This window comes from Canis lupus, chromosome 27 (genome assembly GCF_003254725.2).
Source record: "Canis lupus dingo isolate Sandy chromosome 27, ASM325472v2, whole genome shotgun sequence".
In the NCBI taxonomy this organism is placed as follows: Eukaryota; Metazoa; Chordata; class Mammalia; order Carnivora; family Canidae; genus Canis; species Canis lupus.
The window spans coordinates 21,442,918-21,515,006 of NC_064269.1; the positions used below are offsets into that span (position 1 = coordinate 21,442,918).

The 72,089-nt window shown below is 40.8% G+C and overlaps 1 protein-coding gene and 1 long non-coding RNA gene across 4 annotated transcripts; one reads left to right on the forward strand and one right to left on the reverse strand.

The window, feature by feature from the left end:
• Positions 1 to 2,606: 2,606 nt before the first annotated feature.
• On the reverse strand, positions 2,607 to 39,711 carry SSPN (sarcospan). Of its 3 annotated transcripts, none has more exons than XM_025455429.3 (3): positions 39,387 to 39,711; positions 13,037 to 13,123; positions 2,607 to 6,930 (listed from the first exon to the last, which is right to left on the reverse strand). In XM_025455429.3, exons 1-3 carry the CDS (start codon positions 39,672 to 39,674, stop codon positions 6,565 to 6,567), a joined length of 741 nt encoding a protein of 246 aa, XP_025311214.1. In that variant the 5' UTR covers positions 39,675 to 39,711; the 3' UTR covers positions 2,607 to 6,564. The 3 variants fall into 3 exon arrangements, with proteins under 3 accessions (XP_025311214.1, XP_048958630.1, XP_048958629.1); XM_049102673.1 differs by lacking the exon at positions 39,387 to 39,711 and adding an exon at positions 37,475 to 37,517; XM_049102672.1 differs by lacking the exon at positions 2,607 to 6,930 and adding an exon at positions 8,080 to 8,492.
• LOC125753832 (uncharacterized) lies at positions 32,669 to 33,708 on the forward strand. Its single transcript, XR_007406480.1, has 2 exons — positions 32,669 to 32,865; positions 33,284 to 33,708. It is a non-coding gene; the product is annotated as an uncharacterized LOC125753832 (long non-coding RNA).
• Positions 39,712 to 72,089: the final 32,378 nt, after the last annotated feature.

Below are 72,089 nucleotides of genomic sequence, written 5' to 3' on the forward strand. Positions count from 1 at the left end.
TTGGACTCTATTCCTTCTATCTCTGATAATGCACTGTGGCCAGCACACCACTTTTAGGCCTTCCCTGGGTCACCAATAGTCCATAAAACACATGCCTAGGAAGATATAGGGAGACTATTGGGAATGGATTGCGTGAAATGACAGTCATCTTCTCTGATCAGAAGTGCCACAGCCCCCTGTGATTCTTGAGAGTCATCCTCTTGCCCTCCCTAGTCATACCTGGGCAGGCAATGGCAACACAGGTGTGGGCTTCTGAGAAAAGGGGGCTGGATAGAAAGAATAAGCAGAGCACCCCACCCAGAGAGAGGCGTGGTCCTAAATCTCCAGGTTCAGAGACCCTAGAAATGGCCATGGACAGCTCATTGTTCAACTCTCTCATTGAGCATTAACCACGCCTCCTCCACAATTCCCAGCAGCAGCATGTAGGGCCAGACCCCACCTCAGAAGCCTCCACCTCCTTCTCCAGCAGGCTTTCATGTAAAAGGGGCAAGTCCAACACAGGTGTCACAAATGAATTTCAGGCCTCTGCATCCCCCCCCCCCCCCCGGCCCAAATCAGAGAGCCTTGTTAAATGTTAAGACTTCATATCTCAGTTGAAATCTGTGTATTTGGATTATGTCCCTGGTACCTGCTTTTTCCCAAGAATAACAGATGAGCATATGTCCCATATCCCTTTGATTAAAGGATCTTTCTGATGACCTTCCCAAACAAACAACAACAAGAAAGACTTCCTCTGAGGACCTCTAAGATCTCTTTGGAAGGGATCAAGAAACATAGAAAAATATTTGTTGAAAGAAGGGAAAGAATGAGTTGTCTTCAGGCTGGCATTCCCATACATTAGTTTCATTTTTATTTCCTGACAGTCTTAATTTTAAAAGTAAAATAGCCAATATTAGTCCTGTACTTCATAAAGTCTAACTTATAAAAGATGAATCTGTCAAATGAAAAAATATAACAATTTATTATGAATTATAAAGATAGACTCTAGCAAGGGAAAAAGTAGATTTCTGTCTGTATAATTTCAGTAACTTGCCACAAATTTAAAGATTCATATGAGTGTTCTCATATCCAATCTGGAGAATGAAGCTCTAGATGGTATTTGCTGACCATGCTCAAAAATAGACCTTTTTATGATTTTTAAATGAGAATCAGTGACCCACAGAGTTGAGCATACCAAAGGTGGTTGATGGTTGGTTTTTAAATAAATGAGGGGTTGTACATCACAACCCAAAATACAAGAGGCTGATAATGTACCAAAGCTCAATAAAGCTTCATTTTAAAATGCTGGGGTTAAGCACGCTTCTATCAAAGTAAATTCGAAGTGACATGAAAGTCAGGAGAAATGCCTCAGCTTCTACTCCTTCCTGTGAGAAGAAATGAGAAAAGATGGCCACATTTGGGAAACATCCAGCTGTGTAAACCAACAAATAGGGATCCAACCAGCACATAATCCCATGCGCTATCATCAGTAAGAGTTGGCGCTATCTTATTTTAAAAGCAGAATTTCTGTTGGAGGCCGCTTTGCTAATGTTCTTGGTTTATAAAAAGGGAGTTACAGAAGGGGATAGCAAAGCAGAGCTATGTTTCTAGTTGGATGTGGGGATAGGAGAAGCGTCCCAGGCTATGCAGAACCCAGCTAAGGATGGAAGAAACCAAATGTTTTGCAAGGTCTCTCCGAGCAAGTCTCTTTGTTTAGTGCTTTTTCATTTAACCTTCCCCATGGTACTGTGAGGCAGTTATGTTTTTCTCCTCCCTACAAATGAGGAAGCTAAACATTAAATGGTTGGTCTAAAGTCAAGTAGCCAGAAAGCAGCCATCAGATTTCCACCCCTAAGACCTGCAACCCTAACACTGAGGATAGGAAATCCACCTCAGGGGCACCCGGGTGGCTCAGCAGGTGAGTGTCTGCCTTCAGCTCAGGTCATGATCCCGGGGTTCTGGAATCAAATTCTGCATCAGGCTCCCCAGAGGGAGCCTGCTTCTCCCTCTGCCTGTGGGTCTGCCTCTCTCTGTGTGTCTCTCATGAATAAATAAATAAAACCTTAAAAAAAAAAAAGAAATCCACCTCTGAGAGAGTATCTTAAGTCATTATTCTTTTCTTTTCTTTTCTTATTCTAAAAGCTTTCCTAACTTAAATAAACAGAAAGAACCACTGCATTTTATAGTATAATCAACTATTTAAATTGCCTCAGAGTTCATAAGAAGGAGTCCTTGCATTCAGATTTGAAATGGAATTAGGCCGTCTGTTTTTCTGTATAATTAAATGTAGGATATGATTGAACATGTGGCACTCAAACATGTATTCCATTCTCTAGGCCAAGCTTTACTTGACGTTAATAGATATGAATTAAGAATCAGCATTCTGAGTACGTTCTGCAAGATTTTTTTCAGCTCCGGTTCTCTTTGCCTGAGGAGCATGTATAACCTTGACTTGCACGGTGGGTGCGGTGTACCAAAATAGAGACAGTCACTGGAACAAAGGAGTCAAGATGAATATTAGTTCTCATCTATTCCGAAACTGGAATTTTGAAATAAACACTAATCGGAGAGATTTTATGTAGACAAGTTCACGTGTAACGCACTTCAAAGCACATCCAAACGCGGTGTTTTCAGAGATTATGAAAAATTTTATTAACAAAGACAATCTGCATAGGTGCATCCCCTTGAAAAACACCACCTCAGACATGGGGAGAGCACTTTGTTTTCCATTCACTGTTTCATCGATGCCAGAAAAATGAAACCGCAACAACCAAAATGCAGACCAATATTTTTGAGGGGGATAATCACTGGAGATCATGAAGTACTAGAAAATCGGCAGAAAGGAATCAAGGCATCCATTTCACAGGCTGACACACTGAGATTTCATCCGAACCAATGCTTCCCACTGGGAGTCAAGATATTTGGCCAGCAGCCCTCTCCAGCCCTGTCCTGGCTGCTCAGCGCACATCTAGAAGCATGACAGGGCTCTTGGAGCACAGTAAACACGGCAGCCAGCGTGACTTGTGGGAACCAGGGGCCACCTAGCAACGGTGTAGAGGCATTCACTAGGCCCCAGAAGGTGGGCTTCGTGACAGGGTAGGGCTGGTTTTTCAGGGCAACTTCGACGTGTGTTCTTGATGGAATAACTGCCCCACCGTTGTCCTCCAGAACCTTCCTTGGATACCCTGTACCCTTCCCTTTCCTGAAGATCTATAAACATATTTCAGATACAGTGCATGCAAGGGGGGGGGGGGTACGAGAGTGTTTAGAGACGCTGATGGCCCGGCCGGGGCCAGAAAGCACACCCAGAGCAGGTCCTCGCTGTCAGGACACACCGCTAGCGCCGCTCGAAGCCCCTCCGAGGAGATCGGGTAGACTCCAATTCGAAGAGGGGCAGCAAGTCGGGCCTCTTACTTGACTACAGTTTCTAGGGCCTGGTGTAGCTATATTTTTAGGCCCGGCTCCAAGGAGCTGCCTCCACAAATTTGGACCGAGCGAGGGAGGCACAGATGGTGGTCACGTGAGAGCACAGCCCGATCGAGTGGGCTCGGTTGCAAAGTCTGTACATTCAGGCTGCTGTATTCCTCCTATTTCAAGTACTGCCAAGTCCCGGCAGTTTCCCCTCTTTCCAAAGTCTTGATTCATTTAATTCTCCTGAAGGAGGTGGAAGAGGAGGAGGATTGCGCAAATCTTACTGTTTTATGGTTTAGAAGAGACAGTCACCATCTTGGCTCCTTGTCAGATCTTAACTGTAACATTTTGCTAAGTGTAAAGCTGTGTATCTGTTCCTTTTCTGTTGCCGTTATTGTAACTTCAATATTTGCAAAACACAACCTCAAAATACTTTAAATCCAGCGCAAAGCAGTTTGTTATTCATGCAACACAATTCTTACACGTATCAATACTCAGTGAGTTCACAGCACGGGAATCTTTTCTTGGTGTCTTTCCTTATTTATTTATTTGTTCCTTCTTTCACTTACAATTATTTTTCCCCCCTCTGGGGATTTAAGAATGTTTTAATTATACAAAAGCAAAATCCCTGCTATATCTATATCTATATTTATATCACCTCATTATTATCAAACTTAGGTCAATCCTGCCTGGCTGCAACATTTAGAAAAAGAAAGCACATAAGCTAAAGTTTCTCTACCATTTGAAATACCCTGTGAATTGTTTGTAAAGCATCAAGCACCTTGGTGATGTGCAGAATTTTAATTTTCTTTTTTTTTTTTAATTTTAATTTTCTAACATAAAACCTGTAGTGTAGTGTTTGCTATAAAAAGTTGTCAAAGGAATGCAGGGTGTGCTTCCAGGGGTGCCTGATTCATAGCAATTAACATTAAATCATGAGTTTCTCACTCTTTATAGAACAGCTACAATATTTCAGATTCTCGGTTATTTTCTTCTTTATGTAGGAAACGGTCCAAAGCAGAATGGCTTCAGTTACTGGTGTTTTTTGGTTTTTTAACAGCACACAGTATTTTTCGGGTCGTCATCGGGATGCTTGGTGTTCTCTCACTGTAGTTTTTGTGTGTGATCAAACCTCTGCGCCAGAGTCTTACCCATAAGCCCTCCAATGTGAAATCTTGGCCTGAGTTCGTGTGTAGGAAGGCCATTTTTTAAAGTGAGTCAATACATAAAAAGGTTTTCACATCTGTTAATCAGGTGTTTTATCTGGAGGACACAAAAGCTATTTACAGTCCTCCAACTGACTTAATGTTTTTCTTTTTACTTGGATATTTATATGGTGTAGAGATTGACACTATTGTCGCAATCAGTGGGATTGTTCAACTATCTTTTAAGGCAGACAAGAAGACACTTTTCTTTCAGGGTTGAATTTCATGACTCGCAGAGTATATCAATAGGCAATGTGGAGAGGCAAATTCATCTCAATTATTATCTTGAATCTCTGATTTCACTAAAGCATGCTAATAGAGAAAGACCTTGATAACATTTATGCTGCATGAATTTGCATTCTGAGCTCCTTCTTTAAAACATGGATATTGTTCAGAACTTGATAATAAGACAGAAAAGACTCCCACCACAGGGTACCTGTGCTTTTTGTAAGTCGTGGTAACTTAAAACAAAACAAAATAAAAACTGCCTTCCAAGTCAGCGGGCAGATGCTCAAATCAGGACTTCAAAACAGGAGTTGAAATCTCTAGGTTGACTGTGCATGCAAGTCAATGATAGGATTAGACGTCAGATACACTTTTATGAATGGAACATCGGCATTCCCAATCTTCCTCAAAAGTACTTAGCTGCCAAGAGATACTTTACAACGTATCACAAATGTGCTATTTGTATAAACATGGCCCATTACAAATGCTCTTGTTTTTGTTTAAATGAGTATTTTTAACCTGAGCTATTAATTAAAAAAAATTTCTCTTCTCTCTTGTGAAGCTTGGCTTTCTGAAGAAAGAATCTTTAAGCCTCCTCTCTTGTGAGAGTAATTTCTCTGATGGTGCTACGTAAGTACAGCCAGGGCTCATTAAGTAGGCTTCGGAGCATAATTATAATTAACAATTAGGTAGAAATTAGTTTTAATGATTTGTTTTAGATGATAGAATAGAAGCATAATGTAATTATTTTTGAGCCTTCTACATCATTAAGAATACAACTACCACCAACTTTCAATTATTGAGAAGCGGACAATCATCCAAAGCATTTAGTAAGTGATCTACTTAGGGAGCCAAACTAAGGGAGCTGAAGAGAAATTTGTCTCCACCCCAGCCCAGGTGTTTATAATTATTTAGCCTTTGAGAAGCCTCTTCCTTTTCTACTCTGCTCCTTTTGAGCTGTTTCATGCCTTGAAGACACCTCTACCAGGGAAAATAGAGAGAGTCAACCTGGCTGGCTGTTCAGCTCTACCCCACCCCTGCCCCCTTCCTCCAAGGCTTAGTGAAGATAAAGGGGGAGGTGGAAAGTTCTGGAAAAGACTGTGAAATTTAGCAAATGGGCCTGAAATGCCCATTCACAGCATAAACTCAACTAACGGGAAAGATTATACAAACAATGACTAAAATGAGGACACTGCTGTCTGAAAGTTTGCTTTATGATGCCACTTTGCTTTAGAAAACATCTACATTCATACATGCTTTCACTAATCGAAAGAAATCTGAAGAGGTTTTTTGTTTTGTTTTTGTTTTTTTGTTTTTTTTTTGTTTTTGTTTTTTGGGTTTTTTGCTTCTACAAAACAGCTCCTTTGCTTTATAGCATTTCAGTTTACGAAAGTTTTCATGGGAACGCCCTCCTTTCAGATAAATGGGGGAAATCTGTATTAGGAATAAACTCCAGACTGCAAAGATAGACGTATGCCATCCTTTCCCTGTTCTGTGCTCTTCTAATGAACCAAAGTCAATTTGGATCATATTCTCCCTGTAAAAATTTTTAAAAATACTATAGAAATCTGAAGAAATGCTTTTATTTCCTGAAAAAATACAAAAATATTCATTGAGAACAGGGATGATTAGCTATTGTCAGTTTTTTTTTCTTCCTTCCTTCCCTTTCTTTCTCTTTTCTTTTCTCCTATTTGACCTCAGCTACTCAGTGTGCTATTTCCTCTCCCACCTCTGAGCAAGAATGTTAGACCTTTTGCTGTTGGCCTTCGGAAGCTGTTAGGGAGCACATTCTGACACCCACGTAAAAGACCTGGTACCTGTGTTTCCACATCACAAAGCACGCCAACAAACACACAAGGCCGCAGACCAAGTTAAGAATCATCTGGATGAGCAAGAAGAGTTTGAAAGTGCCAGTGATGCTGGTACAATCAGTCACATCTCTGTACACAAAGGTCCTGCTGAGTGGCTCCATGGAGGGCAGCTTGCAGTGGCAGGCATCGAGGGCCGTTCCGCAGGTGAGCTGTGTGAGCTGTGAGTAGTGATGGGCAGCAAAGGCCACAGCCAGCACGCAGACCGTCAGGCCCACGGCACTCAGCAGGAAGTACAACAGCTGCAAGAAAGCAGAAGAAACACCTTTCCGGTTACAGGACCATTGGATGACTCTTGACAAAGCTAATTAACAAAAGCCATTCTTTCTCTTCCCTCTCGGGTAGTTCTCTGATGCGGGGCTGTTCTCTCCTCAGGAACGGAGTACCCAAGACACAGGAATGGCTGCAGGTTGATTTGTTAGTGAGCAATCCTTAAGCCCTGATCATATTTTTTGTTTGCCTTACAGATGTTGGGCACTTTTCCCACATTGAGCCAACAACATTAGCTTGACTGTGGGATGTTTGCAGTTGTAGTTTAGATGAATCCCAAACTCAAGAGCCATCCCTGAAAGGCATGCTGTGATTGTTTTTGACCTCAAAAACTGCTCATCTGAAGACTGCAAAAGACTAGGAAGCAAAGAATACACTTCTGCAATGTAAACACTGTGTTGGCCAGAATTGGTAGCGATTGATCAACTAGCAATATGGGTTAATAAAAACGACAGTGTTCAATATAGTGAGTGCCACCCGGTGTCTAGGAATGCCGGGATCCCCAGTAGGAGATTGCTGGAAAAACAAAATTATGGTTCCAGAAGGTAGATGACTTGATGTCAGCTTCATCACCTACAAGTCTCAACCAAAGTCCACCTATAATCACGTAGTTTCTGAGCATAAAAATAAACTCGAAATGGCCCTTTGGCTGCCAAGAGGTTCTGAATACTGTTGGCCTATGTGATAGCCTTTTAGCCGTAAAAGTCTGATTCAAGTTCTAACTCTGCTGATAAAGAACCACGGAATCCCTGAGCAAGACCTGAGCTTGAAATGTGTTGATCAAAACTTGTGAGCGCTTGTTGACACTGTCACAACATAAACCACTTTATAGAACAAGATGTTCCTGGGACTCCACTCACCTCCTAGAAATGGTTCTCTTCATGGTCTGACTTGCCGAGAGTCTAGATAAGGAACAGAGTCCCCAGCTGTTGAGACTTAGTGTACTGAATCCAGTTCTTAGTGTGAGATTTGCATACCACAGTCAAAAGTTGCTCGTTGAGCAGTTCTGGTGAATGTGAACTCCTCAAAGTAAGAGTAGCTCTACTCATGTCCAGGTTAAGATTAAAGTAGTTCTGAAAAGATTATGCATTCCCTCCACTTTTGACGATCTATAATTTAAAATAAAAACACATATCTACGATTATAGAACGTGGGTACGAAAGTCCTCCAAATGAGTGATTCTCCACATGGTGACAATTTCAAGTGCCTTCAGGTCTGAAATAGAGAATACTTTAAAAAAAAAAGTATTCTTTTCTCTCTTGAGCATGGTATGTGTGTGCATGTGTGCTGGTGCCCTAATCTCATTTGCTTGAAAGACTGACTGAGGGCACAGAAAGAGAGTGGCACTGGCTAAACCACGGTGTCTTAGCTCAGCTGCACAGCCCAGGAGTGCCTGGATACTTTGGATCTTCTTATCAAAGATACTGTAAACACACAAACCATTCTTCCTTTTCAAATCACTTGAAGAATTGTCAGTCGGAACCCACACTTCATCTGTGCAACAGTTTATTGGAACGTCTTCTATCTCAAGAACCTAAAGAGAAGAACTTCTATTCAACACGTTTAGTCTCCCTGGAGGACAGGAAGCAGATTAATACAAACAGGCAGGGGCAGCCTGGGTGGCCCAGCGGTTTAGCACCACCTTCAGCCCAGGCTGTGATCCTGGAGACCCAGGATCGAGTCCCATGTCAGGCTCCCTGCGTAGAACCCACTTCTCCTTCTGCCTGTGTCCCTGCCTCTCTCTTTCTCTCTCTATGTCTCTCATGAATAAATAAATAAAATCTTTTTTTAAAGGGCACCATTAAAAAATGTAAAAGGAAAATAGCCAACGTATGATATTAAATATACCCCTTCTCTACATTTTCAGTGGCTACATTTTCTGCAAACATTATAGTGCTCAGGCTAAAAAGTATGGGTTTATTTTTGTGGGACCATTGGGGCAGAATATTTGAAATATTCTGAGTTATTCTGAAATCTCCAGACCTGACCATTGACTTCAAACTCCTAATACCAAGAGCCAGATTGAATAGTGCCGCTGGTGTTGGGAAGGTGTGTGTACCTGGACCATGTTTCCAGTGCAGGCAGCATGGAACTGGGAACTATTTGCTTTGGGAATGTGGGTACATAGATGCCTTTACCAGCAGGGAAGGCCCAAATTAAAGGGATAATTTCCCACCCGAGAGTCATCTGCTTAGTAAAATGGCCCCAATTGGAATTTTGTCTACGCATTTTATTGCCATCAATGGATGGAACTGAGGAGGTCTTATAATACCCCTGCTACCTCCAACACACATGCACATCCTTAGCAGATTTCTATAATGTTCATTGGAACAATATCTTGAAGCAATGACAATGATCCCTCATTCTCAATCTGTAAATAATTCGAATGGTTGCAAAAATAATATTCTCTCATAATCACAAAAATCCATTGGCTGAAATGAGAATTTTGCCTGTTTTTTAAAAGATCACCTTTAGGCTTAGAATATGAAAAGATTTGCCCAAGGCATTTAACCAGTGTCCAGCACAGCGATGGCTGGGAGCAGAAACTGGGGAGGCCGACTGCCCCCACTGGAATCCTGATTCTCCCCTTCTTAGCTAGGGACCCAGGGCAAACTAATCAATCCCACGTGTATGATTATCATGGAATGATGATTATAATAGAGCCTACCGTCATTGTATTATTTTAAGGATCAAAAGAGTTGATATCTGTAGAGTTGTGTCTAGAGCACAGCAGCACTACAGAAGTACTCGTGAAGTCAATAAACAAATTACTAGAGATGGAAAGAGCTGCCAGTTCGCAAGACTCAGGACATCAACTCTACCGCTTTGTCTCACTCTTTGTCACGTGGAAATAACAACGCATAGTTGGCTTGTAGAAAGGATGTAAACATTTACACAAGCACAGGGATCGCTCAATTTTAATGGAGCATCTTAAACGTGCTAGAAGCCAGCGAGAACACAAACAAAAGCCCTGCCCCTGAGTCCCGCTGAATATGATGAATACATTTTCCTGGGTGCACCTCTTTCTACATCGCCCCCCCCCCCCCCCCCCCCGGGCAACCACCGGGCCCAGGGAACAGGAAGGAGCCACAGAATCAAATTTCTTAACCGCGTTGAGACCTGCTTGACCCCCCCCCCCGCCCCCCAGCCTTGGGCTCCCTCCGCAAGCGCTGTAGCATTTTTCCTTCCCCGGCTTTTAATTCATCTGACAGCAACAAGCTTCTGGGTTAGAATCTGTAATTCAAAATCAAGTGACTTGTGTTCCCTACGCGGCACGAAGGAACTATCCCCGAAAGTGTTTACGATGACCTTGGGCACGCGGGCAAATATCTCTTGATAAAAGCGGGGTCCGGACGCGTTTGTCTGGCCCGCGCGTCTGGGAGCGGAGCGGGGCGGGGGGCAGGGGGGGCGAGCAGACGGGGGCGCCCGGAGGGGGCGGGGGCGCTGGGGGGGGGCAGGGGGGACAGGCAGGGGGGCGCACGGCGGGTCGGGGGGAGGGAGAGGGAGAGGGGGGCGCCTGGCGGGGCGGGGGGGCAAGCAGGGGGGCAGGCAGGGGGGGCGGCCGGGGCTCCGGCGCTTATGTGACAGCGGCTCCCGCCCCGGCTGCCGCCCCGGCCCGGGTGCCCGCTCCCGGCTGCCGCCCCGGCGTCCGCGGCCTTGGAGGAGCGGCCGGGCCCCGCGCGGGGAGGCTGCGGCGGCAGCAGCCCGGGGGCGGCCCGCGTGTGTGCGCGAGGCCCCTGCGCCTGAGATGCCCTCGCGGGGCGTGTGCCCGGTTGTGTTTCCGAGCACGTGAGCCGGACACGTTTGTGACACCCGTCAAGGTGAGCCCCGGGAGGACAGGGCCACGCGGAGAGGCCGGAGGCCCCGCCCCGGGCCAAGGCCGGCCAAGGCCACCGGCTGCAGCCCCGGGAGAGAGGAGGAAGGCGGGGGCTGAGCCGGAAAGCCGAGTCCCGCGGCTGTTGTCTCTAGGAAGAAGGGAGCGAGTGTGCGCGCGTGTGTGCGCGTGTGTGCGCCCTCTCGAGTGCAGAGAGCCGCGCTGAGCTCCGCTGATCGCCCTGGCCGGCTGGGTCTTGAAGAGGAGGGGACAGATCCCCAGCAAGGCGTAGGCCCGGGTACAGTCCTCGGGCCCTGAAACGCGGCTGTGCTGGTGAGAAACCCCAGGAAGACGCCTTTCGTGCCTCCCCCGCCTCCCGCCCAAGTGGTGGGGAAGCGCAGGGGAAGCCCGCCCCGACGTGTTGTGCCTTTGGAAGACCTGGAGATCGACTGAAGCCCATTTTAGACCCGAAGATAATGTAGCGGCACCTTAGAGAGCTGCCAGCGAGCATCACGGAAGGTCACATCCGGGAGAAGAGAAAAGTGCCTCCCTATTTGTCAATGTCTGTCACAGGTGGGGGGGGGGGGGGGCGGCGGGAGGTACCTAATGAGACCGTCCTAGCGGGGAATTCGCACCCTGGCTGACCCTGGCAGTGATTTTTTTTTTAATTTAATTTAATTTATTTATTTTTATTTTATTTTAGTCCTTGCTCCTTATTTTAAGTGCAGGTGTTGAGATGGCTTTGGGGGTCTCTAAAGCTAGGCAGGTGCCTCTGCTGGGTCATCTGGAGGGGAAATGAGGGCATTTCACAGAAGCTGATGAACCCAGCGGAGAGCACTTCTTACCCTAGGGAAAGAGGTTCCTGTAATTTAACAGGACATTTCTTACTAGGCTTTCTGGCATTTTTTTTTTTTTCAAAATCATCACTAAATCTTGCTGTGTTTAATCAGACCTCTACAAAAAAAATAAACATGACCTCTTTTAAGGAACAACCTCACACAGAAAAAGTAAAATTTCCAAATGTAGGCATATCCATGAAATTTTATCAATTTTTAAAAATAGAATCGCTTATTTAATTAGGAAAGTTATATCTATTAAAGAACATTTCAAAATTAGAGAAAAAGACTGCAAAATGTGGCTATTCTCTCACCACTCACAGATAATTATTTTTTCTATGCACTGAAAGGTATTTTTTTTTTTTATTTCTGTGTGATCACACCATATATTTTGTGTAGCCAGCTTTTTCTGGCTACTTGATATAATGTGAACACTTTTATTCCATTAATTACTCTTTTACAACATGGATTTAAATATACGTACATATAAGTATTTTGCTTTTTTATGTCAACCACTTCAATTATACTAGAATACAAAATATCTTCTCTGCAGCTTCCTAATTTCTAAATAATACAGTCGATTTACTCTTACGTGCCATGGTTTCTTGCTTGAACAAAGAAGTATCCAGTTATTATGTGTTTTGTTATAAGAGAAAAATAAACAACGTGAGTGGACCAAAAAAAAATCCTCAACAAACTAACATTACAGAAAATGTTTTGTTCTCTGCCACAAGTAGTTGAAAGAAAATGTAGGAATTTGATTTCTACTAGCTCTGACTGCTGATTTGGGTGTTTATCTCCCTAAACTCTAAAAGGGTGTGTCTATGTTTCTCTTTGGAGTAGACTCTACGGTGCAGTGAAAATGCTGTGTACTTAAACTGGTTCCAACCAAATGCACCATCTTAGACAAAAAATATATATATGCATGTGAAAGACACATACACGCACACTTGTTAAACCATGCATATCCCACCCTCCCCCCTTTGCTCTCAGACTCTTGGCACAGATAGTTTGGATGCACCCAATGTACTTTTTCTGTCTCAGTGACCCCACCTACAAAAGGAAATACACTTAGACTGCTTCCCTATTAAAATATTCTAAAAACCCCCAAGATATGGAAGTGGACACTAATAGAGACACCTTTTCCCTGGCCAAGTGTTTTGCTGAACTGATGAATTTTCAATATTCCTTTTAAGGGCATTGAAGGACAGACTTCATATGCTCTGCGCCAACCTAGTGCATGGAAATTAAGACTTAAAAAAAAAATCCGCATTACCTTTGGGGTCTGGATGAATGCCCTCCTAAAACATTTTTTTGCAATTTCTCAAATAATCAGATCTGCAACCCCTTAAAAAGCATTCTTTTATTTTGTACTTGTGGGTCTTTTTTCTATGTGATGATAAAAGAGAAAGAAAAATGACAACTTACTTTCATAGCAAACTGGATACACGTCCGTTCGTCAACTTGATATGAGACACAAAGCATAAACAAACCAAGATAGGCCACTAAGCAGACCTGCAAGGGAGGACATGGACGAAAGGGTGTTATCAGGGCCAGTCGTGCATTCTAATGACATCAATCTCAGTGTCTTTCAACAGTAGCAGCCTTGTTATCGAGGTGCTCATTTCATTTGCTTATCTGTGTTATTTCTTTCTCGGCTTGAGGAACAAAGTTTTTAAAATAGTAAAATCAATTTCTTTCAATTTAGCCAGTATTTATTAAGTCCTTTTGATGTGCCAGGTGCTATACGAGGTCCTTTAGAGTACACAATGATGACTGAAATTTCCTCAACCTCAGTAAGTGTACAGTCCAGTTGAGGCCAAGATAAGTGCACGCACTATTCTAAGGCAGGGCATTATATGTCAAATGCTATTCAGAGGAATACAAAAAGAGGAAAAAAATAACATTGAGTTGGGCAATTTAAAAAGACTTCACTAAAGAGGTGGATTTGAAATAGTCCTTGAAAGGGATGATGATAATGATGATAATGATCGCTAACGTTTACTGACTACTGACTGTGCTGTCTTCTAAGGCTTTTGTATGGATTTCCTCATGCAGTCATCACAAAACCCTATGAAGTAGGTGCCAACATGATCCTTATATTATAAATGAGGAAACAGAAGCACAAATCTAGTAAATAATGAAACCAGCACTCACATGAGTTAGTTTGGGTGAATAGCACAAGCAATAGCACAGGGGTAGGCTGGCACCAATTGTGGGGGGTGGGGGAGAGTAGCAAATATATACCTGTAGCTGAAATAATAAAATATAGAGCAGAAAGGTGAACTAACAATCTAGGGTTATAGGATTGATTTAGGAAGTCATGGGACCCCCTTGAAAGCTTTTGACCAGACAAATGACACGATTCAAGGTATGTTTCAAGAAGATAAGCAGTGGTGTTTGGTGGGTTGGCAGTGAGAACATCAAAATATTATTTTACTAATCAGAGCAAAATTAATATATAGGTGGGCTAGAGCTGAGATGATATGCAGGCAAAGTCAGAGAAAGAGGCAGAGAGGAAAGGTGTAGTCCTAGCAGAATCTGCACATGGTGGCTACTGCATGACCAACGGGAGGGCTCTGGCCAGGAAGAGATAGGGAGGGATCCCCGACAGACTACCCCCGTGTTTGAGTGTCCACAAAGGGAAGAAGGGGACGTGCCTGGCTGAAAGGAGGTTGGGAGGAAGTATGACAATTTTGAGAGAAAAGATACTCAACTGCTTTGTCAAACCAGATTGTGTGTGTGTGTGTGTGTGTGCGCGCGCACGCGCTGGAGCTTTGTAAATGTGATTTTGAGTTTCTAATCAAAATGCATCTATTCACACTTAATTTTGGAAATGTTAAAATGTTGCTAAGTTCTACTTTAGGATAGAAACCATAAGCAACAGAATTGCATGTTCTGATAAGCACAAGTTTCCTGGAGATAGATGTTGAAAGGGTAGCTGAGTGTCACCTAGCAAGTCATTACATGGCTGGTTTGGTGATAATGTCCACCCCTAAGACTAGCTTTATACTCCAGAGTAGTAGAGCTGTTTACTTACAGTGCCAACATAGCATTTCAAGGTAATGCCTCTAGCCTAATCTCCCCCTGATTATATAATCCATAGGTTGCTTGTGCCCTCATGGGCTCCCAAGTTGAGAGCTGTTCAGGTTTCTACTGAGCCGTGAAGCCAAAAGCCAAGCCTTCTTTAGTACAGGCTTTTCTATCATTAGGACTGGCTGATAACTTAATAGTACCATTCCTAGTGCAGAGATACAGCATTAAAATACATGAGCACGGCACAGGCTGGAGAGATCTGGGTAGAAAACAAAGCAGGTAGGATGCAGGGAGGCAACTTTTCAACAAAGCACGGCAGAGGCAGAAGTAATGATCCTGAAGTCATGTGTGTAGCCCACACATGGCTGACATTTCCAAGGCAGGAATGGATTTCTTTCTCAAGATTCATTTTTTTTAAGTTTTTATTTATTTTTCAGAGAGAGAGAGAGAGAGAGATAGCAACAGCATGAGCAGGGTGGAGAGGGAGAAGCAGGCTCCCCATTGAGCAGGGAGCCGCACATGGGGCTCAATCCCAGGTCCCGAGGATCATGACCTGAGTGGAAGGCAGACACTTAACCACCTGAGCCACCGAGGCACCCCACCAATATTCATTTTTAAAAATTATCTAATTGAGGTATAAGTTTGATAAGGCCTGTAGGGGCGTACTTTGTGTTTTCACATCAAAGAACTCCCAGAAACAATGGAAGAAAGACCTCCTCTTCTCTGTGTATTGGCAACAAAGCAGATGGAGGCTTCTCAGCTTGCTTGTGTGTGGATGGATAAATCCCTAAGCATCCTTGTTAGCGTTTCCCTGCAAGTGCACAGGGTCCAGCTCTCTTCCACATAACTGCCTTTGTCTCTAGAAGCCATTGTGAAGTTGGCACTTGCCAAGACTCTCCTCTTCATGAGAGACACATTCCAATAATCAGGCCTAACTGACCCACATCTTAAAAACTGACTTTGTGCCTTGCTCGACCAAATTTTCCCACTTTAGTAGTATCTACTTCTTTGTAGCCTTAATTTAGGTGAGGTTCCAGCAAGAAGGAGCACAGGTGCTCCTCATTCTAGGGCATTTCTCTTCATCAATCAACAGAACTGTCTGGAGAACATACACTAGCTAGGCCCTGTGCATGGCTCTGGGAATTGGGAGGTGAAAAGACAGAGCCTGGCCTTCAAAGAGCTCTTTCTCAGTCAGCCCAGTGGGGAAAGAGAGGACAATGAAGTTAGAATACCATGTATTTACTAGGAGCTTCTCTGCCATAACACACAGGAGGGGTGCTCAACCCAAAGGCAATTTGGGGATACTTCCTGAAGGGAAATGGATTTTGAAGAATAAGCAGAAATTAGTTAGAAGAGGGATGTGAGGAAGAGTAGAGAAAGTGCTAATAGGTACAAAAGCATAAAAAGGAGAAACATAGACTAACATTTGAGGACTCCCACAGTCCCGGTGCATAGGATAGGAGAAGAAACAGTGAAAGATGTGTTTATAGGATGGACAGGAGGTAGGTCACAAATGACTTCTGTCTCCATCTAGGGTATTTGAAGCAGCAAAATGGTATGATCTGTATAATCTGCATTGCCTTTTAGAATGGTCCTTCTGGCTATGAAAAATGGATTGGGAAGGGAAGACCAGCTGAGAGGCCCCGTGCATCTGTCTAGGGAGAAGTGGTGAGTGCCTGAGCTCAGCTAGCAGTGGGCAGGGAGGGGGCGGGGGGGTGTGTTTCAGCGACACAAGGGAGGCAAAATCCTTAGAGCCTGAAAACGACCAGATGTGAAGGCTGCAGGGTTGGGAGGGGCCGGGAAGGTGCTCAGCTACCTGACTGGAGCTGCCAGGTGAGTGGTGTTGATATTTAGGGGGACCCAAGAGGAAAAGCAGAATGGGAGTGGAAAATGATGCCCACATGGATTCAAAGTTCATGCATGGGCCTGAAGCTCAGGAAGGTCTGAGCTGGAGAGAAGTCCTTGTTAGTCATCAGCATACGTGAAGTCACTGAAACCATCAGAAATGCTGGACCGTCCAGAAAGAGTCTAGTGAAAACAGAAAAGAGCCAAGGAAGTTACCCAATTGTGAAAAAATTTTTACTCTTTTGAACAGAAAGCATCTCAAACATACTTCTTATAATTTTGGTGGTACATCATGTCTAAATATTATGGAACTGATGATTATCCTTTTGATTTTTGGATTTCACTTTTAGGTCCTTGTATAGGGTATTTTGCTATAAAGCCTGAATAAATTCAACACACTTTCATTTCTTAGCTTTCTGCTAGGGCTCAGTAGGTTCCAGGAGGTGGGGGCAGGGGGGCCTTCTTTTTCTTACCTACAGATTTGTATGTTTGGACAATACTTCTTTATCAGTTTACTGGTGTTTAGCACGTTTTAGAAGAGTAGTTATTTATTGAAATTTAAAACTGAAGGCTTTATAGCCATAAGGAGGAAACCAGATTTCTCAAGCCAGACTAAGGGTCTTGTTTCCTGAGCTGGCAGGACATGGCCACTCCAGGAAGACGGTGTTCTGACTTCCTAGGCAGGGAGGAGGAGCTCATGCTAATGAGCAGTGAGCCCCGCCAGGTCTATCTGGAACAACATTCCTGGATTCTGGGCCAGGGCTTCCATTAGATTTGGTGAGGTGAGGCCCATGGAACAGGAAAAAAGCAGTTATGTAAGGTTTTCAAGAAGGCACTCGTTGGACCAGACACCCAGGCCTGGGGTGGACAGGTGGTGTCATTGAGCACAAAGCCAAATTCAGAAGGGGTGGCCCTGGGGAAAGTAGTGCTGACAGAACAGGTAGGCTTTAAGAGCTGTGAAGATTTAGTTCACGTAGGTATGGATAAGACAAGCTTGGAAGGATTTATTTTTAAGGGGGAAAAAACGACCGCTATCATCTTAAATCAATTTTTAGATGCATGTTTCTACGATTTGTTTAGCATAAAAAGAGAACCTACATCCTAAATTCCACCTTCTATCTGAAGATATTCTTTGCTCAGACTGAAGGCTGCATTCTCTCTTGTGAGTTGGAAAGATAGACAGAGATGAAACGTTCTCGGAGCGTTAGATCCATTTCTAGATGTATGAGTCTTGAGTCTTGACACATTCTCTTTGTTTCTGTTGGTCGGCCTATTGTGCCTGCAGTGGTGCTTTGTAAGGGTTGGCATTATGAATAAAAGGTGAATGCCAGACCCATGTCTCAGAGACTTACCTACATATATTTTTTGCCTCCTCATTCTGGCATAACTAGAAGATATCAGCCTGAGACATTTTTTGAGGATATGAATTACTGATATTTACTTCTCTCTGTGTCATACGTATTTATATTCTGGTCTTGTGACATTCACACAACCTCCAATTTATTTGTTTTCTTCTTTTTGTTGTCGACAGAGCTGCTTGACAGGGCTACCTGGGGAATACAACCTTCCCCTGTCAAATGCCTTTCAAAGTTTCTCTCCTCCTTCCACCCCAACCCTTTCATTTGTGTACCTGAGATGTGACTCTATTTCTGTAAGTTAATCAACTTTCACCTTTATATTCAGCCGATATAATAACAAGATGAACTCTCTTCTCATGTTTGCACAGGCAATTGATCAATGAGAGATGTGGCAAAACTCTAAGTATTTCTCTGGATATTTCTTAAGAGAATTTCTGTGGATTTTCATCTGTTTAATAGGATTTAAGGTAGAATACTAGAAATCATCTTCAACAAATGATAAACATATTGCGATCTGTCGATTGAATGCAGTCTCAGGAGAATTGTTGATGAACACATAATGTATCAGAGATTTAAATAATATATAAAGAACATTTCATGAAGATCTATTAAGGGGTGTTTATTGGCTCAAGAGTTCAGAAGGATGGGAAGCATTTTTACCAGATTCTCATTGCCACACGGCCTTATGGTAAGACAAAGTTGAAGCCCGGGGTTCAGAATTACTTGGAGGAGTTGGTAAAAACTGGCTCCATCCCCCGAATTTCTCATCCAAGTGGTTTACGGTGGAGACCAAAATTGAATTTTTAACAAATCACCAGGTAACGCCACTGCTCCTGCTGCTAGTCCTAAAACAACACTTTGAGAACCTCCAGTCTAAGCTAAAAACTTAGTCTTCTAGATCCTGACACCTAATGTGGGGCTCATCTGAAAGACCCTGGTCTATAGTGATACACTGATAAGCAGTTTCCTATAAAAGACTTGTTTGTTATAAGTAATAATGTGCTATAATAATGTCTTCCTCACAAAGAAATTTAGTCTTTACTATTGTACAAATCCTTAACACTGGAGGGAAAAATCATTCATTGCTATCAACATGAAGTCATGGAACAGTGGTTGGGAAGAGATGTGCTCAATCCACTGACCAAGCCCACCAGAAATGCTGGAGCACATCCCCCTTCCCACACCTCTACTACATTCTCTGCCTCCTTTGAGTCCCTTCTCTTACAGAAGCATCTGGTTACCAAGTGAGATTAGTTTGTATCTAAAGAGGAAGGTTTGGCACATTACTCTTTCCTAGTTCTTTGGAATCCCTGAAAACAGCCTGCAGAATCAAATATAAATATGCAACAGAGAGACCCAGAGACAAATCCTAATATTCATCTCCTAATTTGTGGAAATGGAGTAAGAACTGGTACAGTGTAACCTTTCAGATCTTGCTATTAATGGTCACCTTAGTTTCAGTATTACTCCCCACTGTTGAGTTTAGCTCAACAACCTTTATTGAGGTAGGTGCTGGGACTAGAAAGAATAAGATACCATCTTTGTCCTTTAGAAATTTATGGTTTAACCCCTAGTTTGCTGAAGAACTGAGGCAAAGGAAAATTAATTGCTGTGGGTAATGTTATTTGACCAATCTAGGCCAAATAATAATAATAATAATAATAATAATAATAATAGTTATTATTTTAAATTACATTTTTGGGTAAAAGCAAGATAAAAGGACTCAAAAATACTCCTCCTAATCAGACGGGGTAAGAAAGGTGAAAATAACTCTCGAAAGCATGAAACGTTATTTAACAGTTCATTCAACAAGTGGTAACTATTATTTAGTTCTGTTAAAATCAAGTAGGAAACTATAAGTATAATTAAGGGCTGTGCAGGGAGAAAACTGTGAACTAGAGTTGATGCTTGATTTTATTATTTTTCTAAATGATCTTGGACAAATTTATTTAATTCTTCTTAGCCTCGGTTTCCTTATCTATAGAGACATTAATGCTTTCTTTTGATGGTTAATTCAAAGTGTAGTGATAATGTAAATAGGGTGCCTATAATCATGCCTAAGAAATAGCTGGAGAGTAACTGGTAGTAATTACTATAATAATTATTATTGCAAACCACTTATACATTTATTAGAGTAGGCCAAATTTAGAGCATATTTAAGGGCTCATGAATATATTACCAAGTTAACCATGTTTAAAATTGATAACATATGTACTGTCTTGGTTACAAATACCACGCAGACTACTTTGTATTAGTGGATACCAGTGGATACTTGCCATGATCTTTCTATTTATATAAGAAAAACTAATGATCAAGTCTAGATGTTTAGACATTCAATGCCAATTTGAGCACTTTTATGTGCCAGGCATTAAAATTAAGCACTCTTGGTAAATTATCCCATTTGGTCTTCATGAAAATCCTATTTTTAGTCCCATTTCATAGATGAGGAAACTAAGCCTCAGAAGGGTGTTATGCTCAGGGTAACAGAGCAAAAAGACCCTGGACAGAACTGAGAGAGCTCCACCAGGCTCCAGAGCGTGGCTTATAACCATCACACAGCCTGGCTGCCTCCATGGAGGATTCTGGACAGCACTGTAAGTGAAAGAGAACTGCAGAAATTTGGAGAACATTTCAGCAAGTGTCCTCTCCTATGCTGAGTGGTGCCAAGCACCATTCCTGAGGCATAACCTAAAGAAAAGTCTTTAAGATGCAGATGGCTGTCCAGGCTGAGGAAGGTGATGTAGTCTTTAAGACTCAGGCTCTTCACATATAACGGAGAGAAAATAATATTTCAATAATTTGCACTAAGGGTCATAAATTATGTGCCTGCAATTGTAGTAGGTTTTATTTTTTCCATCTACTATGACCTCAAACTGTGCCAGTATAACTTACTCTTCAATTTGAGCTGAAATGGATCAGATAGATGATAGATGATATAGATAGATAGATAGATAGATAGATAGATAGATAGATAGATGATAGATAGATAGATGCAGCCCCCTATCAGATCTCAGAAATAAGCTCATTCTGTTCATTTAGCAAGTATTCATTTTGTACCAACCATGTGCCTGGGTACGCTTTGACAGTCTGGAAACACCTCAGCAAATAGAAGATATAAAAATCACTGCCTTGGTAGAGCCAATGCTTTAAAGTGGACAAGCAGACTATCAACAAATAAATTAGTAGATATAGATAGATGTCAGTTGTTGAGAAGAGCCATGGAGAATACAGGACTTTACATCACCGCTTCTTTTTCCCACAAACATGACATAATGGTAATTAGCAAAATACAAACAATAAATGCTCAAGGTGATATGTTCCTCCTTAAAAACTGTACTAGTCATGCCCAGCAACCCCTTCAAAAAGATGGCGGGCACACAGTTGTTTCTTATGAGAGCTTTACTGTTTCTATTATTTCAGCAATGTATATCCACCATAAGTTATCTAAGACCTAAAAGGCTCCATAAAGGGGCAACAGAGGGTAACTATGTAAAATTTTACAGCAAAATGGGCCACATGGCTACAGACAGAGATGGAACTAATATATCTTAGCTCTAGATCTGTCAGATTTGGGTTCAAAACCCACCTCTACCACATTCTAGTTTTCTCTCTTGGACAAGTTAATGTCTTTAAGCCTCAGTTCCATCACCTGTGAGATGAGCAACCATGCCTACTTCAAAAGGAGCTAGAAGATTAGAGGAGACAGTATATGTAAAGGACGTCATATGGTCTACCCAGCACATATGTAGCATTCAGTACACATACGTCAAATGGATAAATGAATCCATTCATTTAGTGACTTGGGCTACTTTTGCTTTCATGGCAAGGGCCCACTTATCAAATTCATTCCGATGTTGTTGACATAAATAGTTTGCAAACATCTAAGAGTTACAAAAATTTTTTTCTGCTTCTTTTCCTTCCTGCTTCAAACCTATTTATTCTCTACTACCCAGGATATACCAATGTTGGTACCCATGCAGAGCTGTATGTTTCTCTGATTACACTATTATGGTTTTACAAAGACAAGTATTTAGTTTCCTAAAAATGCTGTTCAGCTAAAAATATTTTCTTTTTTTTATTTTATTTTATTTTACTTATTAATGATAGGCACACAGTGAGAGACAGAGAGAGGCAGAGACACAGGCAGAGGGAGAAGCAGGCTCCATGCACCAGGAGCCCGATGTGGGATTCGATCCCGGGTCTCCAGGATCGTGCCCTGGGCCAAAGGCAGGCGCTAAACTGCTGCGCCACCCAGGGATCCCTAAAAATATTTTCTGTCCAAAGCAGATCCAAGACTAATAATACTTTTTTAAAAAAGTATAATTGTTTTAGCCAAATGTAGTGCGCAAAATATTAACGAGAAATTCCAAAAGCCATAGGCATATAAATGTAAGGAAACAAAATCAACCAGAGTTTATGACAGAATTGAACATCAAGATGCAAGACAAAACTGTAACTATCTGTCTCTAAATGCTATGAACATTAATGTATAGGTATTAAAGCCCAGAACATTAATTTAAAAATTGAAAAAAAATTTTCTTGGTTTCTAGTAAACCAAGTGCAAAATAGTAGCTTCTTTTCCACTATAAACAAAACTATAGCTAGCAACAACTTTTTATGTCTAGCAACTTCTACTAAGGAGAGTTTTATTTGGCTTATCAAATTATCAGGAAGAGATTCAGTGCCTTTTTATTTGCCTTAGGAATCTACAACCCCAGAACTTCACTATTTTACTCTTTGTTTTTTTCTTAGAGTAAAAATTGCCAATGGACAGCATTAGTGCAGAAAAATCTCTTCATTCAAGACCTAAATTCCACTTGGCCCGGGAGAAGTTCGGGTTAAAGCACACATCCTCATCTATGCATTTCCCCATCTTCCTGTGGGGGCTTGGAGGGGTACAATTTGTAATATCTGCTTTGCGAAGATGACCTAAGAGATCATTATGAATAGAAGCTATTTTGGTCAAAATGTCTCCGTGAAAAGGTAATTCTAGAGAACTAATTCTGGTCACAGAGTCTAAAGAGAAATGATACTTGCTCAGTCACACCTGAGTTTAGCTCATCTATTATATCATCTAAGTCTTTTTCTCCCCTTTATTATTATGATTGTCCTTTTGGCTGAGGAGTTGTTATGTGACAGGTCCATGTCTGAATTACTGTAAAGGTATGGACTTTTCATATGTGGTACACAAAGACCTTCAAGTTGAATCAAAATAAATAATTTATGTGGTAATGAGTTAATTTGAAAAGCAAAGCAGGCCTATTATCACCTAGAACTTGGCTCAATCTAGATTTCTTTGGAAAACACATTAGAAAAATAAGATTTCTAGAAAGTACTGAGGCAATTCTAAAGGAAATTATTGCTCATGTAATCATCAACAAGATGGATTCTCCTGTTCTATTGAGATAAAAGCTCTGATTGGTTGGTAAAGAAGTAGGGAGTATTGGGGCACCTGGGTGGCTCAGTCGGTTGACCATCCAACTCTTAATTTCAGCTCGGGTCATGATCTCAGGGTTGAGGGATCTAGCTATGCATGGAGCCCCATGTAGAGCCTGCCTCAGGCTCTGCACTCTGTGGGGAGTCTGCTAAAGATTTTCTCTCTCTCTCTCTCTCTCTCTCTGTCCCCTCCCCCTATGCGCTCTCTCTCTCAAATAAATAAATATTTATTGAAAAAAAAAAAAAGAAGAAGTATTAAGGTGCGTTTACATACCAGGCTGAAATCTTTTCCATGCTAGGACACATCCTTTCTAATTCAAAGTGTTGGCTTTTATCATGATTTCAAACTATCTGATAATCAGAAATATATATTTTTACAAAGATTATAAATCTTTATACAAAGATATATACATTTTTAATTTTCTTTGCCATGTTGCATTGTAATTGCATTGCTGTGTGGCTTAGCCAGATCTATTGTATCAAGACAGAAAGTATGGGAAGGAAATGTGCCTGTCAAGTGACTGCCTTATTTCTCAGCACGCATTGTACTTTGCAGATGTTCACTTGTATCTCATTTGTTGTTTTATAAGATAATAAAAAACTACCCTGATGGAACTGATAAAAAGGAGTTGGAATTTGCGACCAGCAGCTGGATGAAGGGAGCACGAATCCCTCAAATCCTATGGATATAGTGTGCTTTTCTTGATGTCCCTGCCAACGTAAGGCTGGAAAGCTAGGGAGATCTTTGAGAGATGTGCCAGCATGAAGTTGCTACAATTCCTAAGTTCCAAAAACCTTGCCTAAAGATTATTGCAAATAACTCATTTTAAACCAGTGAATCTCACAACTGACTGTTTTCTCAACTCAGAGAAAACAGAAGAGAAATCCAACAACTATCCTAAAGTATGACTTATCATGAAGACATTCAACTAGAATCCCTTTGGTTTGGGTCTTGTTTTAATAGTATAACAGATTTGTGTTTCTATGTTAAGGTTCATACTTGATAGGAACTACTGGGAATTTTTGCAATTACATTCTCAAAAAACTGAAGTAGCACAAACAACAGAACTGTGAAGCAATAAAGATGGTTGTGGATGAAAACGGAGTTTAGGACATGAATTGGGCCTTTTGCCTAAAATGCCCTTTTACTTTTTTATCCTCCTGATATAGTATTCCCCCTTCAACTATTTTGAATCCAGTATTATTCACTCTTCAAACCCTGCTCAAGTATCTCCTCTACCTAGAAAGGGTAGCTTTTGTGCATTACCCAATTTGTATACATTAGCTTGTTTATTCCCTGAACCACTGCCATAAGTAAAAAATATTATTCCATTTTATAGAAAATTGTGACTCAGAGAGGTAAAGCCTGCAAGTTGATCCAAAGAAGAATTTAAAAAAATATATATCAAGAAGTGTTATTTCTGCATACTATTAAGGATTAACTTATATGAAACCCTCATGTTATAAAATACTTTAAAATGCTCTGAGCTTCTACAGACTAAGAGATGGGGATAAGACCATGGCATAAAGCTAGGCCTCTCAAATGGCCACACCCTTACATGACTAGAAAATAATGAACTCACTAGCACTGGAAGTCATCAAAACAATTGTTCTGTCTTAGCTGATGGTGGGGGTGGAGGTGGAGGTGGAGATTTTGAGAAAGTAACATGAAAGCAGTCCTGAAAAAAAACAAAACCTTGAATTTTTTCAACAAAAAATTGTGAGGGGGAGAGAAAAAGGAAGGGAAGGGGGAAGGAAGGGAGAGAGAGAGGCATGGGGGCTTTGATAGAAAGGAAAAAGGGTAAATCTTTGAGTAAAAGAAACATAAATATATGAACTCATTGCAGTGTATAGATCTTATTGGGATCCTGATTCTGACAAACTGTGAAGAAATATTCATGAGTTAATCACGGATATTTGAACACTGATTTGGTCCTATTAAGAAATTGTTAACTTGTTAGGGATGATTAGTATTTTGATTATTTTTTAGTCTTCATCTTTTGACTTACATAGTGAAGTATTTATGGATCAAACGATATAATATCTGGGATTTACTTCAAAATAAACCAATATAGGATATGTGGGTGTGAAGTATAGGAGTATACAAAGGGGCAAGATCAATCATAAGTTTATGATTTTTGAAGCTGGGTGATGGGAACATAGGTGTACATGGTACTATTTGATCTATTTTTTGTATGCTTGAAATTTTCCATAATAAATAGGTTAAATTAAAAAAAAAAAAAGGTGGCTCTAGGCTCATGATATCACTGGGACACCTGGCAACACAAACCATTTGGAAGAGTTACACCCTCAAATACACCACATCAAATTATTACATATAAAGAAAGCCTCTTGGAAAATGAGCTCACAAATCAATTAGAGCAAACAAATAATCAATTCATTAGCAAAGGCTAACACTTGCGTGCATTAAGTGTATGTGTACACACAGACACACATAGTCTAAGAATTAAAGCTTATGAATTTCAAATAATAAAGAATAGAACCTATAAAAAAGAGTACATTCAAAGTAATTGAGGCCATGAAGAAAGAAATCGAAAACATGAATTAAAAAAAGGACACTTTAAAAAACACCAGAAATATATTTAAAAATAAAACATCAGCAAAAATGAAATAGAAGTTCTAGAAATTAGAAAAAACAACAACAACAACAACATTGGATTGAAAGCCTGGATAGATTAAACTCAACTGAAAAGGGGAACAGTGAAGTAGAAGATAGAGCTAAGGAATAATCCAAACTACGGAGAGACAGAGCACATAGCAGAGAGGGTGAGAAACAGGAAAGATGAGATAAGGAGGTCCAGACATACCTCTGACAGTACTTTCAGATGGAGAGACTGAAGAGAGCCAGGATTTGAAGAAAAAAAATAAAAATGTTTTTTCAAATATTAAACATATTCTGAAATTTTTTCAGAATTGATGAAACATAAAATTCTTAGATCGAGGAAACACAGCAAGTCCCCACTAGGAAAAATACAAAGAAAATCCGCATTTGGTACATTGTAACTAAACTGTAGAACATCAGATGAATGGAGAGAGATTCTTTGCTTATGTATATAAAGTACAAATCAAATGAAAATAGCAAAAGTATTTTTCTTAGAACTTCAAAAGCCAGCCCTGAAATATAGATGGAAGAGAACACAGCTAAGTCTCACCAAGGCAATTTGGAAGTAGAATAAGAAGGGAGTGAGGAGTTTGGTGGGAGGCTGCTTATGCTACCCCCTTATCACAAGGAGTATCGTGGTGCCATTAATTCAAACATTGTGGTATCAGCACAGTGAATGGCGAATCAAGTGATGACAGCAAAAAGGTTCACAGACACAATCCTCAAATCTAATATGAAAAGCTGATAGATGAGAGATGGACATAGCAGTTCAGTATAGAAAGGGCCAATTATTCATCAAATATAGTACTAAAACAATTAATAATTTGTGTGAGAAAAACAAGACTCTACTACCTCATGTCATATGCAAAAAAGTTAGAACACATAAAGATAAAAATACAAAAGCAAACCTTCAACATTTTTGGAACACAATTGAAAAAAATATCTTTATAACTTGGAGACAGATTCCTTTAAAATATATCAAAGCACCTACCCCCAAAATTGATAAATATAAATATGTTAGAATTAAATCTTATTCACAACAAACACACCATGAACAAGGATAAAAGGTATGATGCCAAGTAAGAAGATATCTGCAGTAACTAAAATCACAATGGTTAAATTACAAAGATAAGAAATCCTATATATCAATAAGTAAGGAACAAATGGGAAGCCCGGGTGGCTCAGTGGTTGAGTGTCTGCCTTCAGCTCAGGGCGTGATCCTGGTACACGGGGATCGAGTCCCACATCGGGCTCCCTGCATGGAGCCTGCTTCTCCCTCTGCCTCTGTCTCTGCCCCTCTCTCTGTGTGTCTCTCATGAATAAATAAATAAAATCTTTTTAAAAAATAAGAAACAACTCATAGAAAATATTTGTGGAGTAAATAAATGCTAGAAAACAAATAAAATGGCTGATAAACATTAAAAAATGTTCAACTACTATAGTAATCAGAAAAACATAAATTAAAACATGATATTGTACATAAATAAGACGGGCAAAAATTCAAGTTGCCTAACAGTAACTAATGATGACAAGTTGTAGATTGGTGGGAGTTCTAACTTGGTGGGAACATGAATTCATACAACTGTGGCTTTGTGGTCCTGATTTGGCAATAGCTATCAAGTTGAAGATGCCTATGTCTTATGATCCAATAATTCAATTTCTAGGAATGTGCCCTAAAGAATCTTTGAAATACGTGCACAAATTGGTCCGAGGGTTGTGGGTTATTGTTAAGCTGAAATACGTGCACAGGGAGCCATGGAAAAGAATGTCCATTGCGATATTTTGTCATTGCAAAAAAAAAATAATAAGTTTTGAAAATAACCTAAGTTTTCGTTAACAGGAGAATAAATACATTGTTGTATATTCCTATAATGAAATACAATATAGCAAAAGTGAATGAATGCTATTGGTGTACTATTATAAGTGAATCTCAATAACAATGTTGAACAAAAATGATGTTATGCTACCATCTATATAAAATTTAAAACATAAAACAATTGATTATTGGTCGTGGTTATATACACGGAAGAAAGTAGGAAAATACACATAGGTATGATAAATACCAAATAAGGAGGGGGGGGCAAGTGAATAGGACCAAGAAAGAAACAGGTACTATAATGTTTTCTTTCTTAAAAAAAAAAAAACAATTATGACAAAATATTAAAATGACAAATCTGGGTATAAGTAGGTGGTTGTCTTCTTCTTTACATGCTATTATATACTTGAAAGTGTTCATAATTTAAAAATAATTACAGAATTGCAGAGAGCTCCTTATACTTATTTAAGCCCACACAAAAATGACAATAGGAGTAAAACCAAAAATTTTTGGAAATGGCTACAGATTGATAGAGCCAGGATTCTTCCTACATTTGTTATATTCCAAAACTGATGCCTGTCCTGTAATTTCCGACCTCCCTTACCTTGCCTTTTCTGACCCTCCCTGAAGAGGGTTAATCACAGCTTCCATGGTGCTACCGTCTTCAGGGCATCACCTTAGTACCTGTTTGTTTGTTTGTTTGTTTGTTTTAAGATTTTATTTATTTATTTATTTATTTATTTATTTATTTATTTGAGACACACAGAGAGAGAGGCAGAGACACAGGCAGAAGGAGAAGCAGGCTCCCCATGGGGAGCCCAATGCGGGACTCAATTCCAGGACCCTGGGATCATGACCTGAGCTGAAGGCAGACCCTCAACCATTGAGCCCCCCAGGCACCCCAGTACCCAGTTTTTAAAATTATATTGTAGTTGGTTGTATGTGTGTCCTCTCCCAGACACTAAACTCCTGTGGACACTGTACCTGGCATATGGAAAGACCAAGGGAGACAGGCAAAGATGTGAAAATTTGGGGGGTTCCGGGGTGGCTTGGTCAGTTAAGTGGCCAACTCTTAATTTCAGCTCAAGTCGAGATTTTGGTGAAGGTCATGATCTCGGGGTGGTGAGATTGAGCCCCTAGGTGGATTCTGTGCTCAGCGGGGAGTCTGCTTCAGATTCTCTCTCTCCCTCTCCTTCTGCCCTGCTCTCTCAAAGTAAGTTTTTAGGGGGTACTTGGGTGGCTCAGTGGTTGAGCAGAGTCTGCCTTCAGCTCAGGTCATGATCCGGGGTCCTGGGATCTAATCCAGCATTGGGTTCCCTGCAGGGAGTCCACTTCTCCCTCTGTGTCTCTGCCTCTCTTTCTCTGTGTCTCTCATGATAAATAAATAAATAATCTTTTTTTAAACAAAGTAAATTTTTTTAAATGTGAAAACTTTAAGTCTTCTTTCTTATGTAGACTTCTGTTTCTGTTCTTACCAACCACCTAACTCACTCGTGATGATTTATCAGAAACTAATCTCCAAAAAAAAAACTAATCTCCAATAAATTTGATAACTACCTACATTTACAAAATTATCCATTTTCAAAGAATGTAAGATAAACAAAGATTGTGTTCTAGCATTTCCCATGAATCAATAGAAGGGATAGAATTGCTACAGATTTGTGGGAAAAATAAACAACCTATAATTCATTTGTTTCACTTTTGGATTTTTCAAGTCCGCAAAAGGGAAAGGAATCTTGTAAATGTGGATTTTGCCTACTGGATCTTATTACTCAGCCATAATTAAGTAGGTTCTCAAATTAGGCCCCACTTTATAAATGATTGCAGAGATAATTCTACCTGAATAACCTGGGTTCATATATCTGAAACAGTACAATAAATAAAAATTCATGAAATAGTACAGTATATAGAAATTACACAGTAAATCAATATAAATTCAATTATGTAACACTGTAACAAGGGTGTAAATAAGAACCATCCTGTTCAACCTTTAGAAAATATTACCAAGTGGCTTTTCTAATTGAGAGCACTTCTTAAAAGAAAAAAAAAAAAAAAGGCTATAATGTAACATTAAGTAATATATAGTAATATTACTTCTCCTTTGAAAAGTGTTTTGTCCTTTTGAAAATGAAGGGGTCAGTGTCCCCAAGCAGCCTGCAACCTCTCTAGCATTTCTCCTGTTCCCTTCCATGGCAACATGGGTTAGCTAGACACTGAGCTTTTTGTGATGTGTGTGAGGACAGGGAAAAGGGGAGCGAGGCCTTAGGGAGGTCTCGAGGTGGAAAAATTTGTGACGCACTAGATTCGGTGACTGAATGAGAATTATTTACTGAAGGTTCTATAACACAATAGTTATGGTCACCCTATGTTCATTTTAAAAATTCTGTTTGGTCTCAGAGCCCTTTAACTCAGATCGAAACGCTTTATGGGCTTCCCAAACTACTTGTTCACGAAAAGATTAAGAGACGAAGCCAACCTGCGTGGGTTCGATCCTTCTGTTTCAGAATCTGACTGGCTGATTGCATGGGAGAAATGCATAACCCTTTGGAACTTGTAAAATGTAAACTAAAAAGGCTGGATTCTGTCTCTCATCTATATGTGGTCCTGGAGGTGGTGACGGTCATCCTGCATTCTCCCTACGTGAACAGCACACTCGGCCCTCCAGCAGAAATGATGAACACTGAAATGTTATTTCCCTTATCTTGTAAAAGGCCTTCCATCATAGCTTTCCTGGCACAGCTAAATGTGAGATAAGACTCAGCCTGAGCCTAATGGCCTGATACGTGTGCCACACCTGATACTTGAGAAGGAAGCTGGTGTTACTTTTTTTTTTTTCCATAGTAATAAAGCCAAAATTCTCTCCCTAGTCAGGGTCTAGTTAACACATTAGCAATTCCCCTTCTTTTCTTGTCACCTGTCATTATCTTCCACACAAGAGAGGCCTTCCTTGGTAATAACCTATCTTAAAGGGTTTTTTAATGGCTCATTACAATGAATGCTGAATCAAACACTTTCAAAACAACAGTTGAGTGGGATGCCACTAAGACAGCATCCTCGATGTTTCTGGCAGCCTCTCCCAGCCAGGGCGGAGGATTGCTCATTTCTGCAACAAGAGAAGTAGGTCCCCGACAGAACTTCTTCAGCAGCAACTGAGAATGCTGTCTGTGAGCAAAACCCTTTGCTTTCCAGTCACTGACTGGCCTTTTGCTGGCACCCATGGAACACAGCCCTGAAACGCACTCATGGCTGTTAGGCAGGGGACATGGCTCTACAGTGTCAACTTTAAATATGCTCCAAGATCAAACTGGAGACATGGCAGGATGCCCCTGGAACTTGGGCCATGTCTTGTGTGTGCTCCTCCTCCTGGGCCCGGACTGGATCAACTGTTGGAAGGTGGCATACTGGACAGTTCTAGATAGTCTTCTCTCATCTTTTCCTCTGGGATGGTTTGGGTTGTGTGGCACTTGATAAAGGAAAACAGAGCCCAATTCAGGACTTCTAGCTGAACAGACAGGATTCTGTGAGAAGACCTGTCAAATGCAGTGATCTACTAAGGAGACACAGGCTTCTAGGCTGTAACCTTATGAGACCTAGGTGGGAACAACTCCTGGGTTTTATTCTGACCCATGCCATAGTGACTGGTGACCTGGTCATCTGCAGAACCATCATCAAAAATGAAAACAGGGGATCCCTGTGTGGCTCAGCAGTTTAGCGCCTGCCTTTGGCCCAGGACGTGATCCTGGGGTCCCAGGATCGAGTCCCACATCTGGTTCCCAGCAGGGAGCCTGCTTCTCCTTCCTCCTGTGTCTCTGCCTCTCTCTCTCCCTCTCTATGTCTATCATAAATAAGTAAATAAATAAATCTTAAAAAATAAAATGAAAACAACAGCAGTGGGGCACTTGGGTGGCTCAGCATCTGCCTTCGGCTCAGGTCATGATCCCATGGTCCTGGGATCGAGTCCCACATCAGGCTCCCTGCATGGAGCCTGCTTCTCCCTCTGTCTGTGTCTCTGCCTCTGTGTCTCTCGTGTATATATAAATAAAATCTTTTTTTTTAAGATTATTTATTTATGATAGAGAAAGAGAGAGAGAGAGAGAGAGAGGGGCAGAGACACAGGCAGAGGGAGAAGCAGGCCCCATGCCGGAAGCCCGACGTGGGACTCGATCCCAGGACTCCAGGATCGCACCCTGGGCTAAAGGCAGGTACTAAACCGCTGAGCCACCCAGGGATCCCCATATAAATAAAATCTTAAAAAAGAAAGAAAAAGAAAAAGAAACAGCTGCACAGTATAAAGACCTGAGAGGTGACTTCCCTTGAGTTCTAGAAACACCAAGCATGAGTTCACTGCCCGTCAGAAGGCCACCGCTCAGCAGACCACCCTCGTTTCCCTCAGAAGGCAAGGTGTCATTTCACTAGATCCTGACAGTGAGTCACTCTCAGAACAGAAAAGAAAGGCAGAAATTTACTAAACAGTGGTTCCTATGCCTTCAAGAGCTAAGGTAGCAAATGAAACGCCTAAGCTAGCCTGAGAATTGCAGTCACTAGTTGAAACGACTGCACTTTATTTTTACAGAAATTTGACAAAAGCAGCAATCTATAAACGCAGTAAAAACCACCTCCTCTATACGTCTCACCAGGGCATGAGCACAGAGCCATGCCACCCGGCTGCACCCCTGCCTATCAGTTCACTGGCTCAAAATTCTCATCAGAACATTCAGGCTTCTGGCTGTTTCAGTGGAAGCCCTAGGGCCTTCATGAATAAGCTACGAAACAAGATTAAGGAACCCCGAGGTGGTTGTATGAATTTATATTCCTCACTCAAAGTGCTATGGATGGAACAGTGTCCTCCCCAAAATCCTTTGTTTAAGCCCTAACCCCCAAGGTGACTGAATTTGGAGACAGGGCTTTTAGGACATAAATAAGGTTAAGTGAGGTCATAAGGGTGAGGTCATAATCCAAGAGGACGAGTGGCCAAAGAGGAAGAGAGATCTTGCTCCCTCTCCAAGCATAGGCCCAGAAGGAAGCCCATGGAAGCACACAGGGAGAAAGCAGCTGTCTGCAAGCCAGGAGGAGAGACCTGAACAGAACCTGCTGGAGCTCACGAAGACGGAAAGGAAAATGCATCTTAGTTAATGCCGTACACGTAAGTGTACACACATGAATTTTAAAATTAACCAGGGTGATCCAGTGAGCTGTGTCTCTCAGGCATCTGACAGTTACTCCTGCCAAGTTTTATCTCAATACACTGAGATGAGGCAGCGTCCAAAAAATCTAAAAGAGGATGTGTCTCTGAAATAGGCTTTTACACGGTTTATGTTATAAATACTGTTACCAACATCCACTTAAAAAAAAAAAAAGTTCACCTTTAGCTTATGAGCTCATTGTCATAAACCTGGACTTGAATATTCACAGCAAGAAATAACTTGAGCTAAAATATGACATCATGAGGTCCCATCCAGCTGTAGATGCTGAGGGGCTCTTTCTGATCAGCATTTCTCTAGGCTGCAGTGAAATGACATCTAATTAAAGTTTAATGACTAGATTCCATTCCTGTCCCACAGCAACATGGAAATATGCATACTGAGCTCTTCATGGAGCCTTGTGTGGATCCTTTGATGTTGATGCTAACTCTTCAGGGTGGAACACCGGCAAGTGGACCCAGGTAAAGAGTGCCCTTAGTACAAATGCCACAGACAACTAAAGGCAAGAAAAAGACAAGAGAACAATTCGTGTCCTCAGAACAAATTCAAAGTGGATCTCATCGGCTAACGGTGAAACTCATAGACTAAATTGGGAAATCTGTGCCATTTGTTTTCTTTGTAGAAGGAAGACATGGGCATTCAGCCTCATCAATCCTAATTTGTCCTAATTGATTCTACCTAGAGATATGCAAAAAAGTCAAATGACCTCTTTTTTCCTCTTTTTTTTTTTTTTTTAATCCTGTAGTCATTTTATAACAGGAAATAAAACATCTCAGTAATACTAAGTTAGTGTATCCTGGATATTTCTGGAACCCAGGAGCCCAAAATGGAGAATAACACATTCCTTATTGTTACCAAATAGTTCTTTAAAAAGTTATCAATAGGGCAGCGCTGGTGGGTTAGCGGTTCAGCACCGCTTTCAGGCTGTGATCCGGGAGTCCCGGGATCGAGTCCCGCGTCGGGCTCCCTGCAGGGAGCCTGCTTCTCCCTCTGCCTGTGTGTGTGTCTCTTGCTCTGTGTGTCTCTAATAAATAAATTAAAAATCTTAAAAAAAAAGTTGTCAATAAGCTTAAGTCTGTCTGTATTGTAAAACACAACTATGTGTCATTCCTCAAACCATAGTTTAAAAAATGGGTTGTCGCAAGTTCAAACAGAAGCTATGATGATAGCAAGTCTGAAACAGAGTTTACTTCAACCCTGACTTGGGTACCCAGTATGTGTCCAGGGATACATAGGAGTCCCATGGACATACACTATACTTAAAGGCAAGAAATTGCTTCTTGTTTTATTTGATTACCCCCAAATTCTATGCACTAGTATTTCTACCATAAAAACAAATGATTGATATCTCAAAAGTTTCTAGAGATTAACTTTCTGCGTTAAATATATGCACACTACAGGACTGAAAAATACCATGACCCACTACTTCTCCTCCTTATTTTAAAAAGAGAAAGAAGATCCAGGGATAACTTCCTCATTAAATAAGCACTTCTTTGGCCTCAGTATGTGTGGCTTAGTATGAGGCTAGTGATAGAGGTGAAAATACATTTCTCCTAATGATCCTGTCCAGTCCTAACCTTCCTTATTCTTTATTCTAAGATTCTTTCAGGAAACAGGTCACCAAATTCTCAAATATTCCCTTTTATTTTCATACACTTGTTAAAATTATTTATTTTGCCAAATTAATTGTCATATTCCATTTTTATACTTACTAGGAAAACTTCATGAACCTGTAAGATATTTTTCCTACCATTATTTATCATATATACACTCAGTGGAGACTGAGTTAGGCCATATAATTATCACTCCTCAGTCTCTAACAAACCTGTGACAGTTGCTATAATTAAAATTATTTCCCAGTGGCACCAGAAATACAATATTCGATCTTGGAAGCATATCAAAGTCCCGGTATTAAAAATAATGTATTACTATGTAATGTGTTCCTAGCAACATAATTCCAGATTAGCTTTCTCAAATGTCAATCTACCTATATGGAAAACTGACACCACTTTTAGCCTCTTGACTTTTTTAGCGTCTATCCAAAATCCGAGAGCCAAACCTCACTTCCAGTTTCTCCTATAACCATGATCAAATCATGTAGCCAAATCATCATGTCTCACTTAGTCTTTCTACTTATAAATTATGGATGATAATATCTGCTCCTTACTTGCTATATGTCATATATCTCCTTGTGTGTTTCAGAGTATATTCTGTTTTAAAATAAATAACCACCCAATTTTCCCTTCCATTAAGCCAAGGTTAAAAATAGATTTTAAAGTCTGAATACACCTGCATTTTGAATTCCTTAGAGTAAGTTAACATATGAAAACTGTTATTGAAATTCTTGACAGGGCTCTTAATCATTACAGATTCATATGATGAGTTTTATGAATGACATTAAGGAAAGGAAATACTCTTCCCTTCCTTTTAAGCCCTTTCCTTAAACTTTCTAATGTGATTAATGTGGTATATATATCTCAGGGTTTTTAATCTAGCTGAGTGGGATATGGGAGCAATGGAGAAATTATGAGGAAACCTGAAAACCACAATAAGGCAAATTCCTTCTTTCCATGGGAATGTTCCCTACAAGGGCCAAGAGACTTCCGAATACTACACATCCCCACTGAGGATAAGAGGCAAGAGTTTGCTCTTAAATTGACTTCAGAGTAGAGATGCCAAAGCAAATAAATCACTGTAAATGAAATACTTCAAAAGGTAAATGGGCTTTAAAAATATTTGTGTAGGTTAAATTTTTTAATCGGAAGTATTCATTACTGTCAGATGTGATAAGGGCACATGTCCGTCAGGATCTCTAGAGATCTCCTGGTATATGGTTCACTATTTTTAAGACCAATGCCTAGCACAGCAGACACCTCCAACAAATGTTACTGCATGAAGAAAAATAAGCCAAAGTTCAAACATGTTACATATCACCTAAGCCAAAACTGTATGCATTTGAGCAAGAATTCTTGGACTCCTTCGGTCCATACACATTTTTTATCAATAAAAATTCTGGAATGATGAACAAACCTAAATGCCTGTTTGACCCAACTACTCAAACCATTAACAGAATGAAATGCAAAGCAGACTTTTATCTCCTAGGATCCCCTACCCCTAACCAAGGTCATCCTCAAAGACCCTGTTTCACTTTGTATTGTCATTGTGGTGTGATTTACAACTTACAACCCTCAAACCATTTATAAAGAATTTTAGGAGGAGAATGGCACTTTTACACGTTACCTAGTCTCTATAGTGGTTCCATTCCATATTTTTTTCCTATAAAGGAATCCTTTGTAATTGAAATAAAAGGACTTCAATCATCTCTCTGACGGAGGATGAAGGAAGTCACCTTTATGCATATGCAAGACATACTTGTTTTCCTAAAATTCCATAGGACATAAATCTCTGATCACAGATCATTAAGGACTTCTTCAGTTTATAGCCAGATAGAAGCTCACTGAATACTCATCAGGTCACCCAGACATTGGTCAATGAGAAGCCACCTAGGTGGATTTACCCACCTCCCCAGATTCTGTGAGGAGAATGGTGCTCCCGAAATGCCAACGTAATGGGATAGGAACCTTTGTAAAATGAAATAAGTGCTCTATGGTAAGAGACAACCAATATATAGAGAAAGAGAAGAGGGAAGCATTAGAGCTGTTGTTGATGGGGTTGGTGCACAGTCTGGGGACCCCTGCTTGAATTCAGCCTAAATTACCAAAGTGGGTTTTGACTTTGCCTCAGCCCCTGGGACTGACCTGTACTGTTTTGGTCTAAGCAGATCTCCTCAACAGGGCAAACGTTTCAGTATTCCTCGGAGGATATCCCCCCACCACAATCACTCCATATCCCTGGGGGAAATGGCACTGAGGAGGTCTCTTTCCTCCAAGTTATATGTTGTAAGTCTCCAGAGAGATACAGAAGGTACTGGACTAATCTAATACCGTAAGATTGCTAATAGTAATTTGGCTACGAACAGAGAAAGTTGAGACGGTCAAATTGACATCACCTTCAGAGCCCAACTGGTCTAGGGAATGCAGCAAGTCTGAAATAACTATTCCACAAGACTAGAGACAAAATAGAGCAGCCTCGAATTTGAAGAATGATGGTCACTCCCAGTGATTGCATCTCTGCTAATAAATAAAAAAAGCTAGTCCGCTAAGCGCTTACCATTAGCCAGCACTGCTCTACGTATGAGAACACGTATTAATTTATTTAATTCTCACAACAGCCCCAAGAGGTAGGAATTATTACGGTTCTGATTTCATCGATGAGGAAATGGAAGCCTAGAGAGGTTAAGTAACTTGCCCCAAGTTATTCAGCAAATAATGCCCAACCTGTATGACTCAGTACCCGGCGTGATGTTTATGCTTCTGTCCTTTCTCATCCGGCCTCCCTGTCCCTTCCCTTCACTGAAAGTTTGGAAGAGTGCCTGTGACCGACCACAGACAGCCAGATGAGGACGACAAGCACGGTGTCTGTTGGAGCCTGCAACTCTGGCCCAGCTGGGAGGAGAGGTTTTGTCACCTGGCTCCTAGAGACCCTCCTCACCTGTCTCCACTAACTGCTTTTCTCTCCACAAATTCTCTGTTGAAAGAAAACTTCGGATCACAGGTACCGTCAGGGCTACGATGCAGTACAAGCAAACTTCCAATGGCTCATTTATAAACTGGAAAACTAGAAAGAACAGAAACCTGGCTGTCCACAATGTTCTTTGTATCACACTCGGGGAGCTTCCAAGGCAATTAGGAGCACGTGATGCTCCCAATAGGAGCTCATGAAATTTCAGAGTTGAATGATTCATATGTTTGTGCCTGAAACATTAAGATGCATTTTTTTCCCATCTAACTTGCTTTTTTGGTACTGGACTTTTTAAAGTTGAAATAAAGGAAGGATAAAAGACACACTTGCAAGTGATGTTCAAAGGAGTTTCATTCCTTCTTTCTTTTCATTCACCAGGTCTTAAAAGGACAGACTTTTCTCCCCTCTATCTTGACAGTCATTTAGGTGACTAAAATACCTGGTATATCTTAGTGAAAAGCTATTTTTAAAATTACTTGATTTAGAAAACTCCAATCATGATAATTTCATGGGACTTCTTAGTACACAAATTAAAAGTTTTAAATTACTCCGCAAGAATTTGTGAGTTCAAATAATCTTAATTAGAAAATACCTACATCGATGCATATTTATCAGGTGCTTTTAACATCTGTCCCCGATAAAAAATTATTTTGTGGGTAGTTTTATGAGTTACAGTTCCTGCGGTCAGTAAGAGCAGGCATGATGCAGTATGAAACCAGGAGCCAGAAGCATGCACTTTAGTGTCACTCGGCTCCACCACTTTTAATCTCTGGGCCTTGAGAATGTCATTTAACTTCTCTTAGCCTGCTTCCCCCTGTCCAAAGTGGGGGTGACAGTTCCCACCTCCAAGTGTCGTTTCACGAATCAAATCAAGTAAAAAATTGCAAACTGAATGCCCATGAGAGAACTTTCAGTAAGCCTCAAGGCACTGAAACAGAACATTAAAATTACGAATTAAATGTGGTGGCAGCGTGGCTCAGTGAGGAAAGGGCAGACGCAGACTGGTGCAGAAAGGAATGGACTTGGCTGACCTCCCAACTTTGCCAACTCACGACCCTGGGGGAGCCTGCCCTCAGTTTTCTCATCTGCGAAACGAAATGATAGTAACTGTCCCATAAGGATGATGTGGGGCTTAGAAATAATAAATGTAAGGCCTCTAGCAGGACAAGAAACACTAGGCGCTCCATAAATGGCACCCATTTCACAGCAAAGAGTCCATTTAATGACGCCAAGTATGCTGTGTGTTTGCACACTCCCTCCCAACAGCTGACCAGTGTTCTGCTTAGAACAGTACATCCGTTAGCAGAGTCCCCAAATATACTCCTGCCAGGGCCAGCCCCTGGGTTTTTCCCATTAGACTCCAGCATATGAAGGCCGTGCTTGCTGCATTCCCGTTTCCTGCCTTCAAACATTATTCTATAAAACTTACTCCTGAAATCTCAAAGGTAAAAAAAATAAAATAAAATAAAATAAAACAAACCAGCTGAATGCCACCCAGCGTGGCAAACCGCAAGGGCAGGCTTTCTCCTGACCGGCTCCTCCTGCACGACCTCACTCCACTTTCTGTTAGTTATCTAGAGACCAGGGTGGGGTTCCGGGGACCAGGGTGAGGACAGAGCCAAAGTGAGTCTGCTGCTGTCGTCCAGAAGGTTCCACGTGAGCAGCCCGAGCAGCCCAGCCCGTGCCTCCCGAGCTCCGGAGCTCCGAAGGCGCCGCAGAGCCCCCCGCCCCCGCCCCCGCCCCCGCCCCGGGCCCACCGAGCGCAGCGCCAGTTAGGGGGCGGCGGGGGAGGGCGCATGCAGTCGGGTTAGTCCGGGCTCCACCAAGCGGCTGCGCGTTCCTGGCGGGCGAACGCGCTCCGACCCCCGCACTCGATGCTTACGATGATCCCGGCCCAAAACGGAGTGTCCCTGACTAGCAGGGAGGGGCTGACGCTCGCCATGAGAAAGCCCACCACGGTCACGGCGATGCCCAGCGCCAGCTGCAGCAGCGCGAGCAGCAGCGGGAAGCGGCAGCCGCAGCACGTCCGGGCCGCCTCCTCCCCGCGCTCCTTGGGGGCCCCCGCGCCGGGCTTCGGCCCCGGGTCGTCGGGCGCGGCGGCGGCGGCGGTGTCGGCGGCGGCGGCCCCCCCCTGCCTGCGCGGCCCGCGGGGCTGCCGGTCCTCGCCCATGGCCGTGCGGGGGCTGCTGGCGGCGCGGGGGCGGCGCGGGGGCGGGCGCGGGCGCGGGGGCGGGGGCGGCGCGGGGCCCGAGCGCGGAGCGCGGAGCGCGGGGCCGGCGCTGGGCGCGCTGGGCCGGCCCCGGGGTTCGGATTACGGAGGCTGAACAAATATGGAAAACATTTGGAGCGGCCGCCGGGCCTGCGGAGGCCCCAGGGAGCCGGCGGGGGGAGGCGGGGGGAGGCCGCGGGGGCCGCCAACTGCCAACCGCCGGGACGGGACGCAGCGCCCGCAGGGCCGCGGGAGGGGGCGCGGGACCCTGGGCCCAGCCCTGTGCGCCTCGAGCACCCCACGCGGGCTGCGCGGGCGTGTCCGTGGCTGTCGGTTTTCCTCACTCCAAACCCAGGAGGTTGTTCTTTGTTTTTTGTGTTTTTTTTTATTTTACTTATTGGGGATCCCCGGGTGGTGGCTCAGCGGTTCGGCGCCCGCCTGCAGCCCAGGGCGTGATCCTGGAGCCCCGGGATCGAGTCCCGCGTCGGGCTCCCTGCGTGGAGCCTGTCTCTGCCTCTCTCTCTTTCCTCTCTCTCTCTTTGTCTCTCATAAATAAATAAATAAAATCTTTTATTTATTTATGCATGAGAGAGACAGGCGGAGAGAGAAGCAGGCTCCATGCAGGGAGCCCGACCCGGGACTCGATCCCGGGGCTCCAGGATCACGCCCTGGGCCGAAGCTGGTGCTAAAAGCCGCTGAGCCACCCAGGCTGCCCCCAAACCCAGGAGTGTGTGTGTGTGTGTGTGTGTGTGTGTGTGTAGTTTTGTTTTTGTTTTCTGAGAGGTGCAATGCAAGGTGATGAATGTTTAATCCTTTGAGTTTAATTAATAGACCGTTTAATCCAAAATAGGCATCGCGGGTCCCCAAGCTGTGAAGTGATTTCCAGAAGTTAAATTGTTCTTATTTTCCGACAAAGGAATGGGTTCTTCTCTTTCTTTATAAATTCTGTGTGACCCGGCTGACCCGGAAAGGCCCTTTTCCCATTGAGGTATGTGCTCTTGAAAGCACTGTTTATGGAGATGTCGGGCTAATAAACTCTCCCAAAGCGTGTATTTGTTCTTAAAAGTTCTTTCGGTGGTTTACATGGACTTCCCAACCAGTCTTCAGTAATCTCCATACCGGTGCCTAGGGGGCTTGTTATACTCCTCGTAATGGACAATTTAATGCAGTCCCTACTTGAGAGATTTTTAAAGCACCTACAATGTGCTACAACAGAAGAATGTTCAAGATAGATTCAGGCCCAGCCCAAAGTCGGTGAACAAATCAATAAAACCGATTATTCTTATTCCCACATATCTGTACTCAGTAGCACTTAGAGAAAATTTCAGTGAAACCACTAAGAAATGACCCCATCTTTTTGGAGTATTTATATCTACTTAGGTGTGGTCACGGTCACATTCAGAAAGATGTATTAAAAAATAAAGGATGTTGTCCCAATGCTAGGATAGATAAAGCCTACTCCTAGATTGCTCACTATCAGCTATTTTAAAGAAAGCCCAATTCCCTGCTTTGTTTTCTTAGAATTATAAACTAACTGTCATCAACTCTCCCTGTAAACTGCCGCGTCCCAACAAAGGTGCCTTCAAATGTATGTTCTTACTTTACTTTATGAACTTTATTCAGTATTTTTTTACACCTTCCTTCTGGGTCACTGAGAAAAATCTGGTCCTCAGAATAAATGCAGTAGGTCAAAAAGCAGAATTCAAACCACACAGGCCAGTGTTCCCCCCTAGAAGCAGCAGAAGCAGTGCTCTCTCACAAGAGGAGCTTGGGGGCTGAGGTAAGGTCATCGTCAGTCTTGGGGCCACTATGCCACTAGGATTTTTATTTTTTTATTTTTTTTACTTTTTTTTAAATTTATGATAGTCACACACACACAGAGAGAGAGAGAGAGAGAGAGAGGCAGAAACATAGGCAGAGGGAGAAGCAGGCTCCATGCACCGGGAGCCCGACGTGGGACTCGATCCCGGGTCTCCAGGATTGCGCCCTGGGCCAAAGGCAGGCGCTAAACCGCTGCGCCACCCAGGGATCCCTGCCACTAGGATTTTTAGTGAGAACAGACAAAAATAAAAGCTGGTGTTGCACCAAAGTACCTGCCTGACTTGGGCCTGACTGAGAACCGCCCAAATGAAAAAACTGTACATGGTTTTTCTGTGCAAACACAGTAAACATCTTTAGGAAGCGAATTGATCACAAAATTAATTATTTGTGCTTATAAATAATATAGAGACCAATTACTGAGCATCTACTCTATACCAAGTACATGCAAGGTGCTTTACACACATGACTGTTAGTCCTTACAACCACCTTATAGTTTCCACTTTTAAAGATGGAACAGCTGAATATCAGAATTGTTAAGTAACCAGATTATTAAGCCGCTTACCTAGTTAGTTAAGATGGGGGCGAGGGGAAGCCAATGTGAAGTCTTGTGGGTTACCTATTTTATTAATTTTAGTTCCTATAGGCAAACAAGTGGACTGCGTAAATCATTTGTGACTGTAAATAATTTCAACCTTGAACCTAAGACTGAGTACTTTACAAAAATATGTTGATTTAGCACCATAATATATACAATAGTCAATGAAGAGCATTGTTTCTATTACTCATTTGGAACTAGACACGGGCTCTATTTGCTGACCATACAAATGAAACCAGTAGCAGTGAACAACAACCCAGGTGAACTACAACCCTTCCTTCCAGTCTGATTAAAACCACCAACTTCAATTTTCAGCTTCCGGCAAAGGAAGCAGTAACACAGGGAGCCATACACATGCTTGAATTCCCAACTTCTTGGTTGAATCTGTGTTTGTGGGCCTGGTCTATAACCATGAGATGATGGTGATGAGAACGGTATTTTCTCTTAACTAATATGGGAAAGTAGAAGCAAAGAAGAGAGTGAGAAAAGTTGTCAAAAGTTTAGTGACAAAGAATAATCACGGCTAAAATGGAATGGGAGGATCGTTAAGGATACCACGAGGAAAGCTTTTCCTTTATTTAACATGTCCTTTCCACTGAGAAGAATCACCATTTCCAGCTCATCAATAGTTTAACAGAAATGAATAGGGTTTTTTTAGTCTTCATAAATTATAATGTCTCTGTTTTGTAGGTTAAGCAATAATCTCTTCAGATATTTATACTACCAGGAAGAAAGGCAAAATAGAAACAAAGTGTTTTCAGACACTCTCCTGGCTGCTCTCATAACTCAAAACTAACAGAGATTGAAAATTAGAAATTGAAGGAGAGTAGTTAATATACGAGTTGAGATTATTTGGATCCTCTGTGGAAAACAACAAAATTAAGCTTAGTATCTACCTTTGCTGTGTCCCTATTCCACAGTATTTACATTTCAGAAGTTCAGAACCAGGAGGATGACAACTCTTTTTATAACCAGTGTCATTAACAAAATGTCCTTAGGAAAACCAACTAGAAATAATCCTTAAACCAATGTATTTCTGAACACACGATCATAGACTTACCAAGAACAAAAAAGATTTCATAGAAAAATTATTACAGTTCTGAGGTCTATGTCAAGTGCCTTTAATAAGTAATTAAATATATCAAAGAGCTCAATTAGATTTGATTTAAAGAAGCATCAAATACTCTACAGAGAACAATTGAAAGCTCGTTTATGATATGCAGCACCCCCGGCTCATACATAAAATGAGTTTACAGGTATTGCTGATACATGCGTGTATGCGCGTGTGTCTGTAGGTGTACAAGAAATTTTTAAAACTCATTTTTTTCTATTTTCTTTTTTCCTATGTCATTAATCTTCAATGTGGCTTTTGGTTCAATTTTTTTTTCAAAAGAATTGACCCATTTGTAATTTTTTCATGGCAGTTTGTATTTTCCGGTTAAGTATCATATGGGAAGTACACTCTTTATGGTCATCAGAGAGCTTATAACTTTTTCATTCTATAGAGTTTATAAAGATAACTATGTCATTTCCTAATGTATTCAACCACTTTATATGATGTTACTTAAAATGATGTCATATCTTTCTACATGTAGTTTTGTCCATGTAATTTTGATGTTTTCACTGCATCTGATGAAATAACTAAGTTTATTTTTAAATAAGAATACAGGGAGAAGAATGGGTAAACAAGTTGTGATATATCCATACAATAGAATACCACTTGCCAATAAGAAGGAATGTGCTATTCTCTGTATGTTAATTATACTTCAAATAAAAGTTTTTTCAAAAAAGAAGGAATGAACTCTTGATATAAAGCGATGAACTGAATGAATCTCACTAACAGTATGCTGAGAGAAAGAAAACACATAAAATCATACATCTTGCATAATTCCATTTATATACAAATTTTGAAAGGGCAAAAGTAATCTTTATTATTGAATTTAAGAAGTGACTGTGGAGTTAGCATAAGAAAATTGACTGGAAAGGAGCACAAGGGGACTTTGTGGAATGATAGAAGTCCTCTTTATCTTGGCTTAGGTGGTGATTATGTGAGTGAAAACAACTGCGAAAATTCATTGAACAACACTTAAGATGTGTGCATGTTATTTTATGTAATGATATGTCAATTTTCAAAATGTATAAAAAGAACTAATGAGTCACTCTATATCCATCGATAATTAACTATTGAACAAGTTGGGGATTTTTTAAGTTTACTATTGAAGTATAGTTAACATACAATGTTATGTTCAGGTGTTCTGATTTCACAATTCTATACATTAATCAGTGCTCACTACGATTAAGTCACAAGAGTCACCATCTGTCACCATACAAAGTTACCGCAATATTATTGGCCATGTTTCCTATAGTGTACTTTTAATCTCTATGACTTATTTATTTTATAACTGGAACTTTGTACCACCGATCCCTTGCACCCTTTCCACCCATCCCTCCACCAGTCTCTCTTCTGGCAACCACTGTATTTAAGAGTCTGTTTATTTGTCTGTTCATTTGTTTTGTTTCTTAGATTCCAGAAGTAAAATCATATGGTATTTGTCTTTCTCTGATTTATTTCACTTAACAGAATACTCTCTAGATTTATCCGTATTTTCCCAAATGGCAAGATTTCATTCTCTTTTCCATTATAATGGAAAATATATGTCACATCTTCTTTATCCATTCATCTGTCCATGAACACTTGGGTTGCTTCCATATCTTGGCTATTGTAAATAATACTGCAATAAACAGGAGTCCGTATATGTTTTTGAATTTGTTTTTTTGTTTGTTTGTTTGTTTGTTTGTTTGTTTTCTTTGGGTACATATCCAGTAGTGGAATTACTGGATTATATGGTATTTCTGTCTTTAATTTTTTTGGAAACCATACTGTTTTCTATTGTAGTTGTACCAATTTACATTCCCACCAACAATGCACAAGGATTCCTTTTTCTCCACATCCTTGCCAACACTTATTTCTTATCTTTTTGATAATAGTCATCCTAACAGGTGTGAGGTTTTGATTTGTCTTTCCCTGATGACTAGTGATGTTAGGCATTGTTTCATGGGTCTATTGACCATCTCAGTGTCTTCCTTGGGAAAATTTCTATTCAGATCTTCTGCAAATTTTTTTTTCTGTTTTTTTTTTTCTGCCCATTTTTAAGTCAGATTTTTTTTCTTGGTATTGAGTTGTATAAGTTCTTTATATATAATATAATATAATAATAATAAAATATATATATTATATATATATAATATATATATTAGAGGTTTTTTTTTTTTCAACTATCTTATCAAATTCTCCTAATTTTCTCCTGCTTTTCTGGCTCCTCTATATTATCTATTGCTACATAATAAATCACTCCAAAACTTAGTGGTTTGAAACAACAATAATTATCTATTATTTCATAGTTTCTGTGGGTCTCATATTCCAAGAGGGCACAGCAGGAATAGTTTGTTTCTGGGGTCTCAGCTGGAAGCCTTGAAGATGGGGGCCTGGAATCATCTGAAGTTTTGGCTGAAGCAGAGGGCCCTTCTTTCAGAGTGACTTACTCCTCCAGCTAGCAAGTTTGGTCCTCTCCATGTGACCTCTTCACTCATTGGCTCTCCACAGGGCCGTTTGTCCTGACAACACGGTGGCCAGCTTCAACCAGAACAAGAGATTCAGAGATGGAGAGAACAAGGTAAAAGCTATCCTTTTCAAGACACAGTCTCAAAAGTCTTAGTAACTTTGTAACTCCGGAGCCACATTCTTTAAGAGAGAGTCACTAATTCCAACCCACACTCAAGGGGAGAATTTACATCCTTCTATTGAAAGGAAGAGTATCAAAGTATCAAAGAGTATCAAAGACATAGTTTAAAAACCACCACACTCTCCTTCTCAGTTTTCTTCACAGATTGTATTTCCTTTGCCAAACTCCTTGTCTTCTTTCTTCTTACACTACACATTCTGTGGTTTCACTGCAGATTACCAAATCTAAAGAACCCAGACTTCTGTCCTTAGTTCTATGTCTGCAGATATAAATACCTACTCACATCTCCATTTGAATGTCCCACGTGTACCCCAAGCTCACTCCCTCCTTGAACTCCACAGAGAATCAAGTAAGGTAAACATAAAATGTCCATAGACTTTAGTGACAAGATGGCCATTGATTGCTTTTGCCAAGAGCAGTCCCATATAGTAGTTTTAAGATTTCAGTGAGTTTAAGAGTGAGTGGGAAAGGACAAAGGGGAAGAACATGTGTAAAGAAATCTGTGGAAAAGCTTAGCTGTGAAGGAAAGGAAAAAGAAAAAAGCTGTAACTAAAGGGATAATGCAAAGTTTAGGAAAAGTTTGCCTCATTTTTTTGGAGGGGGATAATTGATCAGATAAGTTCCTTGAGGCAGGAGAATTAGTCAGATGGAAATTCCCTTCATAGGCTGAGAATAGGAGGAAAGAATGTAAGACTGAATAGAATGCAGTTAAATTTGCAGGAGTGGAAAGATGGCAGTTGAGAGACTTCAGATCTCCCGGCCTCTTCTAGGATATGTATGCAGTGAATGTAGTATCGAATACTTTTCTTCTAAATGATACAGATTTTAGATATAGAGCCTTCTACTCCCAGATTCTATCTCACAGCATATTCTATCACTGTATCTAGTTATCAATACATTTTCATAAAACCACATCATTTTCTGAAAATTTTCTCTAAAAGAACAAAAGCATAATTTTTGTGAATTATAAAAATAATAGTGTCTGAATTGTGTATATATATTTTTATAGGTTACCAAGTTCTCTCACATAAACCCTATGAAGTCAGAATTTCTTCAGAGTGGTTAAGTGATTTGCTCAAAGCTCTATTTCTCCTTCTTACTCTCAAACCAGTGTTCTTTCAATATATATTTTAGCTGAATGACTTGGATTTTGTTAGATCTATTGATACACAAAAAATTGTAAAAATTTAACATACATCTTGAGTTTAATTAATGCATTAATTAATGCATTAAGAAATTGCATTAGCACATTTATGTTAACATACATGTTTGACATGTTAACATATATGTCAAACATGTGTTAAGGGCTAGACTCACAATTCCAATGTGTGGGGTTTTTCCTGATACTTCCCAGCATTCTCCAACACCAGCTGGATTGTCTACATTTCAGTTCAATTCTGACTCTACTTAGAGACAGACAGCCTTGATTCCAGAGGTTATGGGCTCACCCCACTTAGACTAAGATTGACCCAATTTCAGATGTTGTAACCTGTGTTTCTGGTATTGGCTATGAATCAGAGGTTCCCATGATCCTCTCCTTGGGTTTGATTAATTTGCCGTGTGGCCACAGAACTCAGGAAACTAGTTTATTTATTGGATTAATGGCTTATTACAAATGATGTTAAAGGATACTAACCAACAGCTCAATGAAGAGATACAAAGAGCAAGGTCCAAAGCAAAGGAGACTGTGTCCTCATAGATTGGGGCCTGGCACCATGGCATGTGAAAGCATTCTAGTTCACCAATGAACCCTATCCTTTGGGTTTTTATGGAGGCTTCATTACATAGCTGATTAATTCATTGATTATTGGCGATTGATTGAACCTCCATTCTCTCTCGTCCCTGGAGGTCAGGGGGTAGGGTTGAAACTTCTAACTCTCTAATCCCAGGGTTGGTTCTCCTGGCAACCAGTCCGCATCCTCAGGTACAGTCCCAATATCATCTCATTAACATAAAAAAGACACTTATCACACTCATCACTTAGGAAATTCTGAGGATTTTAGGAGCTCTGTGCCAGAAATGAGGCAGAAATCAAATATGTATTTCTTATAAAATCACAATATCACAAGGATACACAATGCTTTGTACATAGAAATCCCTGCCAAGTCCCAGGGTAGAAAGGACAGAAGCTGTCTAGAGTCCAGATCATAAGCACCCTGAGGGCAGATACCATGCTTTCCTAATCACTATCAGTTCTGCAGTACTCAGTGCAGTGCATAGAATGTTGTATAGTTTTAGTAAATATTTATAGATCCTACATACTCATGCTGTTTATATATGTTTCATCTGGGTTCAGATATTTCTGACATAAAAAAAAAAAAAATCCTTCAATTTTGGGCTACCCAGGTGTCTCAGCAGTTAAGCGCCGCCTTTAGCCCAGGGTGTGATCCTGGAGTCCTGGGATCGAGTCCCACATCGGGCTCCCGGCATGGAGCCTGCTTCTCCCTCTGCCTGTGTCTCTGCCTCTCTCTCTCTCTCTCTCTCTTTATAATAAATTTATTTTTTATTGGTGTTCAATTTACCAACATACAGAGTAACACCCAGTGCTCATCCCGTCAAGTGCCCCCCCCCGTGCCCGTCACCCTCTCTCTCTCTCTCTGTGTCTCTCATGAATAAATAAATAAAATCTTTAAAAAAAATAAAATCCTTCAATTTTATATTCTGTTTGCCCATTTTTATTTTTAAGACTTGTCTTTAGGAATCAGTTGGATGAACACTTTGGATGAATTATAATCAGGCTTTCTAAATAAATAATAACATTTAAAACACACAAAGTCATTTTAAATATCCTATGTTTTATAAGCAAACTCTGATTTTTCACTCTGGCCACAAATCTTCCTTAATTAGAATAACTGAGTCATTGTCTGACTTTAAGCCAGGCTGACGTCTCCTATCCTTTTCATAATATGCAGGTTTCCATAGACTTACAACTCCCTAACTCCCTGCATTTGGTTCTATATCCAGTCATCACCACCTTCAAAGATAGCTTTGGCCCTAAGACAAATCCATGTCGGCCATGTTCTCTTTCTCCTACAGTTCTTCTATGAATTCTCTGATATGCAGCTCTGAATACAAACACTGGACTCAGGCTGCCTGACTTCCAGTCTCAGCTCTAATTCTTACCAGCTGTGTGAGTAGACAAGTTCCTACACCTCTTTAAGCCTTGATTTCCTCTCTGTAAAATGTGAACGTGGCAAGTACTTACCTCAGAAGGTTGCTCTTGAAATATAAATACAAGAGTTCATGAAAACATGAGACCATCTCCTGACATGGATAAGTAATCAATAATTATTAGCTGTTATCCTAGCCCTGCTCTATTTTCTTACTCACTTATTCACTTATCTTTCTCTTTGGCAATTCCATCCTCATGGTTTCTCCTCCCATGTTCCCCACAAAAGAGTATAACCTCCCTGTCCTCTTATACTCACTGCCTGATATCTCTCAAGTTTTAGCTACTAAATTAGTGCTGTGTTTCACAATATAATTTTATTTTTCCTTACCACCACCCTCTGTACTCTCACCCAGCTCTGTAACTGTGACTTTTCCAGAATGATCCCTAGAGAAAGATGATTCAGCCCACTCTCTCCTATTGCTTTAGAGCTCCCTCCACTTGAACTTTGACCCCACCCGCTGCTTCAGGGAAATGACTACAAAAATGCTGTCGGCACCCCAGCCAATCATAAAAAGATTGCCATTTTATTTATACTCTTGTGCTATGCACCTTGTGAAGGTAACATCAAGTTAAGATGGAAATTCACACTTGACTTCCCCAGTTGATTTCAAATTATTTCACAGAAGTTACTAAATTGCTGGCACTTCAAAAACAATGTTTTGATAATCTAATATTAAGCTAGATTAGTTAAATCATGACAGAAAAATGTTTCCATTCCTCAAAGTTACATTCCCTAAAAGATCACATGTAGTATCGTGGGTGACACTGTTTTTGATGGCTTAAAATTCCTTTTAATGTTGGAGAAATGACCCCTCGCCCATCTCAATATGATCTTGTGGGACTACTGCATGACCACAGGAATGGGCCTTTGGCCCTTCTCTAGCTAGTCATAGTATCCTGGGCTTAAGGGTCAGGTAATGAAGGAGAAGCCAAGGCTTCAATTAGTTAATTATACCTAAAACTTTTGTTGCTCTTTTATTAGCCCAAATCATAAAATTAAGTAGTTATGTTAACAGATACTTGCATGCACTGGTGTTGAGCCAAGAATGCAGGTCAGAATTGCCTACAGTATTTTAAGACATGTTTGTTTTTTTCCTAAGTACCTGATTTAGTTATATTTGGGATGCAGTCTAGGCAGTTAGTATGTTTGGGATGTACCATCATGCTGAATTCTCACTCTAAGAACCTGCCCACGACACAGCCCAGCTAAGCTCAGCACTCTGGCCATCTCCTGAGGCAATTCCTTCCCCAAAGGCCAATCACAACTTGATCATTTTAATTCTTCTCGGTGTCTCTTTCTCCGTAGCAAGCTGCCTATACAACATTCCTTCCTGCGTTCATTCAATCAACATTTATCCAGTGCCTAGTATTGCTAAGTAACCCAGTGGGTGCTGATGGTAAAAAGGTAGGCTCCTGCCCTCCAGAAGCCCCCGTTCAACTGGAGGGAGACACATCTCAGAAAGTGTGGCTTGCATGAGAAGAGATTTGCGTGTCAAGCACAGCAAGGCACAAAGGACAAAGTGACTCTACTTCAGGGTGTCACTATCGAAGGCACACAGACTGGGTAGTGGGGAAATGTGTGGCATAGCACAGTGATCATTCATGCCTTGTGGCTATTTATCTATGAAGTGACTCTGGAATGTATCAGGTCGGACCTGCCGGTTCATGAAATCCTGTCACTCAGCCAACAGCTCCTTCCCTATGCCTGATTCTTGGAGACTGCTCTTCCCAGTTTCACTTTTTTGCTCCACTGCCCCAGGGTAGTGAAGGTATAATCAGACCAGGAGGTATGGGGGGTGGTGCCTGACTAAACACCCACCTATATTGCTGGCCCTGGGAATACAGCCCTCTCTCAGCTCCCTGGACTCCTGAAGAACCAAGGTCTTGCTGGAATTCATGAACCCCATGCCTATCAACCATTTGCAGCTTTCTTCAACATCTATTTTTCACTTAGTCATATTTTTGTCCATAAGCAATCTGCAATAAACATTTGATACATTATGGAAGTGGTCACGAAGAACATTTTTTTCAGTATCACGTATTACTCTAAAATTCATGCATTTTAAGTTTTGTTCCTAAAAGCCTAAACAATGCATATTTTAAACCAAAATAACTTTATCTTCTTGTACATCCTGTTTAGAGAGAGTAGGGGAAGCAACACAAAAGAAGAAAAGGGAGGAAATGTAGAACGTTTATCGAAGTGAGTTGCTGGGGGCTTAATAAGAACGAAACTGGCACCTAGAAAAGAACTCATCAAAACGTTAAAAGCAATTGCTTGGGGGGCAGTGAGACATGGATGATATTTTCCCCTTCTCCCTATGTTTCTGTTGTCTTCAAGTGGCACATTACATTACGATGTAGCCAACCAACCAACAAAAATAATAAATTTTTAAAAACAGCAGAAAACCCCTTAGTTTTCAAAAGAAACTCACTTCCGTTGTTCCACAGGCTGCATTTCATTTTTGCTCTCTTCCTCTTTATGAGATAAAATATTTCCATTTTATTTACTAATATTTAAGATAGTCTTTCCTCAGGCAGCCTGGGTGGCTCAGTGGTTTAGCACTGCCTCTGGCCCAGGGCATGATCCTGGAGACCCGGGATCGAGTCCCACATCGGGCTCCCTGCATGGAGCCTGCTTCTCCCTCTGCCTGTGCCTCTCTCTCTCTCTCTCTCTCTCTCTCTCACTTTCTGTCTCATGAATAAATAAATAAAATCTTTAAAAAAATTTTTTAAAAATAGCCTTTCCTCTGTGGATGCCCATCTAGAAGAAAAATGAACTATACCATTAAATGTTCTACATATTGACTACTGATGGTCTTTGGTCAGATCTCCAGCTTCTACTCACTTTCAAAGTCTGAGCTGACCTGTCACTATCCTCTAACATCCAAAAGGACAGTTCACAGCCCTTGTCACAGGCCAGATGTTCACTCTGTAAATATGAACTTTACCCTATGGAAAGGTCCATCTCAAGCCCACCCTCTCTGTGAAGACTTTCTTCACTGTCCATGCCATTGAACTGTTTCTTTTTTGAACTTCTACAGCACTATGTGTATCATGTAAGTTATTGTTTATATGATCCTACAGTCTGTATTTGCTTTACATGATCACCTTTGCTTATAAAGCATCATTGGTTACCTATTATGTGCTAGGAACTGTGTTAGCACTAAAGGATGAACAGAGTAGAGTATAATAAATAACAGCAATTTATAAATATGCCCACTGCTATGCAAATCCAGAAAGGGAGTACCTTACTCTCTGCCCATCCAGATTGTTTTTTGCAGGCTATGGAGCAGCAATCTTCCCACGTTCTACCCTACACCTTGACCACCACCCTCAATTCATGAAGTTGTCATGGGCTTGTTAGAATCCAGTGCACCCACTGGCATAGTGGTTGCAAGCAGCAAGCTCCCTCTCCTCCTGTTTCCATTCATAAGTGAATATAGCAGGTTGAGTTCGGGCTGTTTCTTTGGGAAGTTCTTGGCCCCCTGATGCTGTTATTTGATGATAGGTTCCTTTCTTCCAGTTTCTTCTTCTGTGTGGCCATCTAGAGTACAGTACAGTTTGGGATGATGACCAGGAGTTGTGACAAGGCCCGGGATGAATGAACGTTAGCCTCGGCTTCGTGATCCAGCTCAGAATCGCACTGCAACCTACAATGGTGTCTGGGTCCAAAGTCCAGCTAGCAACTTGCCACACTCTCTACACATTCATATCCCTTGGGAAACTCATGAGGAAGGGTGGCTGTGGTTTGGAGTAGATCTAAATATTCTGAGTACCTGTTTCATAATACTATCAACACCCTCCCTATTTTCTAACATGGGCCATTTGGGGTATTGACTGGATCTTAAAAAAAATTTTTATAGTTACCCCAAACTAACAATTAGATATATAATGGATGCTCAACTAAAACAAACAAACAAACAAACAAACAAACACGACTTAGTGGAGAAATTCTCTCTGGACGAGATATTCACATATGAATTGAATGTAGTTTCAATTATATGATGCTGCTAAGATAATACTTTCTTTTTTTTAAGATTTATTTATTTATTTATTTATTTATTTATTTATTTATTTATGATAGACAGAGAGAGAGAGAGAGGCAGAGACACAAGAGGAGGGAGAAGCAGGCTCCATGCAGGGAGCGGGACACGGGACTCGATCCCAGGACTCCAGGATCGCGCCCTGAGCCAAAGGCAGGCGCTAAACCGCTGAGCTACCCAGGGATCCCACTTTCAAAAGAAAGTTTTCTGAAAAAAAGAGATAGGTCTACTGAGATAAAGGTAACGATTTCTGAAATAAATCTTTTCAGAGGCTTTATAGATGATCTTGATACATGGCTAGGATTGTAAACCACTGCCTCAAAAAAGAAAGTAAGAAAAGAAAGAAACAAAGTCACAAAGTTCCACCACCAATTAGCGCATCCGAAATAGCTCTGGTCCTTCACCCTTGTCAATTAAAAAAAGTTAAACGTTTACTTAGTAAAGCTATAGTTGTTCAAACATTTGGAACTTTTCTTAGGGAATTTTCATCAAAGATGATTTAAAACCCAATCAAGGTAATTATCTGTATTACCTAATCATTGTGTAAACCTAGCCTGTTATTTTTATTTTGTTAAAGATTGATTATCAACTTAGGACAAATTTAGAGTCAGAGGTAATCAACTCGTCCTCCACTCCTGTATCGAGCTTTCCATAGTGAATGTTCAATAAGCTCCTCTTGAGGGCAGCCCAGGTGGCTCAGCGGTTTAGTGTTGCCTTCAGCCCAGGGCGTGATCCTGGAGACTCCGGATCGAGTCCCACATCAGGCTCCCTGCATGGAGCCTGCTTCTCCCTCTGCCTGTGTCTCCGCCTCTCTCTCTCTCTCTCTCTATCTCTGTGTCTTTCATGAATAAATAAGTAAAATCTTTAAAAACAAACAAAAAAGCCTCCTCTTGAATGAATGAGTGAGTGAATGAATGATTTCATTTTCTCATTTTTATAAATGAGGTTCAGATTAGTGTGTCACCTGCCTACGGCCTCACTAAGCACTGATGGCCATGTTGGTCTTAAAACCAGGTTAACTCCCTCTTCATAAGCAGCTCCTCCCATCCTGCCATGTGCTTCACTCACCTCCAAACAACTGTCTGTTGGGGAATGCTATTAGCTGCCATCGAGAGTATTAAAAATAATGGACCATACAGGGTTTAAAAACAAATCCAAAAAAAAAACAAAAAACAAAAAACAAAAATACTTGTCACAACAGGAACACTATGTGAGAGGAAAACCTACCAAAGTGACTGTTTTGAAAGGGACACTCTGATTTCTGCCTGTAAGTTCTGGTTTCTTAAAGCTCAGTTTTTGATTTTGTCTTTCTGAAATGCACGATGTTACCATCTACTCACAGGTGTTCCAATGAGAGGCATTAATGTGCCAGGGTTAGTTTGCTTTGTATTGTCCTTCAGGCCATTGTCTCCCTGGACACGCTTGGCTCTGATCATCCAACAAAGCAAAAACAACAACAACAACAACAACAACAAAAACAAATCAAATAAAACAAAACCTAAACTTTGATCTAATTGGCATCTCTGTTGTCACAATCATGCATGTTTAGATAAGACAGCCAAATTACCTCCCTAACTGCCTTTTGTAAACCATCCTGTATAACGAAGAGAAATTGTGGTTTTAGAACATATTCTTACCACATCTCCTTTTCAAGGCACCACTGAGAAAACAATTATCACAGTGAGACAGAGTAAGGGAGCTACCATTGTGACTGATCTCCTTTCAATTGTCAGAACGTCAGAGTAGGACTTTGGTCCTAAATCATAATTTTGTTTTACACCGTAATTTATGCTGCTACCTTGTCTTCAAATAGAAGATAACACGGCATTCATCCAGGTAGACAAAGAAGTGGGTAAAATGAAAGTTTCCCCAACTCTCTTGAGAACAGTTTCTTTGGGTAAAAGAAAAAGAAAGGAGTACTGAGCACTCAGCAAAAAGATTTTCACAGAGATCAGTTTTTCACTGATATGACCAAAGCGATAAAGAAAATAGACTTTTAAATAAAAGTACAACTTGTGTGAGATCCTGTGCAGTGTGAGAAAATCATTCTGCTTTCCGTGAAGCCTGTTCCTTGTCTTTGAACAGTACGGTGTCTTCCCCGGAGCACAGCCAAGCTGGCAAGTGCCATCAGGGGTTCATCTCAGTGGACTGGTGGACAGTAGGGCTTGTTCCCTACCCCACCCCCCGACCTATAAATTCTGCTACAGAGCTCCCACTTTTATGCTTACCTTCAGTATGCTCTATTCCTGCAAACAGCACTTGATATACATGTTTTCACTTGGAGCTCAACTGTTGCTGAGTCCCATCCCATGCGTGGGCTGCTGTATGATCATGAGATGCTCTATGATGCTTGAGAAGATGCATAGTCAAAAGTCTGACATCCTCTCCATTCCTCTCCAGAGATCTCAGGCATCTTTCGAGTTTTCGCGTCTCCTAAAATAATGCTTCTTTCACCCTGGAATATATCCCTGGACTAAAAATGCTTGGTTATTAAACTGTGAACAGTAAAGCTAAATATTAGCTTGGAGGAAAATACACTGTGTACCCAGAAAGCCCAGGAGACAGCTGAGTGAGAAAAATCAAGTTTCTCAAATGTAGTGGTTTAGTTTACATTTCGTAGGATGAGATGATGCGTGTGTGATGTACAATGGTCGGGCTTTTGGGGCTGGTGTGGGAGGTGAAGTAAAAAATCCCTTCCCTCGTTGTCACCTCTGACGAGGTTCTGCAAGCACCCTAGTGTCTAAAGGTGTCGGGACACTCTGTTCACCGTGTCAAGAAAAGAAATCTCGCCGCTCCGCGCACAATCGTGCGAATGAATATTCAGCACCTCCAACTCAGAATCACGGCTAATGATCCAGATTCCGTGTCTTCAAGGGCCAATTGTGCGGCCTCCTTCTTGCCTGCTGCCTTTCTTTTTTAGCAGTTTCATTATTTGTTCACACCTCCAGGAGAAGAAGTGGAGAAAGAAGATGAAACATAAATTCACCAACTTTTTTCAACTCCATCCTTGCCAAATTCTCGGGCTCCAAGAGGGAGCCTGTGGGAGAGCCCGGAGCTCTGGGGAGGGAAGGCTTCTGCGGTGCCATCACACACCTACCACCCAGCACACATCCTCACCTCAGGACAAACGGCATCCTCTGCCTACAAAGGGACAGCCAGCCGCCTGAGTCAATATTTTACTATGGCATTGCAAAAAACCCCCACACAAACAAATAATGAAAGCCTGGTGAAATTCAGGATCCAACCCATCTGAAGGTTTCAGTCATCCAAGAGTTGACCTTGAGCAGAGATGGCAACACTGTGTGTGTGTGTGAGAGAGAGAGAGAGAGAGAAGGTTGTCGAGAACCCCCAGAGGGGTGCACCTCAACTAGGTTTGTTGTCTTCAACAGACAGCCTTGCACCGAGAAGGATGACATTGAGTTTGCTTGTTCGTGATGGCTTTCATATAGTTTGCTGGCACCATTTTGTAGGACCTCTTGGGAGGTATTTGGAACTGAGGCCATACATATGATCGAGCCAGGAATTCTGATGATGCTGTATGGGTGCAGTCCCCATGAGAAACTGGGGGGGAAAACCACCCAGGTGGAGCTTTTGCTTACTGGGGATGGTTTACGGAACACAGAGCCCACAAGCCACCTTGCGAAGTGGAGGGGGTCTCTCTGGACCTGGGCCCCCCTCGCCTTTGAGTCGTCCTCTGTCCTGATGGCACCGTGTCACTTGCCCCCACGCCCCACAGCTCAACACCTGGCTCCTGTTCCCAGAACAATGGGAGAGGGCAACCCATTGGCGTGAGTAAGATCCGGTCCCCAGATTACAAGCGTAATTTCTTCCACCCCTTCCCAGTGCCCCCAGTAGAGAGAACAGTACAAACCCACTCCTCAGCATGACTCCGACCTGCCCCTCCACCCTCACCTCTCTACTCCGTCCAGCCTCCAGCCACACTAGGGTCCTGTCCTTCCTCAAGCACTGCTCCCTTCTCGCTGCAGGGTTCTTGAACATTCTGTTCCCCGTGCCTGGAACACTCCCCCACTGCGCCTGCTACCTCCCAGGAAGCCTGCCTGGACCCCCCCCCCCAGCCGGGCCCCCCAAAGCACTGTTCAGCTCCCGTCCGGGTCCCCATGTCAGTGCTGCTTCTTCGTGTGATGTTGGGCTCCCCTCCTCAGCTCTAAGTCTGTGCGTCTCCAAGCTCTTAATATAGACATATTTATTGCTGCAGCCCCAGCACAGAGCCTGGCCCACAGCAAATGCCAAATAAATATTTGATGACTGAATGATTCAATGAATTAATCTATACTAATGTCATATCTTTAGAGAATCTAATCTCTTTAAGCTCCTCAGAAGGCTTTCAGGTTTTTACCCAAGGCCAGCTGCTTCTACTGGGGCACAGACCGGAGGCCGTGCTTGCTGGAGAAGACACCATGGAAGGTGCTCGGGGCATATCGGAACTTCTTGTGTTTGGGCAGCTGAGATGTTTGCCTGCATCTGAGCCAAATGACTCTGTTTCTTTGACTCTGTTTCTTTCTTCCCCTTTCTCTCCCTGACCCCTCCCATATTTCAGTCCCCAAAATTTCAACTGAGGAATTTAGAATCCATTGTTGCTGGCCTCAGTAACTTGCTTTCTTTCCCCATTCCTCCCACTGACATGGGTCACCCTATATAAAGGCATTTATTCCACCAGCCAGGCAAAGACAGCTCTTCTTCACTGGCCCATTCTGTACTTCAGATTTGCATCCTTATAATGACCGTTAACACTTACTAAGCACACATGTGCTCACACACATCCACATGCCTTTCCTTACAACAATATTAGGAAGGTACTATTATTTCTATTTTCCAGATAAGCAAATTGAGGCACAGCAAAATAAAGTTACTTGCCTAAAGTTACCAGCTAGAGACAAGGTTTAAACCCATGTGGTCTGGCTCCACGGTCCACGCTCTTAACTACCATACTTTCTTGTTCCTCGTGTATTAGGGATATCTATTGTTGCTCTGAGCACATGATTTTCTGCAGGACTCTCTGTGCCTCCTGAGTGAGCATCAAGGCATGTGACCTTGCATTTCACAGCCCTGAATAACTGGACAACTGCTAAACAGCTGACCTGGGGGATGTGGTCCATAGGGAAGCGAGTGGACTAAGATTTGGGGCCTTTTTCAAATGGTAATTTAGACCAATCAGATTCTTCTCTGAAAGTCTGGAACTGGAAAATGAGCAATAAGACCTCTCCTTTGTGTATGTCAGAGATGACCTGCCCTGATATACAGGATATATATAGGATTAGATGGCACTGTGTTGGGTCTTGTTCAAGATGAGTAAGTAGAAAGCTGGTTGAAGCAGAAGAGCACAGCAGACATTCAGAAGGAGATGTGAGAGAAATCATGTGGCACTTAGGATTTGGAGAGACTTCTTCCCGTTCTTGATTTTTCTAGTTCTCAGTTTTCAGGATTTCTGGTCCTTACAACCAAAAGAGTTGTGACTAGAACCCACTGCCTCAAGCCTTATGGCCCCTAAGGGCCCAAGTCAGCTCTTCCAAGTGAGAAGAGGAGAAGAAAACAAGGAGTTCCTTGATGAGTGGGGAAGCTACAGGTGGTACACAGTGGACTTAAGTCATGTGAAGTCATATGGGAAGCTTTTGCCACCTTCACAGCCCCTCCTCCTGGATGATCCCAACTGTCCACTGGGCACCATAATTGCTCAAGGCTGAATACCTGTAAGGGTTGACAATAGAGCCAAAGGTGTCCAACACTACAGCGTTTATCTGAGTTTCTAGAACCACATAGCAACCAACCCCATATGCCAGGGTTTCAGGAGTGTAGGCTGGAATAGCAAGCCACTTAAAAGTGAAATCTGGTATTCCATAACTCTCAGAGATTCAATGAGAGACAGGAACCGTACTAACATGATAATGACAATATAATATTTTCTTATGCTTCACAAAGTCCCTTTACTTAAACTGCCTCATTGGATCCTTGCTACAACCCCATATCCATTCAGTCACTGAGCTCTGCTAGCTTTATATTCTGAACTTTTTAAAATTCTATCTTTTCCTGTTCTTGTATTCTTATTCTTTTAAGGATAAAATCCAACATGAGTAGCTTTGCAAAATCACACTAAGAAATTTGGATTTTATTCTTTTTTTTAATTTAGATTTTATTTATTTATTCATGAGAGACAGAAACAGAGAAAGAGAGGCAGAGACACAGGCAGAGGGAGAAGCAGGCTCCATGCAGGGAGCTGGGCATGGGACTCAATCCCGGGTCTCCAGGATCATGTCCTGGGCTGAAGGTGACGCTAAGCTGCTGAGCCAGCCAGGCTGCCCTGGACTTTATTCTTAAGGTAATAAAAAAAGGTATGGCTAAGATTTTGAGCAGGAAAGAAATGTGTTTAGATTCATATTTTAAAGACACTCCAAAACTACAGTGTAGATAATGGACTGATGGAGGGTAAGAATGGAGGCAGGGACATCAGGAGGGAGGCTGCTGGAAGAATCCAGTGGGGAGATGATGGTGGCTTAAACAGGGCCGTAAAATTAGGGATGAGGACAGAAAGAAGATAATGCCCAAGTATCTGACTTAACCGACTTGGAGGTTGGTGCTTCCATGATAGAGGATAAAGTAGCTACTTCCAAAGGATATCTAGATCATACAACTTCACCTGTTTTGGAGGAATATCTGCTTTTAATTTACACAAGCACCCAAGAATACAACATTAGAAGTAACAAAGAAGATTTTCGATAATAAAGATACTGAGTTGAGTTGTCCAGGGATGTTCAGCTTCAAATTGCATACAGAAAGGGGAATAACCAAATCCAAGATGCTGGCTTTCAATATACTGCTTGAACATCCTTATCTAGAGTTATCTTCATTCCAGGATTAAATTTAGCAGAACTTTGATACAAATATGAGAGCCTTATAAAAAGGTTTAGGCCCATCATTCATAGTCTTCCTTTCATTTATTACTAAATGTGACTCACATCACCCAGTATTCTATGACCAAACTAATGATTATGAATCTTCTCTATAAAGAGATTAAAAGAGAGACTGCATAACTTATTTCATTAGGACAATTCAGGTTAAAATATCTGAATGAAGAGAGAGAAAGAAACAAAAAACTAAAAGAATTTCTACATCTGAAATATATGTTACAATTTAAGAAGTTCAAAATACATTTTTATAATCAGAATATGATTCACTTAAAAACCATGAAATTACAGCTTTTGTAATTTTTTTAATTGTAAGAAATAAACTCTGCAAATTACATAGGATTGTATTTCCCACAACAACTAACAGTTCAAGTAAATTGCCTCTTTTAAGTGTATGTTTGAAAGTTTGAGGCATCATTTCAGCATTTCTGTATAGTTCTCTAAGACAATTGAACTGGATATACTACTCAAAGATATGGCTGTCATTATTCCTTTAAAAAATTAAAATTCCTATATAAAGACCACAAAAAATTAAATTCTCTAGATAGTGAAAGAATGAAAAGATGAGACTGGGAGAAAATGTCTACAAATCACATACTGATAAAAGATTTGTGCCCAGAACATATAAAGAATTCTCAAATTCAAAAATAAGAACAAAAATTAACCCAATAAAAAAATGGGTAAAAGATTTGAATACACGTCATGAAAGAAGGTATATGGATGGCAAATAAGCACCTACAAGTACAATTAAGTATAATATGTAAGTAAGTATAGTATCATCATTAGTCATTAGGGAAATATATCAATTAAATAATTATAATTGATTGATTAACTGACTAAAATTAATCTTATTGACTTAAATTAATTAAAACTACAAGGAGTGGGATCCCTGGGTGGTGCAGCGGTTTGGCGCCTGCCTTTGGCCCAGGGCGCGATCCCGGAGACCCGGGATCGAATCCCACATCGGGCTCCCGGTGCATGGAGCCTACTTCTCCCTCTGCCTGTGTCTCTGCCTCTCTCTCTCTCTCTCTCTCTATGACTATCATAAATAAATAAAAATAAAAATTAAAAAAAAACTACAAGGAGCTACCACTACACACCTATTAGAATGGCTAAAATTAAAGGAACTGAGGAACTGGAACTCTCATTCACTGCTCATAAGCATGCAAAATAGCAGAAGCGCAAAATAGCAGAAGCGCAAAATAATACAAGTTTCTTAAAAAGTTAAATATAAATCTGCCATATGACCCAACCCAAAAAAATTAAAGCCTATATCCACACAAAGACATGTATGCCAATGTTCAGAGCAACTTTATTTTTAATAGCCTTAAGGGGGAAACCACCACATGACAGAACTGCAAAGTAGTTATTCTGTGAGAAAAAATCCAGGCAGAAAAAGCATATATCGTGCTATGAAATTCTAGAAAATGCAAACTAATCTGTAGTGGCAGAAAGCAGCCCAGTGGTTTCCAGGAGATGGTGGGAGAGATGGAGAGAGGTAGAAGAAATTTTGAAAGTTGATGGATATGTTCATTATCTTGATTGTGGTGATGATATCATGGGCATATACATATGTCAGAACTTATTAAATTGTACAGTTTAAGTATGTGCAATTTATTATACAATAATCATATCTCAATAAAGCTGTTAAAAAGTAGGTAGATGTGGTCAGTATTTGTAGTTTAAGTGGAGCCTGAAGAACAATCAATATTGAACCAAGAGGGTATTTAAAGATCAGATGTGTATAATAAGGCAGTGAAGATGCCTGAAAGTGTGAATTTGACCTTCAAATAATGTCTAACATTTTTCATGGCTACCGCAAGGAAGTTCCCTGATTTATTTTTACTTCATCTTTACTAGGTTGTAAACAAGGTGTATTTATTATCTTGATGACCAATGAAACCCTGGCCATTTCCTTCCCAGGATGCTTTTAACCATAAGAACCCTGCCTTCCATGTCCTAGAATGTTCCACTAAAAGAAATATGTGAACTTAATACAGAAATCATAGGTATCACAAGTTTCATTTGAGTGTTTGAGATGGCTACAAATGAATTTTTCCTTGTCTACCAGTTTTATAAATCTTCATTTCTTCATTCATTCTTGAAGACACTTTTAAGTTTAATCATCTCCATATATGAGCCATAGTCAACAGAATCACAAAAAGAAATAAGAAAAATGATCAGGGCAATATATTTTAATGTACTGGGATTTCACTTCCAGATTTCCTGAAACCTAAAATTTGAAGATATGACAACTAGTCCATCAATCTTTAAAACAGTTTAAAACACCATGGACCTCCCATATAATGATTGAACATATGTATTTTCTATCCTCTTTCCCAAGACCCTACTGAAATGGTCATAATGAAGTAAAAAAGGAAGGGGAAAAAAGCCTGTAAAAGTAAAGAGTAGTAAGAGAAGGGAATTATCAGTATGTGAAAGAGATCAACAAGTATCTGAACATGGGGAAAAGAAAGGAAGCATCTTGACAGGAAAAACAGTCTTGATCATCCCCCAAAATAAGATGCCAGAGTCAGTATTCCAAGTAGAGCCCTAGGAAGGGCAAAGAGCAAAGTTGAGAGGTGACCTGAAAACTGGGGACTTGGTTAAAGTCTCTTTCTGGAGAGTGTGCAGTTGTACACATCATCCACATCTCCACCTGCACTCTTCAGTGCGGGATATCCTTACAGGCCAACCCAACATCTAGCCCCATCCTCTAGAAAGGAAACCAATGATGGTGGGTCATGCTCCAGAGTAAAGTCTCCCCAATTCTGGAAGTTGGATAATCCCCAAAGCCTGATAGTCTTTATATCCTGTCCCATTGTCTAAGTATGAACAGGCAATCAAGGGTTACAAGGTGTATAAGGAAAATCAAAAATTATTTGCCTTTTAGGCTTCTCCTTCAAGTGGCACAAAGATCTCACCTGGCTTTGAGCCTGTAGAGGAGAACATGCAGTAAACAATATTTACAAAGTCATAGCAGTGCAAAGCCTGCTCACTGATAGTTCAATCAACACAAAGACACAATACAGGAAAAATAATTTGATACAGGATAAAAGTTAATGACAATGTGAAGTGTACACTGTCAGAAATAGGGAAGCAGAAAAGAAGGAGGAAAAAGTAATAAAGTCATATCCTCTTGCTTTATAGGGTAGAGTCAAGAGACTATCTAAAAGGTAGTAGAGTGATGAAAGAAAAAAATGTAGTAGGGCAGCAAGCAGAGGCCTAATTATCTTAATTATATTTAAAAGGATATATGAGCATCTAGTTAGGGATAATACAAGTAAGCTCTATCTTCATCTTTCACAGTACAGACCTTTTAGACACTCTTTAAAATTGCTAATCAAGGGACTCCTGGGTGGCTCAGCGGTTGGGCATCTGCCTTGGTGGGGTGTGATCCCAGTTGGGGATTGAGGCCCATATGGGGCTCCCCATGGGGAGCCTGCTTCTCCTTCTGCCTGTGTCTCTGCCTCTCTCTGTGTCTCTTATGAATAAATGCATAAAATCTTTAAGAATAATAATAATAAAATAAAATTGCTAATCAAGAAATGGAGGAGTAAGCCTATTATTTTGAGTAGTGATAGTCACTACCCTGAAAAATGAAAGCAGCAAAGAAAGAGGTACATATTTACCTCTGGGGTAAGTAGTGGGGAGTGGAAGCGAGGAGCTAAATGCCAGGAGACCTTTTTTCCCAGAAGAAATCCCTTTGGAATGTTTGGATTTTTTACCACATATTTGAGTTATTTTCATTCACATTTCAAAAATTCTAAGGTGAATGTATATACTTCACACCAAAATAAGCACCAAATCTTATGAGTGACTCTTGTGACTTGGGCAATTTTAGATATTTTATCTCATTTGATCTACACCTAGGGGGTGGGTAGGCGTGGCTATCCTCTTATCTCAGTGAGAAACCAAGACTATCTTATCTGAGAAACCAAGACTAGGTGTGTTTCAATGGCTCCCTCGGAGCACACAGGCGATGTTCTGATGCCAACTCCAGTATTCATTCCTCTGTGCCAGCATTGCCCAGAAGTTTGGTTTTAGCACTTCTTTATACTTCTAAGAATTAAGAAGCCCAAAGATATTGTCTTTATGTAGATCATATCTACTGATATTAACTGTATTAAAAGTTAAAACTGAGATCTTTAAAAATATTTATGAATTGATCCATCGAAAAACAAAACAAAAAACCCATATGATAACATAAATATTTCAATAAATAGAGCCATAGTTTCCAAAACAAAAAAGTAGTGAAAGCAAGGGCATTATCTTAAATATTTGTAAATCTCTGGATTGACAGAGGACAGTGGTATTCTCTTAACTGCATGTGCATTCCCCATGTTGTGGCAACACACATCAAGTAGCCCCTGGGGAGGCTCAATTGCCCACAGAAAAAGGGCAAAGAATCGCTTAGCATAATTAAGAAAAGAGTTTTGACTTTGTAAGCCTCTTGAAAGGTTTCAAGGACCTCCAGTGGTTTCCAGACTACACTTTGGATTCCACTCCATCAGGAAGCCTTCCTTGATTTCCCCAGGAAGAACTCAGTCACCTTCAATGTTGTTCCTACAGCTCATTCCTTGAACGTCAAGTTAATCCTAATTTTATTGTTTGCTCAATACTTGTTAACAAACCCATGTCCTCTACTAACCTGAAAACATACCTGTGTTCCAGTCCCTGCCTAGCGCCTACTACGGTAGGATATACCTAGGAAATACGTGATAAATGTGGAATAAATAAATAAATGAAGTCCAGAAGTGTACTGCAGCAACCAAACGGCGATAGTACAATCTACAGAACTCTGATAGAGAAGCAGAACAACCCAACTAGAATATGGTGACATTGCCATGAAAAGGAGCTAGAAAATGAAGCTGAATGGGTTTGAATCTCATCTCTGCTACTTACTAGCTGTAGGATTATTTTTTAACTGTAGGATTTTTGACAAGATACTTAATGCAACTACATCTCAGTTTCCTTATCTGTAAAATACAGTTAAAAATGATACCTACTTGTAGAGTTTCTGCGATGATGAAGTGTCATCATTCATATAAAGTAAATTGCATGCAGTATTGACAAATGATGAGCACTTACATTTATTATTACTTCTATCATTGGATGGACAAAGCTATCACTCTCTCAGGGTCCACCGTTTGACTAATAAGTGGGGCTAACGGCAGGGTGGGTGGGGGGACACCTACCTCCAGAGAAGAAGTTGTTCAATAAGCATTTATTTATTCAATGAATTCCAAAACATAAAATATCAGATTCTGAATTTAAGCAAGTTTCTTCTTGCTTACTTGGAATTAGCAAATCATAGACCACAGGGAAGAATTAGAGTGATGATAATAGATGATTACAGAACAAAAGGTGAAGCCTATGATTTGGGGATGTTTGTGGAGATTTTTTACAGTGCTTTGTTACTTTGAAAGCATTTCAATAGTGGTCATCAATCCAATTGTTTGGATCTTGGTAAATACATGAAGACTCCTAAAATAGCACTATAGTCTGAAGTCAGCTTTAATGTCATTGGAGGAAGATGGTCTAATAATAGCTTAGGACAGTTCTTACTTCCAGCAATCAGAAATAATGCCACATATTTTGAAGACAAATTTCCTGGTTGAGCTTTATCCTCTACCTATTGAGAATAAATTACTGCAGTCAATCCTCATTCAACTCCTAATTTTAATGATGTGTAGAAATGTTGAATATTCACTCACATTGTATACACCCAATTGTACGAAGAAATGCAGCTTCTTTGTTTTACTGTAACTTTTCAGATTTCCTCATAAGTGCCCCTGATTTGGGGGAATTGGAGAATGCAGTGGGTGGCCAGTAAATACATATTTTGTTTAATCTGCAGATGTTAATCCCATCCCACCATTTGTACTGTCTCTTCAGATAACCCAGCTGCTGCTTGGATGCCTTCAGGTAGGTGCTCAGGCATTCCAAAGTTGTCTCCCTCCTCTGTTTCTCTCCAGGAAAGCTTCTGGGTATAGGAAGGGGGCTGAGGCTTCTGCATCTGTAGAGAAGCTCAGGGGAGATGTGGCAAGCTCTGTCTGACCTTTGAAGATGAAGACTGAGTTTCCAGCACTGAGGTGTCTGCGGTGCCAGTCATTTGCCTCTAATTCTTCATAGCCTTTAGCCTCGCCTCTCTGCCCTAAACCTCTGCTGGTCTATAAAATCTTTCTGCTCCCCTGAGGCCCCTCACAGAGAGTCCCCTTTTAGATCACATATGTGGGTAGGAGAAACCAGTTTCTCATTCTTGACTCACCATTGTGCTGCTACCCCCATGCTGCTATCTCCTTCATGCCATCTTGGATATGCATCAAGCCGAAGACTGGAACTTTTGGGGGAACAACATCATCCTCCACACTACTAGAAAAGTAAGGCATTAGTGCAAATGTTCTTCAGCTTCCACATACCTATCTGGATTTTTTAAAAGATTTTATTTTATTTATTCATGAGAGACAGAGAGAGAGAGGCAGAGACACAAGCAGAGAGAGAAGCAGGCTCCCTGCAGGGAGCCCAATGCAGGACGCTCAATGAAGGACTCAATGCTCTGGGATCACTCCCTGAGCCGAAGGCAGATGCTCAACCACTAAGCCACCCAGGTGTCCCTATGTGGATTTTTCTAAAACCTTACTGAGCTTTACCTCACATGGGAGACAGAGCTGAGAATTTGATATTTGATCAAAATCCTGTTATCCTCCCTTTGGATGAGAAGGAGCAGGCTTTAGCCTTTCTATTTCCTCTATGTCATATCCTCTTGTCTCTTTTATCAGCCATCCTCATAGCTTAGTTGCCTTAGGGGCAAGGGCTATGCACTAGGCACTATGGAAGAAAATCTATGATTTACATTCTCATGGCTTAGTCTTGACAGTTAAAGTTTAGAAAACTCTTTCTTTCCAGGCAAAATGAATCATTATTGCCTTTTAAAAAATCCTATTTTGATGTCAGAGGCTAAATACTAACCCTTCCTATATTTACTAACTTTTGGTGTTTGTTTGTTTTTTTTTCTTTAATTACTATTTTTAAAATTGTGTGCATGTGTGTGTGTGTGTTTGTTTAAGTAAGCTCTACACCCATTTTGGGGCTTGAACTCATGACCCCGAGATCAAGATCTGCATGCTCTACAGACCGAGCCAGTCAGATGCCCCCTAAATAGCGACCCTTTCTTGTCCTTTGTATTCCTCCAAAAAAAATTCCTAGATCTTCTCAAGACATGGGTGCTTCCAGAAGAAAAAAGAAAGCGGAAGAGAAAAATCTCAATATATTTCAAAAACAACACCCATTATGACTGATTATCATTTCTCCAAATTCAGGCAATTTTAATAGACATTAACTTGCATATTAACCGAAATGTCTTCCAATTGCTTTTGAAAGTTTGAAACAAAGAACACAATTGGTTAGTAGAAAGCAGAATCAATGCTTTAGGAGTTTCAAAACCAAAGAAAAGCTTGCTGAATGTAGGAAAACTTGTCAAGAATTCCATAGTTCCAACCAGCTAACTAAATAGTTGATGTTGGATGAACCATCATTACCTTAAATTGTGTTTTTCAAAATAGGTTCATAAGCTTTCTTTAAAAAAACATCTGGCTTTCTTTATCTTTTAATCCTGTTAATGATACTACATTTCTCCCAGCATTACAATCATCTTCAACAAATTTCATTCAAAGCACATTCGCCACAAGATTGGAAGGTGCTGTATTAGCCATTGTAGCAAGTCTGGGGCACAAATTCTACCCTCAGGGAAATTTCTATATAATGCCTTCTAACTAATCAATCACTGAGTCAGATAAATTGGTCCTCTGAAAATAAGTCTCATGTTGTCCTCTTGTTGCTTTTTGCTATTGTTACCACATCTTCATATCTGAATCATAGCCATGGTAGTTTCATGTCCTACTCCTTCCATGCCATCATCCCCCAGCTACGCAGAACACACTATCTTCAGTTAGTTCTTGACCTCAAAGCTGTTGGTGCTCAATAAATACCTATCAGATTTAATTCAGTTTTCCGGTCCCCACATAGATGTCTCTGATCTGCCTGAGAACTGGGATACCTGGGTGGCTCAGTGGTTGAGTGCCTCCCTTTGGCCCAGGGCATGATCCTGGGATTCCAGGATCGAGTCCCACAACAGGCTCCCTGCGTGGAGCCTGCTTCTCTCTCTGCCTGTGTCTCTGCCTCTCTCTCTGTGTCTCTCATGAATAAATAAATAAAATGTCTAAAAAAAAAAAAAAAGAACTGTATCCAAAGCTAAGGAGAGAGTCGTCAATGTTATTTCATTCATGTAGAATAACCATCAGTGGTTGTCTACTACTCTCACTGAGTCATCACTGTCATGACAGCCTTAGAACACTGGGCTGGTTGGATCATTCTCTGGATCATTCTGGTATTTTTTTTAGAACTCCTTTTCTTTATCTTTCTATGGATGCCTTATGCACATAATAACTTCTTAATGGCCTTCAGTGTTTTGTGCTAGTCACATATTTAATCCTACTAATACATTGCCTTTGCTACCAAGTTCATCCTTATATGTCTTGAAATATTGAAAAAGCAGTATTAGGAAAAGGTGGTGCTTATTACCTTAAAGTTAGAAATGTAATATAATTAATGGTCATTTTCCTGACTAGGGGGAGGGAGGAAGAAATAGGGTATTCATTATCTAGGCTCCAGAACCAATTCCAGTTCGGAAAACTCTCACTTCAGTCTTGTTCTGGTGTGAGTTCCTAGGTCACTGTGAAAGGTACACAATACCAATTATATCTCTTCAGAGAAAGAGTTGGGGTTTGCTCAGGTGGCACAATTGATCGTAAATACGTTTTATGTTTATTGAATGGAAGGACAGTCTTTCACACCTCCTGGCTCCCTGAGTTGGTGAAGGTAGAAAGCAGGGAAGTTTTTAGAGGGAGGCCTGCTCTTTTCCTTTATAAAGAGAAATGTGGCAAAAGAGGAGATGCAAGCAGGAATTGCTAGAGCAGAACAAGCCACAGTCCCTAGTGTCAGGGGTCCTCTGCATGCCCCACTGGGTAGTGTCAGTCTTGTGGAAAGCTGTTTTCCATCCTTTCCAGCATTCTGATGCTTTCCCTAATCTTTTCTGAGTAAGTAAAATAAACATCATATAGAAAAAAAATAGAAATAGAAATGAGAAAATAATCAGCAAAATTGACCACTTTTACCAAATCACTGTAAACACTTTCAAGGTTGTCTTTTTCCCCCTTTCATGTATAAATGCCTCAATAATATTCTAACCCCCAGGGCTCTCGGTTTTGGCTCAGGTCATGATCTTAGGGTCACGAGATGGAGCCCTGCATTCTCAGCAGGAAGTCTGCTTCCCCTCCCCCCTCTCTGCCCATCCCCTCAATAACCCTCCTCCCCCCTCAACCCCTTGTGCTCTTTAAAAATAAACAAATAAATCTTTTAAAAAATATATTCGAGCCTCCAATAAATGCTTATTAGATAATTTAATTAATGGACTAATTAAAGGCTAAAATCCTACAAGTTTGTGTTCGGATTTTTGTTTCCACTTTAACATAAGCATTTTATTTTTTGATCTTCGTATATAATCATTGCCTTTATATTTAATGGTTTTGAAAAATTCCATTGACTGGATATGCCACAATTTACTTAATAATACCTGTACAGTTGGGGAACATTTACACTTTCACAATTTTCCTATTATAGATAATACTGTGATGATAAGCTTATTCCACATTTTGGATAGATTCTCTAGGTCAGGGGTAGGCAAACTTTTCCTGCAAAGGACCAGATAGCAAATATTTTTGACTCTGCAGGTCATATGGTCTTTGTTTCAGCTACTCAGCTTTTCTGGTATAATACAAAAGCAGTTATAAATGACACATAAACAAATGAGCATGGCTATGTCCAAATAAAACCTTACATATGTTCTATCAAACTTGGCATTTATTTCACTTTTAATGGGTCATGAAATGTTATCTTTTTTTAATTGTGTTTCAATCATGTAAAAAAAATGTAAAAACCATTCTTAGCTCACAAGTTATACAAAAATAGGCAGCAGCCTAGACATCGCCAGCTGGCCTAGAGTTTGCTCTAGAGTCTAGGGATTCTTGGGTCAAAGGACACACCATCATGGAGCCCTTTGCTGGTCATTTGGATGGTTACCTTCAACCCTATTTCTTGGTTATTAAATTTCTGAGTTCAGCCACTTAAATAGTCAATGTTTTCATCCTGCATTATGTAATTACTGAGAAACCATGCAGAAGAACTAACTCTCCAGAAAGTAACCGTTTTCTTAAAATCGATTTAGAGTGACAAGATTGTATGAGAGGTCATCTGCTTTGGCCACCTGAAGCAGAAAAGCTCTGGCTTAGAAGGTGTCCAGAAGGGGCACTCCAGGATTTCATCATCTACCCTTAATCTTCCCATTCAAACCCATTTCATTCTAATTCTCCAGTTGAGCCTGAGAACACCTGGCCAGCCGCCACTTTCAAACACAAAGACAATTATTAAGTTAATCCCTCTGCATTTCTTTCTCTATCCTGGGTTGATAATGAGGAACAAGAACTATTTCCTTCTGTGGATTGTGAAACTGAAGAATAAAAGTGCCTTTTCTCTGATTGGATGGTAACTCAGAAAAAAAGGAAAACCATGTTCCTGCCTCTAGGGCTAACTGTCATGATCATAAATTAATATTTATTAAGCATCTTCTGGTTGCATTCCACTGTGTGAGACACAATGGCAATTAGTCCCATTCATTACTGTACATTTAAATTTTTTTTTCAATTTATTAAATTGTATCCTGGATGATTAGATTGCTTCAGGCCTTAAGTACAAAATTGAAAATATTCAATTAGGATACATACAACAAAGCAGCGGCAGTTAAAACACGGTGCATTAAAATATCAGCTTTACAATTCCTATTCTCAAAATCTTCAAGAGGCAGATTTACAAGATGTTCTGAAAGCCAGAGGACTTGGTTAGATCAAGATGCACAGTAAACTCTTTACAATAGGAAAACCCTTTTTCCAGCTCTCCGTAGATGGAAATCAGGGCCCCAGATTTGTGGCAGTTTATCTCACCTGCCAGAGCTTTTCTAAATTACTTCTTAATCTGAAGAAGAAGATACATCTACTGTTTATATTCCAACTAAAAGTTAGGAATCCTTCAAATAAAATTATTCATTCAGGAATTCTTCTTTATATTCTCTCCATGTTCTAAATACTTTTAAGGGGATTTTTGTATAAACCAAGCAATAAACTAAACACAAAGAAAACAGTCATTTTTCTCAATGAGAATGTCAAAGGAGTTAAGGCCAAAGTTGCTAGTGGCTAAGGGTGACTAATGGGTAGAGTGGTATTCCACAGAAATCAGTCCAGGGAGGAGAGTTACAAGGGGATGTGCTTGTCTTTATCCTTAAAAATGAAAGAAGAAATCAAATGTGGGTTTAGGAAGTCTGTGACTGGGTCTAAATCATGTGGGACTGTTAATAAATACTGCAGAGAAAAGAGGTCAATTCAAAATAGTTTTGACTATTTAAAAAACCTATAGATTTTGAAACTCAGAAGTTATGAAATTCAATAGGGACATTTCTGGGATGAAATTTAAAAGGGACAAATATAAAAGGATAGACCTAGAGGGAAAAGAAAAGTCAACAAAGAATACAAATGCAACAGAGCAAAGGACTAGTTAGGCATCCATACAATAGAAGAAAACCCAGGCTAACATTTGACAATGAACTGAATTAAATCAATAATGGAGCATCACTGGAAGATAAGCCAATATAAGTTTAGGATATTTTGATGTTTGCCATCCTGTCATAGGTTCAGGTGCATAAAAAAACATTCTGTGTTAAACCCAAAAGGCATGATTCTGAAACAGTGCCTAAGAACCACTTGGAGATACTTTAAAACTTAAGACTCCAGCATCCATCTCTGCAAATATGATAGTAAGTTCTTGAGAAGGATCTCAAGAATCTGTGTTTTAAATGAGCTTGTGCTGTGATTCATATGCAGGTTGATCTCTGGACCACACTTTGAAGAACACGACCCAAGGTGGTGATTGATTCTTTTCAGGCCCTCTGCAGCTCTGGTACCTACTCTTGGTA

Coding starts and splice junctions, on each gene's coding strand:
- SSPN (XM_049102672.1), bottom strand. CDS start 39,674: ATGGGCGAGGACCGGCAGCCCCGCGGGCCGCGCAGGCAGGGGGGGGCC. Junction 13,124..39,386: donor CGTTTTGGGCCGGGATCATC/GTAAGCATCGAG, acceptor CCTCCCTTGCAG/GTCTGCTTAGTGGCCTATCT. Junction 8,493..13,036: donor GTATCCAGTTTGCTATGAAA/GTAAGTTGTCAT, acceptor TCTTCTCTTTAG/GTTCTTGAGATAGAAGACGT.